The sequence below is a fragment of the Castanea sativa genome, chromosome 1 (assembly GCF_040712315.1).
Source record: "Castanea sativa cultivar Marrone di Chiusa Pesio chromosome 1, ASM4071231v1".
NCBI classification, from domain to species: Eukaryota; Viridiplantae; Streptophyta; class Magnoliopsida; order Fagales; family Fagaceae; genus Castanea; species Castanea sativa.
In genome coordinates, this window is record NC_134013.1 from 20,178,425 (window position 1) to 20,250,513 (window position 72,089).

The following is a 72,089-nucleotide window of genomic DNA, read 5'->3' on the forward strand; positions in this document are numbered from 1 at the left end:
TAGGGGGAGTGTTTACCTCCTTATTGTCGTAGGAGCTTCTTTTAGCTTCTTTTTCTTGTACACCGGTCTTGTGACCAAGTTTACATACATTGTGCTTATCTTTGATATATATATATGTGTGTGTGTGTGTGTGTGTGTGTGTGTGTGTGTATGATGTATGTTTTTCTTCACTTATCTCTACATGTATTGTTTCTTTTTTTATCTTTATACACATGTTTCTTTCTTGTATGCAATATTTTTATTTCTGTTTCACACTAAAATACCATGATGAGTTTTGTTTAAAGTCTTTTAGAAATACAAGTTGTCAAAGTCTTCCTTGCCATGAACTCTCTTCTTGCAAAGTTTTTCAAGAGTTTAAGTTAGGATAGATTTTATTGTATTCAAAAAGTGAGTATGAGTTAAGTGATTTACGACTTCTCTCATATGTTCATTTGTTTGTTATGGTTTTGTCATGAATTGCCAAAGGAGGAGATTGTTAGGACATATGTGATTCATGTTAGGAACACATGTCATTTAGAATTGGCTAATCTTTTGACAAAACGCACTTTACTTGTATTTGGGTAGATCTAGGATGTGTTTAATACTTCAAAAAAACAAGTGAAGAAGTGCTGATTTATTAAAGCTTAACAATTGCTCAACAGATACTATCTATCGAGGCTCGACAAATAGCTCAACAGCTGTATCTATCGAGAATTACAAAATTTAAATTTTCAAATCTGATTTTCAGCCAATGATGACATGAATGTGTAGGGTTTCTTTTTTCACAACCCTAGACATATATAAGGCTTATTTTAAAGACCGTCACATAAGAGAATACAAGGAGAACACATGCAAAAGGTGACTAATGCCTTATTCTCTCTGAAAGAAGCTACTGCGTCTTTGCACCTTCGGATTTTGTAACCAAATGCTTCTTGATCTTCATTGTTGATGAAGTGAGGAATTTTGCAGCCAATATCTTCTTCAAGTTAATGAGTAAGTCACATACTGGGAGTCGTGCATCATTGGTTAGTTACGTACTGAGATCTGTGCATCAAAGGGTGGCGTTCATATATTGAAGAGTTTAGAGATTCTTATGCGGTAGAAGGTTTCTACTATGAGTTCATCTACGGGGATTGTAGAGTCTAGGGACAAATGTTTTGTACTAAATCTGAAAATTCTCTTTACTATAATGAATTTCTTTTCGGGAAGGTTTCTCTTTAGGTTTTTTACTATGAAACTAGTTTGTTTCATTAGTTTTCCTAGATCATCATATCTTGTCTTATTTAATTTTTCGTTGTGCATGATATTGATGTTTGTTTGTTTTAACAAGTTTTATTCATAATAAATCTAATTAACAACTTGGATTCAAAATTTGTTAATTCTATCAACCGGGGTCTAAATTTCCCAACACACCAACTTCAGTTTTTAGCAACATGTTACAAGTGAGCAAGTCAAAAAAAAAGTTTTACTAAAAAAGTTTAGAATTAAAAAGCAAAAAGTAATAGACATAGCAAAGTCACTGCTGTATAATAATGTTGTAGACAGTATTTCATCTTGCTTGCTTTGTTAGACTGAAGCAGAAACCATAAATTTATTAGTTGCAAATGTTAGTTTGCAGTAACACCTGATTCCCTTTGACAATATTGACAAAGTGGACTGAAATCCACTTCCATTATAGGTGTTTCTACAAGAAAGATAATGCAAAAGTCGTTAACTTTTAGATTTCTGGATGTTTCAATGAGAAATCCATGTTTTCTAGTTCATTGGCAAGTTAACAACTTAATATGACCAAAGTTGAAATCCTAGCTCTCATTCACACTCAATTTAGGTTTCATTTTCTGATTGTATTAGGGGTTTGTTGGGCTTCTTAATATCTAGCCCTTTTTGGTTGGGCTGGTGAGTGGGATAGATTTTCTAAGCCTACATTCCAACCAGCTTATTGACTAGCTTGCCTGGTTGCAATGCCATGGCTGATTTTTCAAATCAACAAGGGCAATCTTAGGACATACAAATTTTCTCTTCTCTTTTTTTTTTCCACTACTTATCAAGCTGATAAATTTTAACTAGACTAACATTACTTTTACATTGATTAACCGATTGCATTACCTTAATTATGTACCAATTACAAAATGTCACTTTAACAATTGTGTAAAGAACTGGAAATTTTTGTGCACTAGATTTCTTGAATCAGAATACGATCAAATTATAAAGAGTTTTGTAATTAAGTGATACTGTTTGGTTTCTCTTAGAGCATTCCCATCCAAAAAGGTCATCCTATCCTTTTACCATCCCATTTACTGAGGAACTAACTATACATGTGTTAATAAGTGCCCATAAATAAGAGTCAGCTTAATCTGTTGTGTCTGTGAAGCACAATAGTGACATAACACTACCCTGGAAATATCAATGGAGCTACTGTTGCATGTGCTATTTTCATGGGTAACTATGTTTATGATAATTGCTTTTGGTGCAAGAGGTGAACAGTATATCTCAGCAAAGGAAGACCCAAGAATGAGAAGAGATGGACTATGGGTGGCATTTGAAGCTTGGGGAAGAATCTCCTGGAATGGGGAGCCCCATAGCTGCTGATTATTTTGATCTCTCAAGTAAAAATGTCTACTAGCATGGAAGGAAACATAAGAATGAACAGGATTGGCCTTTTTATTTTCATGTGTTTTGCTTTTAATTCTTAGTTTTTACTATTTTTTGTTTGTTTTATCCTTTCAATCCTGAGAGGTTTCCTTGCTTTGGAAAGGGGTGTATGAATCAACCCATCTTGTATCATCAATATACACATTTGTTAGGCGGAGGTAGAATAAGAGGAAGTTTTAATGGAGCTTATGATTCGGATTCTGACATTAGTGCTAGACTTAGTGGAATCTCTTGGTAACCTAAACATATATTAGTGAATGGTTAAGAGAGATTGGATTTTCTTGATTTTTTAAAGGAGATATGATAACAAGAGAAGCTCGTTGTTGGACTACTAATTAGCCTTCCTGCAATCATTCCATGTTAGGTCTAGGCATAAATAATTAATCTTTGTGCATTGGTCTCTCCCCCTGAATAGATTTATTATTTGATTCATATGAATTAAAAATCCATACCTAACCGTGGTCAAACATAAAGTCGCCCTTACCCATAACTTGTGCTTTAAGATTCAGTGAAGGTCACAAGGCCATTATATAAAAATTGTTACCAATGGATCACATGAACCCTGCCTATGTAGTTTGCAAATGCATGCAGTTGTTAGTTCTGTTTTTGTCTTCTTCTTCTTTTCCAAATGCTGAGTACTACAACCATGAGTTGCCAATTGGTTGTAGAAACATCTATATATTTCAGTATCTAAGCATTGATAAGTTTGTTTTGTTTTTTAATTTGACATATTTTTAATTATATCAAAGAGAAAAATATAATATAATATACTATTACACATAAATAACTAATCCTAACAGACACTTTGCTTGAATAATGAGAACTCAATGAATGTACCTAATGGCAAAGGGCCCTGAGTGCACTGGCTGTAAAGGCGGCCTCGCAATTGGGCATATTCGTGGGAACCTTGAATAGACCCACAGCTGCACCAACAACAGTGCTCCTCCAATCTGCATCACATCCTTCTTCAATGCACTACAAAGGTGTCTGTAGAGCTAGGCTAATGCTGCACTACCCCAGCTATGCTATCTCGTATTGCTGATTAGGTTAAGGAACTGCGGAGGCATGAGTGAGACCCAGTCTACTGACTTGTCCATGAACAATGAGGCCCCCATCCGAACAAGTAGGTGGTAGCGAGCATGTCGCTGCACTACTTCATCACCGGCGTTTGCAGCTAGGGGAGCGACAAACCATGTATCAAGCCACGTGTATCTTATCCTCACCCCAGCAAGGGTAAGCTTGTTTGAGTTAGGTATCGAGGGCAGAGTTTCATGGCCCAACAGCTCTCGGCACAGCTCACTCCACTTCATGTTTGTCTTCCTAGTAATAGGCAATCCATCCACCAGAATCCCCAGCATCACCTATATATCTTGCAAGGTGATACCCATTTCTCCATGGGGTAAGTGGAACGTGTGCATCTCCAGACACCACCGCCCTACCAAGGCCGTGATCAAGGTGTGGTCGACATTCATATCAGGAACCTTGAATAATCCGATGAAACTTGTTGCATCGATGTATTGCGTGATACGTGGGTCTAGCCCACCCCGTAGTAGTACACATTTACAGTGTCGAACCTTTACGACGCCAAGCACCTCCTGAACACGGACAAGCATTGTGTTAGGTAGTGCACACGAGGTAATTATAAAAACAACTATGTATTAATAATACAACTACATAACTCGTCGTTGGTGTGCCTCCAAAGTAGAGTTGACCGATGCTTTGGCTGCCACCTCAACTGGGTATCATCATCCAGGTCAGGATCCACTTTATCCAGTGGCTACATATCTGACATGACAACAAATAGATTGTTAACAATTATTGAGAATTCACTCTATGACATGATATAATTACCATAGCAAATCATGTCTTCTTTCATATATCAAACCATATAGTTATCAAATTGTGGGTCAAAACTCAAAATTCACATATCAAATGGTGTCATAAATATTTTTGAATAAATTGAAAGAAACAGTATATACCATATAAAAAAGAAAGATGACCATATAATGATCAAGTATTGCCAGAATTGGATTATTGGCAAACTTATGATCAAGTAAATGAAAGATGACCATATAATAAATCAGCACAGAATTCACCCACTTGATAAAAAATACAAGAATAATGTCTCCTCATGAAAGGACAAATAAAAAGAAAAATTGTTTCATGATCCAATCCATGGCGAGATTTCCATATCAAAGTAACCAGATCACTACCATGGTAACAAACCATATCATGATCCTACTTATTGCTATCAAAAACTTAGTAACAAGAATTACTAAGCTGACTGTATAATTTTTCGAGTCACAAGCCTACAAAATGATCACTTGGGGGTTCAAAATGAATAACTTATAATTGTATGAAATAAATGAGTAGCAATTGAGAAGAACAAATTAAATGTAGCAATAAATAGAGATCATAGATGAATTGAATAAAAAAAACAGATTGGTTGCTGAATATAGAAGAGAAGGAAATATTGTCATCTAGGAAATGAGATATAATGTAAATGAGAGGATGAGGTTTGGACAATCATGTGGTTTTCATGAATTAAGGTGCCCTTCTCCCTACCTTTGCTACCAACTCTCACTTATATTACCCATTCTTCATGTATCTAGATATCACTTTAAATAAAACCAACATATATAATTATATATATACCATTTCAAACAATTAAGTCATTCATCCCATGTGCATTTTGGTCTAACATTAATTTTATTTCCCTTCTGTTTTTTTTTTTGGATTATATCTCTCAGATAATGACCTATATCATTGTCTTACTCTCTAGTCTCTACCAAGATTTGGTTGGGTCGTGTGTTAGGAGTGTAGTGGTTATATGAAAAGGCTTCAATGGTCAAATCTAGCATCAAAGTTAACCATTATACTGCTATAAGACAAACAAACTTATTGGTAATGAGAGTGAGGGACTTATTGGTAATGAGACAAACAAACTTATTAGTAAGGTTCAACCTTCGTCTCATTTTGTCAAGACTTATTCCACTTGGGATGTTGGAATACAAATATGAAAGAAACAAATAAACTGAATCCTTCTCAATCATTGAAATTACAAATCAACCGGTCTAATTCTCAACCGATTAGTCCATGAGTGTGTCTTCTGATAACCTCGATTAATAATGCGGTTAGAAAAGTTTTCAGAGAAACTCATTCACTTTAAAACCTTATTTCTATTTGAAACTATTAGAAATTCATCTAAACAATAAGAAAAACATGATTGAACTTATTGAAAGCATGAAAGAACTAATACATCAAAAGAAATCTAATTGAACAATCAAATATGTTGTTGATAAAATCTTAGAAAGAATCACATTGAATATTCATACCGTATAGAAGAAACATAACCCCTAGCCCTAGCAAAGAGTTTAGGCTGCCATTAGAGAAAGAAAAATACAAGGTTTTCTCTGCCAAAATTCGTTCTACCAGCCCCCCTTCAAAAACCCTAACGTCTAAGTGTCCAAAGAAAATAGAACTTTCTTTATTTTTAATTTCCGTCCAAGTTTACAGCTGTAACTTGTGAGTTAATTTCAACCTTCAAAACTTGAGAATTCAAAAAACTCAAAACTGGAAAGTTGTATATATTTAAGTCACGATTCCAACCCATCTGGCTTTGTGTCAATTGGATTTTTTAGGAGAAAGATATGCCCAAAATATTGATCGGTGCTAAGATCAGATTTTTCCTTTTCAGATTCTGCCTCTTTGATTTCTTTCCTTATTTGAAGCTTCCAATCATGGTAGACGATCCAAGCACTCCAGCTACACCTCCTTAGACATTTAAGCATAGTCCTTTAGCTCCACTTAATTCTAGTTTGGCCTCTATTTTCTCACAAATTTCTGTAAACTCATCTTTCTCACATAATTTCCTAAAAATAGAAAATTACACACAATAAATGGCGTCTTATTCAAGAAATTATGTAAAGATAAATAAAAGGGACTAATGCAAATCATGGCTTAATTATACAAATTAAGCATAGTAATAAGGAGATAACGCCCATATAAATATATAACAAGTATACATTTTAAGGTGTTATCATCTTCCCTTCTTTGTGAGACTCTTAAAAATGGTTGATTGAAGCATCCTTACCACCAAATCTCACTCTTTCCAACAAGAAAACTAAGGTGTCACAGTGGACATGAGCATACACCTTTTTGATATCTAGCTTACAAATCACTCCTGGAACACCACTTTTAATTTCGCTATCAAAGCACTCATTTGAAATAAGTATTGAGTCCAATATATGCCTTCCCACACTGACAAATGCATTCTAAAACTTAGATACTAGTTTATTTAGCACCAACTTCAATTAATTTTCCAACACCTTTGATGGAAAAATACATGTTTGTATCGCATACAAAATATACGCAGCGGAAAATTAACGGATTTACTTCATTCGTAATTGATAACATGTGCTATGTAAGTTTCAGAATTTAAGAACAAGAAAGTGTACCTTGGTGCGGTGAAATTCAAAACAAAAGATTAGAAGTACTTAGGAACACTCTTAATCTTCACTCCAATTCCACTTAATGCCCAAGAAGTGTGGTCTCTCAATCAGTTTCCAAGGAGAGAATAAGAGAGTGTCCAACACTCACATACAAACCATTTCATTCCTTGTATGATCTTAATGAAAGACCCTTATGAAAAGTCTCTTATAAAATTTTATATGTTTCTCTCCTTATATATAACTGATTATCTAACTGGGCTAACCTTTTGGGCTATTCTAATTGGGCTCTAGTATGTGGTTTGGAGTGGGACCAAAAGGAAACAAATAAGACTCTATCTCCAATGAGCCTTGGGCTTTTCTGTCAACTCTTGACAAGTCTAAAGTTACCATTAATTATATTCAATACCACTATATGAAGATAATTGCACTTTAGGCCTTATTAATAAAATATATCCCAAGACTTTATTATACATGCAACGCCTTCATTATAATATTCATAGTAATACAAAATCATGAATGTTGACTACTACTTTGAAGATTACAACATCTTAATCCTTGAGTACCCAGTTTAATCCTTTATGTTATTCATCATATATTTACGAAATTCAATTTCATAAATATATATACTTTAGTAATTTCTTACTAAAGTGATTGGACCTAACACTCTAAATAACCAAACCCATTAAACTTATCTCAAGGGAATATTTTATATCTCCATTAAAAGATTATGAATTTCATCTTAAGAATATATGTTCCATCAACACTAAATGCAATTGCCCAGCATACTGAAATTTTGACCGTGACTAATAGATCTCACTCCTGATATATCAAAACAACCTGTATCTCATGATCAGGTCCATTATTCTCTCAGGATTTAGAGTTGATGTAAATAGAAATTGTGAGATTTATTATTCATTTGACAGTCTTTAGGAGAATAATAAATCTCACAGCGGTCTAGTTCAATATGTCTTAACTCTTAAAACATATCAACATTCCAACTAAAAGTCTCCATTTCCATAATCAAGACAAATTATCTTAGTTGATATGTTATAGTCTTCACAGATGAAATGCCCAATTTCATCACCGACTACGAACTAAAATTTTGAGTTTACAAAGAACTTGTGATTTATATCTTCTGTAACTTTTCATATAAAACACATACTATACATCTTATGGACTAAGATAATATCCCATTAGTTCATTTATAGATAGTCTCATATAATTAAACAATTTAATTATTTATGACATGCCAATAAATTGGATTTTAGGGCATAAACTCCAACAATCTCACCAACAATTCATAAGCACTCCCAACCAAACTAATAGGCCTAAATCCGTAATATTTATATCAACTCCATCAAGGCATGTTGAGATGTGAAAGGCACAACTAGATGCCTCAATAACATAAACGAATTCACATAGAAGTGCAAAGCATGTCTAGGAAACAACTCTTACATGAGGGAATGTCTTGCTGGACTTGGGGTTTGACAGATAGAAATCAATCTATAAGAACCCATGATATGCGGTCAAAGTATGTATATTACTGCTTGCAATGCATATGTATATTGAAATTGATAGAGAAGTTATTGCGGAACATCCAAGTAGCACCTTGTTTGTTATATTTACATGCATCTCAAACGATCTCCTGGGACTAAGTGTGTCTGATAGCCAACTAGTGGTTATTGGGCAGTTTATTTCATGTGTCATAAAAAGGAATGAAACTATTGATGGATTTTTTAAGGTTACTTGTGAACTTCTTTCCCTAAAACTCTAAATACCACTATCCAACTTTGTGAAGTGTGGTACCTGTGGTTTTTAATTTTTTGATGCACAGGATTTTATTATTATTTGTAGATTTGCAAATATATATTGCAATGTAGGATAATTCTCTGAATTTTATTAGAAATTTCTTCTTCATGAAGTTGCATTTACAATCAAATAGTTGTTGATTCTCTTGTATGTTCTTACTATATGCATGAAGAAGTAACTGAATTAAAAATCAAGTTTAGAAATACCTTATTTTCCCATAAAAAAAGAGTTGAAAGAAGGAAAGGAACTTCCATATGTTGAAGGGGAAAAAAATTAGCACTTGACATGGGTTGTATGAGCCTTTAGGGATGGATGGCTAAGCCTAAACCCAGCAAATAGTTCAAGCTAAAAGCTGGCTCAAATGTATTATCATATTGTATGAAACTTTTGCTAAGTAATAATTATGTTGTAGTATGAAACTATTAAGCATAGTAAATGATCTAGCAAATAAGGGTAGATGAATCAGTTTGGACCCATGAAGGCTAGTAAAAGCATTGTTAGGAAAACCCAAGGTATAGATTCACCACACATACTATAAAGTTATTAAGTGAATCTATATTTTAAAGACATATACTAGGAGCCTATGACTAGTTGCAAGTCTTGATTCCAAGAAATTGGGTTGCTCCTTCTAATTATACCATGCCCCTATGATATTCAGCATGTAAACTTTATATGAACCCAGAAAAAACCATAATTGCATGCATCCATCAAAATTTTTTAAAAGCTTTTTGAGACATGCCCACTATCATTAAATTGGAGTAGTACATAGTTTGTTTGGAAATTTTAGAGTTGAATCATTCTTTTGTTCTCTTTTCTTAAAGTATGTTGTCCAGATTAGAAAGTTAGATGAAACAGGTCATTTCAAAGTGCATAGTAAGAACTATTACATATAGATTATAGGGTACTAGCCAACCCTACAAGGGTTCTGCTTTTGAAATTCTGAGAGGTGAAAGAAAGTATGATAGACTATAGTGCTTCAATGTTTAGTATTTTTGATAAATGACTCATTTTCTTTTGCAAATGCCAGTCATATCTCCCATTTCAAAATTTACAAAGGTAAATGTCAACAAGAATAAGGACTTTTTTGTTTAATAATTAAACTGTTGTAAGTCAAGAAGGGAGTTTGAATCCTAATTCTCTTTTAGGAAAGAGACCAGCCCATAACACTAAGTTACAAGGGTAATGTCATAATGTATATCTTAGTATTACTAAGTTACAAGAAACCTAAGAATTATGTGCACAAAGTATTACCTCAAAAACCAAAATTATCACATTTATTTCAATGAATCTGACTTGTAACTGTGTCTTAGTTCTATGTCAATAATAAAGGGTAATTGAGTCATGTCTTGTTCATCACAATACATAATCGACTAAGTAAAATATGTCAAGTCTTCTTAAAAAAGAAGAAGTAATATATAACAATTGTCAAGAGTCATGTAATTTAGTGACACTTTCTAATCTTTTTTGTTAGAAAAACCAAATTTTAAATCTATCGATCTTAAGAGATTAGTCTAGTGATTCCATGAGATCATGGGTTTGTTTTCTAACCAACACGTTAAGACCACCTATAAGGAAATCCTACCTATAAATAAATATTCCAATGCGCATGAGATGGAAGAACTACACTAATGACTCATCACCCCATATTAATAAGGCGTAATGCGAAAGTCAAGTGCTCTTAGAACCTTATACTAGTAACTAAGGCGTAAATAATGTTATACTATCACCTTCAATTAACAATGCTAAGGCTAAGCCATAGAAATTAATTTGTTGGTTGGGTTCAGTTCATGAATCGATCATATAATCAAAGCTATGCCTCAATTATCTGTATCTCTATATTAATTGTACGTAATAGTTTGCCAAAGTGTGGGCCTAATTTATATATTAGGGTGGCTTACTGTCTCTCTTGACCACTTCATGACCTCTTTAGCCATATGGGCAGCTCTATTAGAGGTGTGCAAAATATCCGCTTAACCCGCCAACCCACTCGACTCGCCCGCCCCGTGCGGGTCATTAAGTTAGGTGGTTTGGGTTGGGCGGGTTAGACCTCTAAAATTGCGGATTGGATTGGGTTATAGATTAAAAAATTGCCAACCCATTACAACCTGACCCACCTGCTTAATTATACATACACAAAAAAAAATATTATTTCAAATTGTTAAGTATTTAAAGTTAATCAATTCACCTAATAAATTTTTACAACTAATCAATAATCAATTCCCTAAACAGCACTAGCTTTAAAAAAATTCCTTAAACAAAATCTAAAAGTCAACATTGAAACCCTAAACACCTCTACCTACCACCCATCCCATTTACTTCTGCCGTATGTACAGTATACACTTTGTGCCTCTAGGTCTCACTACACTAATGGCTCATCACCCCATATTAATAAGGCGTAATGCGAAAGTCAAGTGCTCTTAGAACCTCATACTAGTAATTAAGGCGTAAATGATGTTATACTATCACCTTCAATTAACAATGCTAAGGCTATGCCATAGAAATTAATTTGTTGGTTAGGTTCAGTTCATAAACCGATCATATAATCAAAGCTATACCTCAATTATCTGTATCTCTATATTAATTGTATGTAATAGTTTGCCAAAGTGTGGACCTAATATATATATTAGGGTGGCTTACTATCTCTCTTGCCCACTTCATGACCTCTTTAGCCATATGTGCAGCTCTATTAGGGGTGTGCAATATATCTGCTTAACCCGCCAACCTGCTCGACCCACACCTGATCCGCCCGCCCCGTGCAAGTCATTAAGTTAGGTGGTTTGGTTGGGCGGGATAGACCCCTAAAATTGCTGATTGGATTGGGTTATGGATTAAAAAATTGCCAACCCATTACAACCAGACCTGCCCACTTAATTATACATACATAAAAAATATAAATATATATATATATATATATATATATATATATATATATATATATATATATATATTACTTCAGATTGTTAAGTACTTAAAGTTAATCAATTCACCTAATAAATTTTTACAACTAATCAATAATCAATTTCCTAAACAGAACTAGCCTTCAAAAAATTCCTTAAACAAGATTTAAAAAGTCAACATTGAAACCCTAAACACCTCTACCTACCACCCATCCCATTTACTTCAACTATATGTATAGTATACACTTTGTGGCTCTAGGTCTCACTTTTTCTTCTCACCTTTCACTTTTGGAGCTCTATTAGGGGTGTGCAATATATCTGCTTAACCCGCCAACTTGCTCGACCCACACCCGACCCGACCCGCCCGCCCCGTGCAAGTCATTAAGTTAGGTGGTTTGGTTGGGCAGGATAGACCCCTAAAATTGCTGATTGGATTGGGTTATGGATTAAAAAATTGCCAACCCATTACAACCAGACCTGCCCACTTAATTATACATACATAAATATATATATATATATATATTACTTCAGATTGTTAAGTACTTAAATTTAATCAATTCACCTAATAAATTTTTACAACTAATCAATAATCAATTTCCTAAACAGAACTAGCCTTCAAAAAATTCCTTAAACAAAATCTAAAAAGTCAACATTGAAACCCTAAACACCTCTACCTACCACCCATCCCATTTACTTCAGCTATATGTATAGTATACACTTTGTGGCTCTAGGTTTCACTTTTTCTTCTCACCTTTCACTTTTGGCTTTCACCTTCAGCCACTGTCTTTTTCTTCCTCTTTCTTCTTTGACCATTTTGTAGCCTATTTCTTATCATTTCAATTCTTCACCAATAATCACAAAGGTACGTAATTGCGTTATTGTCTTCTACTGTTTAAATATTTTTTGTCTTTTTTATTTCGGTATATGTCATTTGATTCGTTTATATATTATAAAATGTGATATAATATTACAAGTAAAGCCATTCTGGCAAGCAAGTTCATTGAATATTCAAGTTAAATATGTTATATATTACATAAGAATACAGTTCATCTAATTCTTTGTCTTTGTCTAATTTTTTTTTAATCCTTGATGTGACTTTGGAAATGTTAAAACTTTGAGTTTGTTGATTTAATTTTCCTAAGTTGTAAGGTAGAACCTACTGTTTTTAATTTCCTAAGTTGTAAGGTAGAGCCTACTGTTTTTAATTTCCTAAGTTGTAAGGCATAGCCTACTTTTGCTAGAGATGATATATCTCTTTTTCATCGACCCTATGTTTATGTTAGAATTGAGATTATTCAATGAAATCTACCTTTAGTTTTTTTTGTGCATTAATTATATTTTGAGATTATTCAATAAAAAATTTTAGTTTGTGATAATTTTTTTTTTAAATGTTGTTAATGCCAACCCGCCTAACTAGCCGAGTTGAAACCACCAATAAGTGTAACCAATTTGCCGGATTTAAACTTTGGTGGGTTGGTAGCGGATTAGAATTTTCCCAATTCACTAGTGGCGGATTGGATAGAAATATTGACGTTTACCCGCCCAATCTGACCCGCGCACACCCCTAAGCTCTATATATAACCAACCACTTATTTTATTTATAAGCAATAATTAATGCGTAGAAAATGAGATCTTCAAACTATTTATTAAGTTATAATTAATGTAATCTCACTTCCACATAAGTCTATTACACTAACACCACTCTAATTCTGCACTAATCACAATATGTTATCTGAAAATTGTGATTTTTTTTTTTGTGTCAAACTTATTGTTAATGTAATCCTTAGTGTTATTGGGTTGTGATTGCATTATATTTACTGTAAATGGAAAAATGAAGAGGCTATTAGTCTGACTCCGTCTATTACTGTTTGCATATGTTCCTACATATTAGAGCATCAGTCTCTACTTTACTAGTGCACATGAGGGCACTGAAAATAAACAAATAAACATATTAAACTTTCTCTTTTGGTTGAAACCAAAACATACTTAACTATCAGTAGATCTCAAATCTCTAATATGGTATGTCTTTATTAGCATGTGAAATTTATACCTTCCAAACTCAAAAGACACGAACTAAATAAAAGTGACTTGGGTATCCCAAATCTGTAATGGTACGTGTTTACAAATTTATGCCTTTCAAACTCAAAATAAGTGAACTAATTGGCCTCAACTTTACCAGTGCATGTGTGCACTAACAATAAACAAACAGTAAATAATATTAAACTTTCACTTTAGGCTAAAACAAAAACATACCTAACTTTCAAAATGCCTCTAAGTCTCTAATGGTATGTGTTAAATATTGGTAAACAAAATGTTATTAAATTTATATACCTATGTGAGACAATTAAAAGTGACTTGGTAGCCCAACTTTTATATGGGCTTGAAGATTTTGGTAATGTGAGATCCCCCTCAGATAATCATCCATTTCCCACAAAACAAATGCAGCACAAAACAGTAATCAATGGCAGAGCAACGTACATGTAATCAACGATGGCAGATACGGTGAGGGTTCGACGGAAGCACCAGGGTTCCGACAACGACAACTGATCGAAGAGGGTAAGGGAGACTGGATAGTGAGAGTGAGACTGATGGAGAATGGGGGAGAGTGAGGAAGAGTGATTGTAGAGAGTGAGGGAAAGTGTACAGGGAGAGAGTGAACAGGCGTTGTGAGACGTTAGGGATTCAAATTGTTAAGGCAAACTCAATTTTTAGGTTACCGAGTTATGGATGTATACACAAGCATTTTTTTTATTGGAAAAGGCCATGTCTACTTTGCCAGCGTGGCACAAAGCTCATACTAACTCGACTATACGAGCATCGAGTTCTTCAATGAATCTTGACCCTCATATCATCGAGTTTCAAAACAGAGGCATATCCCCATATAGTTTGAAAAATGGGGCAATATGTTAAAAAGTTTTACAGAAAGGGGTAAAACCCCATTTTGGCCTATTTTCCCATCATACACTCGCTGGGTTATTATAAAAAATATTCTCACAAAGAAAAAGAGTTATTATAGAAAAAAAAAATCTCCTGGGAGTGGCTCCAAGATATTAGTAAGAGATTTTGAACCCATTATAAGATCTTAGAAACAATTCCAAATCTTTTGTCCTACTTTTCCTGCTCCACTATGTACTCCACAAATAAAAACATGTCACATGTCTATCTATTTTATTAAATGCTAAATATATGCCTTCTATTATTACAATTTACTAAAATAAATAAATAAATAAATAATCCATCATATTCAGGTAATTGAAATAATAGAAGACATAAATTTAACATTTAATAAAATGGATAGACATATGGCATGTTTTTATTTGTGGAGTATGTAGTAGAGCAGGAAAGGTAGGATAGAAGATTTGAACTCTTTAGAAACCATTAAGTCAACTCTTAAAGATTGCTATTATGACATCAATGTGTTAAAGAAAACAACTAACTCTATTTCCATGTGAAGCATCTGTCTTTTTAGACAAGTTTTAATGCAATTTCAGTATATAGCTAAGCTATTTCCTTTCTGGTAAAGAATTTAGCCTGAGTTGAATATGTCATCAAATCATTGCTAACCAAGGAAACTCATCCTTCAATGCTACCTGCTTAGCATCTTTCAATTATAAACGCAATTGGCTCGAGAAATTTTTGGCCATCCCATTGCAGAGAGAGAAGCATGATTAGCGCTAATGCATCTTCTTGTTTCACTGCTTCGCAATACCCAATTTTAGAACAAGGTAGATATGTTCTCTTCTTTCCGTGAAAATTCCTTCTCATTTGTTATTTTCTTCAAGGGAATAGCCAAATTCAAGTTACATTATACTTGATTTTAACAGATGGGCTGCAGAGAAAAATTTGGTCCTCGAAAACCCAAACAAGAGGTAAGCAAACTATTTCTTTTTCACTCAATTAAATTTTGAATTTTTGAAAGATTTTCAGTTGATCAGTGCTTATCCTCAATGTGGGAGAGTTTTTTTTTTTTCTTTTTCTTTTTCTTCTTTTGGGTAATGTTTAGTTAATCTCAATTTGAATTTGTAGTTTAATTTGGAGATGAGTAGAGAGGGGAAGGGAAGGTGACCGAAATGAGCTGAATTTAATATATTCTTTTTACCTTCCCTTCTATGCTGATCTTCTTTTCCTTAATCTCTTTGTTCCAAACATAAGATGATTGGAGAGTATTATTCTCGAATTCAGATTGATCAGTTCTATTAATGATATGAAAATAAAGAAATAAATTAATACAGTTTTTTTTTTTTTTTTTTTAAAGTTAGAGACTTAGAAGTTTAGCCCCATTGTTTTATTTTAACAAAAATAATTCAACTTATTAAGTTGACCATTTATAAAGGTCAATGGATTTCCAACTAAAATGCCCCAACAACAAATCACAAAGTAATATAATGTAAAGAACATAGTGATTTCTTAACAAAGGGAAAAACCTATAGGCACATTCAAATGAAAAAATAAATAAATAAATAACGCTGAGGATATCACCTACCAAGGAAAATTTCAATATTTAGAATTGAAGTTTACATTAGAAATAAACCATAATTCTCAATCGGTCAAGATTCGATCAACAAGTAGATCTCAATTGATTGAGATGTAGTCGAGATTCTAGACTTGACTTGAACTAATTCTTGGACTTTGTCTTACACTTGAATTTTCTACATTACAACTCAAAGACCCATTATTTGTCTTGGATTTTCCAATACTAACCTAACAAATTTGCAAAAAATCAAATTTCTTAGTGATATAAACATTTATAATATAAATTGCAGTTGGCACACTCAAGCTAAATATTTAATTATGTAGCCTTAATGCTAACATTCTTCCTCACTTATTTTGTCGAACTATATATGATGAGAACCTTTTTTTTATTATGTATGTAATCATTTCTTATGTTTCAATCTTTTCTCGTAATTTTGTCATAATTTGATCTCAAGTTTACACTATTTAAGCTACTTAACACTACTTAATGTCCTTTCTAAAGAGATTTATTTTTTTCCTTTAAAAAAAAAAAAAGAGACTTATTTTAATGTTGTATGCTCCACAGGCTAGAATCCGATCTCAAATTTATTCTATAAGCTAATTAACAATTATCTAATGTCAAAAGGCTATTAGGAAATATTTTTTCATTGATCTTTTTCATACAATATAGAAATTTTACTCTAGTATAATCTAAGTGTATATATGTGTGAAACTCCCTCCTAGAAATTTGAATCCCGACCCTTACCTCCCCACAACTCACAAGCACCTATACTTGTAGAGTAATCATTGCACCAAAAGTATGCGGCAATTTTAAATTAAGAATAGTAAAATTTAATCATTTAACCATTATTTTAGCATCTTCCTTCACATTAAATCAATTAATTATTCTAACAAAAAATACTCGAAGGATGTAAAGTATGAACCAGGGTTTTTAAGGGTAGAGTTTTTACTTTTTATTTTTATATTCCTTTTTGGTACACTTTTTTTTGGCAAGGTAGTTTTGAACGATTTTCCATAGTTGAAGGATTTACGCCCTCAAATCTCCTGATATTACTAACATACGCCAGCTGTAATTGAAAAAAATCCACCCAAATTCTAGTGGTTGACTATTTTTAGGGTAAGTTAGTAGTTGGGTAAACCGTTCCAATAACAAATTGACAACTTTTTTGGCATGCCTTGTAGTTGAATTGACACCTCCCCATGTATAAAGTGTTTAAGGGTTTAGATGGGAAATGATTCAAGTTACGAGATTAGTAGCATGTTGTAATTATTTCTCAAAAAAAAAAATTGACAACTTTAAAAGTAAATCTTTTATTCAGGTGGATATAGTTTATAATTAGAGACTCAGGACAAAAGTGAACATGATCAAGCTAGTTGGTACATTTCTTTTTTTCTTTTTCTTTTTTAGAGAATCTGGTTGGTACATTTCTTTAATGCATGTATATTAAATTCTAATAACAAATGAGCAGAATATAGTAGGCTTGCATTGAGTTCCATAGTGCCATTCATATTATGTAATAGGCAATGGCAAGTCTGAATTTTTCTAAGGGGCCTAAACTAAATATATCAATAATGTTTAAATTCACAAAACACATAATATAATATAATTTTTTATATTTACATTATATATAGATTTTTTTTTTTTTTTGAGAAAGGAATATAGAATTTATATTTAAAACAATACTCCAATATGATTTATTATATTGGAGTATTTTTTAAAACAATAATCCAATATACACATTTATATTTAAAACAATTTATATATTATTTTCATGTATATAATTTTTTTATCAAATCAATTTTATATAATTCAAGGAAAAAATTTTCTTTTCATTAACTCATGTGTAATTATCCTTTAAATTATATTAATTATAATTAATAGTTTTCAAATATTTTAAATCAAAGTTTTTTGTCAAATAAATTAAAGAATACACATTTAATTATAGCAATAGTTTTTAAGAAGCATAAAAATGTATATAAATTAAAAAATTTCAGATAAATTAAATGATAAATGTCATTCTTATGTACAATGTAATATATATATATATATATATATTGTAGGGACGAATTGGTTCCCAAGCCCAAAGGATGGATGAACTTCGGCCCAAAGAGCCCAATACAATGAATTTCTAAAGAGTAGATTGGAAGACTGGGCTTTAAGGAGTTCAACAATAAGTAAAATGAGTCCAAATGACAAGAAAATGAAGATAGACTGGTTTAAACTAAAGAAAATTGTCCTCGGCACAGTTCGAGGAGGTCAATTCATATATATATATTCCATTTCAAGTTTGATTACAAGTTCAACTCTAGATTGCAACAATCTTTCTCTCTTAATTTTTTGATCCCCTTTTCTCAGGGACCTTTCTCTATTTTATACTTTCTTCTCCTTCTCATTGCTACCTTCCACGTGTAGATCTAGACTGCTAGTGATGATACTTGTCCCATCAGCCACTTCCTAAAATCTTTGGGTAGTAGCTTTAAGTCTGAAAATTACTGTTCAGATATCACTTCCTCATTAATGCGACCAGAGAGTTGGATACAGAGTATTCAATGCGGTAGTAGCAGCTTTCTCTTAAATATTTTATAGATGTTCATTTGCACTGTGCTCCCATAAAACATATCTTCATCAATAGAACCTCTTGGAAGATCATTCTGGACAACAGGACGTACCATCTGACATTTGCTTCACTTAGCCAAGGAGACACCCCTCCTCGGCCTACTTCCCTTAAGTTCTTCGGTCACAACCTGCTCGTGGACTTCTAGGTCTAACATCTTCATTACTGTTTATCTGTCCTCGAACCAATGAACACCCTCAGACAAAGCCCATGGCCTAATATGCATTTTTGGGCCTTTTATCCTTTTATATATATATATATATATATATATGTAGAAAAACTATTTTTTTATGGATGAAAAAGTAGAACATATCCCAGATTTTTAACCATAAAAATCTCAACATCTTCTATTCTAGTGAAAAATAATAATAATTTCTTGCATGCCCACATCCCTAGCTCTCTAAATGCAAATAAAAATGAGTTTGTTTTTTAGAAAAGAAAAAGAACCTTTAAGAAAATGATTTACTTATTTATATATTCTTTTATGAACACATACTTTTAAATGCTAATAAAATCTATGAGTTATGTATCAAAAAAAAATGTGAATATTAAATAATAATAAAAATTACATTTTACCACCCTAAACTATACCACATATTACATTTTACACCCTAAACTTTTCGAATGCACATTTTGCAACCTAAACTATGACCCTTGTTACACTTTGCATCCCAACGTTAAGTTTGCTATTAATTTGGATGGAAATTCAAAATTTAAGGTGCAAAGTGTAATCAAAAGTATAGTTTAAGGTGATAATGTGTAATTTATTTTTTGTTTTTAAAGTATTGAGAATATGGGAATTAGGTCTTTTTATATGGTGCTATATTTTCTATTCAAGTTTACAATAAACTTAATGTCGAGGTGCAAAGTGTAATAAGGATCATAGTTTAAGATGCAAAATATAAATTCAAAAATTTTAGGTGCAAAGTATAATTAAGAGTATAGTTTAGGATGATAAAATGTAATTTTCCTTTAAAAAAAGACATTAATACTTTAAAAGGTTGTATATGAAGGGAGATAATTAAGTAAAAATGTAAAATTCACTCATATGAAATTTTAAAATAAGGGAGTGAGAATGTCCCAAATGTGTCTAAAAAGGCTTTTTATTTTTGGCTTTTTGTCATACATTTCATAAAAATTACCAAAATATTTTTTTTATTAATATTATGTAAATAAGTTACGGAAAATTGCGGGTTACTCAATCAAACACTAAATTTGATATCAAGTGATTTTTTTTTTTTTTTATACAAGATAGAATTTCTGCTCTAACTTAATCTAAGTGTATATGTATATGAAACTCTCTCCTGGAGACTTGAACTCCAGCCCTTGCCCCCCACAAGCACTTATTTTTGCTTAAATGGGAGAATTCAATACGTTTGGGAACATAGAAGTTTTCAAATTATTTCAGTGGGAAAAAAAAGTCAATGGTGTATAAGGATGCGAAAAATTATTTCCAAGAAAACTGAAATATAATAATTAGTTAATGAGATGAGCATATGAGTTTTTATACACATGAGATTTATGTAAATAATTATTTAGTTTTAAGCGCATTAAATATTTGTGTTTATTCTTTTATGTAGATTAGCTATTTGAAATGACTTTTCCGTAGAGATATCCTCATGATAAGTCAGAAATTGAGAAACAAGTTTGATAATAAAAAAATTATTTAATCAAATAGGCAAGGTGATTCTGAACACATCCATTTGCTTTGCCAATTTACTGGTGTACAAAGTACAAACAATACATACCAGAATTTGTTATATTCCAGAAGTGAATACTATTTATGTTAATGATCTTAATTGTCTTAAAACATGTTCAGGTTGTGTTATTCCTCTTCAGGTGGTATCAGTGAAGCAACTAAGAAGCAAATCCATCATATGCGAACAGAAGAAATGTTTCAGATGTTCTTCTACAAGATTTTCTTCTTTGACAGATGATAGTAGAAACCATGAGAGCATAACAAGCATCAGAAGTCATGTCATAACCAAGAAATACCAACTTGGTGCCATATATAAACATGAATATGCATCTAAACCAGAGGATGATTATTCGACAAGCTTTCTTAGTGTTCTATCTAAGCAATTAGAAGCTTTCTACTTGTTTTCACGTCCTCACACTGTAATTGGCACCGTGAGTTACATATCTTTAATTACCTGAGAAAAAACAATTTGACAGCATCTTTCTTTTGGCTGAGAGATAACAAGAATTTGACTATAAATATATTTTGTGTTACTTCTTTTTATCAGGTTATAGGGATAGTATCAGTTTCTCTTCTTCCAGTAGAAACCATTGCTGATCTGACTCCTACATTTTTTATGGGTTTATTGAAGGTAAATTTTGGTCAGGTAGAGATGAACTTGCATACTACGTACTAAATTAACATTTTTTGTTTTCCTATTGTCAGGCATTGGTACCCTCCATTTTGATGAACATTTACATTGTTGGTTTGAATCAATTGTTCGATGTTGAAATAGACAAGGTAAATCATCATACACTTTAGAGTAAATTTTAAAATGTACAAGATATGTATCATATTTCAATTTCTGAGATACAATGCATGATTGCCCCATTGACATGTACTTCATATACTTGGGATTAAAGCTTGTTGTTTTACATGCTTACAGGTTAACAAACCTTATCTCCCTGTGGCTTCTGGTGCCTTCTCAATGAGTACTGGAATCACAATTGTTACTGCATCTTTATTGATGGTAAGTTGGCAGGCATGATCCTTGATGTTCTGATTATACTGACAGTTTGATAGATTATTGAACTGTTTGGAAGTTGCAAAATTACGCTCTTTCAAATTTTTTATTCCAGTTTGGGATGACGCAAGCTAGAACATTTTCAATTAGTCTTTTGAGGAATAAACTAAAACTAACATTTTCAAATTTGTACATATTTTACCTTTTGTAAATTGTGTTGAAGGTTATTTTTGTCTTGCTGGATTTTCCAATTTCGTAAGCAATTGATGTTCAAACTGACACAATTATCTTCTTCTCGGGTACCAGTAGTAGTGTAGATTATATATGCCTTCCAAAATTTTCTCACATCAATCTTTCTGGTATTATTTTACAGAGTTTTGCTATGGGAATCATTTTTAAATCACCACCACTTTTTGCTTCACTTCTAGTGGGTTTTCTGCTTGGAAGTGCATATTCCATTGATGTAAGTTTCCTACGCTTATATATTCTGCGTTTGTTGACATTAGTTCAAGAAAAGACAATTAATTAATATAATCAATAACCTAATCTTCCAATATAATTGGGAGTCTAGAAGACACTTTAAAAGAAAACAATAATTAGTATCTAAGTGCTATTTGTAAATTGAAACTGAAAACAAATTTTGGCACATCGGAAGAATATGCAATGTAGGCCTTATGAATTCTTGAATCTATTAGTCCCCCTTTTGGCAAACCTCTCTCTCTCTCTCAACAGCTTTGTGGCTGGCAATTCAGTTTCATATTGTTCATAGTTGTGCTACTTTTGAACATTATTCACTTGGAGTTTGATTGCAGCTATATCAGCTTAATGTTGGAATGCCAAATGTGTCCAAAATTCATATCCTAACATACATGGTTTAGCATTGTTGACCTTACACAACATTGGATTGTTCATTTGTTTGGGATAAATTACCCTTTTAAATTTTAATATAAGCTTGTGTCAGTGTGTGCAACTGTAACTTGTGTATTGCAATAGTGGATAATTTGCTTAAAGTTTGTCTCTGTCTGTGTTATAGCTACCCTTTCTCAGATGGAAGAGTCACGCAGTTCTTGCCGCAACTTGCATCCTCGTTGTGAGGGCTGTTGTTGTTCAACTCGCTTACTTTTTACACATGCAGGTATATACAACTCCTAAAATTTGTAGGGGACTTGGTATGCAAGACAAATAGCACTCTTATTACATTTGATGAAGAGACTTTTATTTTACATTCTAATTTGGTGTTCCTCATTTTCTGCTTTCTACAAAAATGGTGAATATAACTGAAGAACTATGTGCTTGGTAGACCAGTCATGATAACAAAATCATTGGTATTTGCTGCTGCTTTCATGTGCTTCTTCTCTGCTGTCATTGCATTATTCAAGGTAAGAACTGTAATTTAACCAGGCAATTTATTTACAGTTTTAGTTGCTTTAAGTATTGCTCCTAATATTGAAATGTTGATTTTGAGAGCTTGAAAAGGCATTACATAATATAGACCATTTATGTACCTGATGATAGGATAATTAGGATTATAAAGTCAAAATAGTCCAAAACATGTATGTTTTGGAAGCCAAATAATGCTTATCCATTGGATGCTAGAGGAAAATTAAGGTCATCGTACCTAGTGCAAAAAGGAAAAATATAAATTACAAGGGGATCATTGACACAATTACATGAGATGCAGTTCCTGATTCTTACAGTAATTTGCAATGATGTATGCAAATTCAGTGATGAATAGCTCCACTAAAGGGCATGGAATTGTGCCTTCAAATGTCATGGAATATAAAATAGAATTATCCTATTTTCCTGAATCTTTCACCGCAGTTCATATATCCATTTTGCTGCAGATTTTTTTTTTTTTTTTCTAGAAATTTCAAATCACTTGTGCTTGTCATCATGCTGCATATATTTAATGGTTATTAATTCACATCTTATTGTCATTCTAACAGGACATACCTGATGTGGATGGTGATAAAGAGTTTGGAATTCAATCATTCAGCGTTATACTTGGTCAAGAAAGGGTCTGTATATCAATATTGCTTTAAGTATTTTCCTTACTTTGTTTGGTTGCCTAGCAGATGAAGTAGAAAACAAAAGATTTTTGCTATGTTAACAAGTGTGCAACCCAACAAATAATGGTGTTTCAAAATCAAGATTTGAAATATTGCCTCATATGTACTGTGATATTCCTGATAGGTATTTTGGCTTTGTGTTAATATGTTAACATTGGCATATGGGGCTGCTGTGGGGATAGGTGCTTCTTCTTCATTCCTTCCAAGCAAGCTAGTTATGGTATGTAGTGTAACGTGGCAACTAATTTTGCAGTTGTATGTCCATTAATAAACATTTGTTGATGCAGATATTAGGACACTTGGCACTTGCTTCTTCCCTGTTGGTTCGAGCTCAATCAGTTGATATTGCCAGTAAAGCCTCAGTGACTTCTTTTTACATGTTCATATGGAAGGTGAGTGATTGTATATCAGTTTTCGTTTTTGGTAAGTACTGCTATCTTTTGTTTTGGTTAAATACATTTAAATGGCAGTAATGCCAACTACAAAGTAAATTCTTCATTTCAAAGTCATCGGCTTATTGCAATTATATTCACTTCCATGCCTTTTCTTTATGTGAGAAAATTTTTAGTTAAGGTGAAGTAGACTCATCCAAATTCCAATGCTGTGAGTAATGAGTAATAGGGAGTTAGGGAGAACTTTTTTTTCACAATGGCGGACATGGTCTGTTGTGATTGTAGTAACATCATTTTCACTTGAGTCCTTCGGTTATACCTTTTATTATTATGCACCAATCAAAGCATGCTTGTATACTTATTGGAAATGTAGTGGACTAGTTCATTTGTGTGAGACATCCAAAGCCCCCCAATATTAGAGTGATAGGTCAAGGTCAACATTGCAAGCCTATAGCTTCCCAGTACAATAAGCATTTTTACTTAAAATCAACTTCAAGGAAAATTCGGAATACCACATAACGTACTAGGCTACTAGCTCTTGTACTAAAACAAAATTAAAGGCTGGTTTACAGTGGGAATGAATTCAAACAAGGAAGGTAAACAAAATTTGTGTTGGTTCTAACACTTTTTCATAACAAAAATTATATAAAAACAAGATTGCAATTTACGCACTAACACACACACACACACACACACACCAAAAAAAAAAAAAACCTTTTTCTATTTTATTTTTATTAAAATTGCAGTCAAATGTAATGATTTTACTTCTAGGGGTTATCCAACTTCTCTCTCTCTCTCTCTGAATACAAGACCAGTTGCTGAACTTTTTCTCAAACATAAGATCAGATTTCATGAGCAAGTTTGATTTAAAAAGCAAGCAATTTTTGTTCTTTAAATCCATACTGATTACTGATGTTGCTTCTGCAGTTGTTCTATGCCGAGTACTTCCTCATTCCTTTTGTACGCTGAGAAGAAAATTAAGGGTCACTTGCTAAAACAAAAGTAATGCCACATTTTCACATTTTGTCCAACTTGGGAGCAATTTGGACAGTTACTAGGCAACAATATCTGCCTAATCGGTCTTCCTGCAAATGCCATTTTCAGATGTGGTTTTTTTTTTTTTTTTTCGTTGTGACCTATTCGAATAAAGACATGTCATAGGCAAAATCCCTTTTTTTTTTTTTTTTTTGAGAAGAATAGACAAACATCTAAATCTGTGTTATCCATTTATTTCAATGAAAAACTTCATGTGAAAATACTTTTCTGCGTCTTCTTATATTTGGTACCATTTAAAAAAAAAAAATATATATATATATATATATATATATATATATATTTAGTCAATGAAAAACCTATTAAGAAAATATTGTACTTTTTAAAAAATATATCATTTTCCCAAAAATATTCTGAGATGGCATTTTCCCAAAAAATATTAATTACAAAACAAAGGCAACATAAATTTTATACTATATGAAGATTACAATATCTTTTGATCTTCGGTCCGCATGGATTTCTATTAAGTAGATGGTCGCGGCAGTGAATTAAAGACTAACAGGCTCCCATAAAAAAAAAAAAAGACTAACAGGCAGTCAACAAACATACCACGAAACTGGTTCAATTCTGATACAAATTGAACCAAACTGATTTTAGTTTATTCAAATTTAGTTAAATTGCAATTTATGAAAAAGTCAAATTTAAAAGTAGTTCGGATGGAAATGTGAAAAGTAACCGTTTAAGCCCCTTGGTTAATTTTATAGCGAAATTAATGGTTAAGTTTTATTCTAATGTCATAACTAACCACTAAACTAATGAATAAATTTAATTATTACATTACAATATACTTTATTACTAGTAATAAAAATTACAATTTTTGCTATAATTTCCATTCAGTAAGTGTCTTATGTTTTCTCCTGTTTTCAAATAGATGAATGACACGTGGCGTATATAAAATGTAGGCGTAAATGTATTTTTAGTCCCTACATTTTGACCCGATTTCTATTTTGATCCCTACATTTTATTTTTACTACTTTTAGTCCCTAAACCAATTAACGCGTGACATTTAAGTCCTTACCGTCACTCAACTAACAGAAAATGCTGACGTGGCTAACGGCACAGTAAATTAATAATTAAAAAATCTATTTTGGCATTAAAAAAATTGTCATGTCAGCGATTAAATTAATTTTAATTAAATAAAAAAAATTAAAAACAAAAAATTGAACATGAACATTAACAACAACAAACCCAGAATCAAGAACATCAACATCAACAACAGAATAGATTAGATCGAACCACACCCAAACCAACAAACCCAGAATCAAGAACATGAACATCAAAGAACATGAACATCAACAACAACAAAATAGATCAAACCGAACCACACCCAAACCAACAACAACAACAAAACCTGCAATCCCAACCAACGAACCCAGTCGAACCCAGCACCCACCAACAAACTCCCTTCCACGGAGACGGAACCAGACCCTAACTTCATACTCGCCGAAGCTTTCTTCTTTGCAGCCAGAGATGAACCCAGATCATAGGAACATAAGAAGATGAACCCAGATCTTGAATTTCTCGAAAACCCCACTTCAAATCTCATACAGATCGCTCACGAAACGAGAATAACCAGGAAAATATCTCACCGAGAGAACAAAAAAACCACAACAACAACAACAACAACAAAGAAAAAGAAAGCAAATGTAAACTAAGATTACCACAACGATCACCTTCCTCAAGACATTTCAGACGATGAGAAGATGAACCACCATGAAAGCAAGTCAAAGAAGGAACCAAAGGAAGAATAAAGAGTTCAACGGGTACCGAAGGCATTTTCACAATGCTCTTCGAAACCCAGTTAAGAAAAATCCCGAAATTCCTCTAATAAGCCACAATTGCAGGGATTTTTTTGATCAGCGAAAGCATATTTTTGGAGTTGAATAAGAGGTAAAACAAATTGTGGGATGTGGGTCTGAGAAATCAGCGAGTTTGGAGGCAAAGCATGAAATGGGTCGGAGGGAGAGAGAGAGACATTTGCGTGATTGGAGAAGAAGATAAGAAAGATTGGAGAAGGAGGCAGATATTGGGTATGGAAATGAGGAAGAGCAGGTGGGTTCGTGTTCTTGTGATCTGGGTTCATCTTCTTGTCTTGTGTTCGTGTGATCTTTCATCTTCTTGTTTTTAAATTTGGATTTGTGTTCTTATTATTCTTGTTTAAGGCATTTTTAGATCTCAATTAATGTGATTTTTTTTAATTTTTTTTATTTAGTTAAAATTAATAAATTAATTTTTTTTAAATTTAATCGCTAACGTGTCAATTTTTTAATGCCAAAATAGATTTTTTAATTATTATTTTACTGTGCCATTAGCCACATCAGCATTTTCTGTTAGTTGAGTGACGGTAAGGACTTAAATGTCATGCGTTAATTGGTTTAGGGACTAAAAGTGATAAAAATAAAATGTAATGACTAAAATAAAAATTAAGTTAAAATATAGGAACTAAAAGTGCATTTACACCTAAAATGTAATGGTAAAAACGAGGCCACATCACATTATCGTTAATTTGTCTTATACCCCCACTCTTCCGCAGCAACGCTAGCCTCTCACGCCAAACACCACTACTGACAACACCGAATCTGAGAAATAGAGCTGCACGAGAGGGAGAAATTGCGGAACAACAACAACAACAAAGGCTTCTTGTAAGCGTGAGCTAATTGCTAATTGCTAATTGCTAGTTGTGGTTGTGTGTGTTTCACCGGTTCGGATCTGCCCTTGCTGATTTGGTTGATTTCGGACTTGGTGGTCTCTTGCCATTTCTAGTCATGGGTCAGGGTCAGGGTCAGGGTCTGGTTTGAATTGAAATGAAATGGATTTACTCCCTTTTTTGTTCTTTATTTTTAGAATCAATATAATTTTTTCTTTGTTTTTGCTTATGTTATGGCTTCTCTTGAGCCTCTGTTTATGCTTTTTATGGATTCTCAGATCCGGCGATATTTCCGGCATGATTTCTGACGGGTCGGGTCCTTACGCAGTATTGCTGAAGAGTAAAGAGTGTGGGGTAAAATAGAAACAAATGATGTTGTGACTTAATAATTTTACCATTAGAGTTTGTAGATGCCACGTGTCGTTCATCTGTTTAAAAACAGGATTTGGCAATGGGCACGTCAGGATTAGGAAAGACCCAAAATCCATGACGAAATGAATTCGTTTAAGGCCCAATTCAAATATTTGCCCAACCCATAGTCTGGCCCAGAAATACATATGCATTTCACGTTTCATATAGGAAGTCCAACCCTAGGGTTTCTTCTTTTTCTTTTAAGTTCAGGCTTTCCTCTCTTTTCTCTCTTTCCCAGCTCTCGCAGCGGCAACCTCCAACAGCGAAAATGGTACTCTCTCTCTCTATCTCTCTTTGTTAGTCACCATTTTTGAAAACTGAGTGACTTTTATGATACGGGTCTGAATGAATATAGTGTATTAATTATTATTATTATTATTATTATTGTATGCTTAGCCGTCCCACAAGACCTTCATGATTAAGAAGAAGTTGGCGAAGAAGATGAGGCAGAATAGGCCTATCCCTCACTGGATCCGCATGAGGACTGACAACACCATCAGGTTCTCTCTCTCTATTTCCCACTTCTTTGTTCTTTTTTTTTTTTTTCTATATTTCTGTCTCTGATTATCTGCTTAATGCTAATTTTTCCTATTGGTTTTGTGTAATTTAAGGTACAATGCAAAGCGCAGGCACTGGCGTCGCACCAAGCTTGGATTCTGAGGTGTTTTTGTTGCTTTATTGTCGTTGCTTCTTTAGCAAAGTTTCAAAACAATGTATTTGACAAGAGGATTCTATAGAGCTTTCATGTTTTTCATTTCCTTAAGAACCCAATTTTGTATGGAACTCATACGAGTCCCTTCCCAGACGTTTATTTACTGTTTTTGACTATTATTGAATTGTGGGTTAATCTTAACTCTTCATATGATTAAAGTATTTTCTTGGATTGATAATGGTGGTTGAGCTGATCAATTTTTTATTGATGAAGAGCTTAATTATGTATTTCTATGTCTTTCTCATTCCAAACTACTTATAAGGTCTGTTTATGCGGTTTTGCTTTGTCTGCGTATGTGATTTGAAACTAGAGTGTGGTTCTTTTTTTATTCAGTTTTGAAAGGGTGTGCCTGTCACAGTTTCATGAAGAATACTTACAAAAGATCAACGTGAGCAATACCCACCTTTCTTCTTTCTTGCTTGCAATTTAGAGCTTTTCAAAACGCACATCTACTCGTGTTTAGTATTTTGAATTTGGAGTTTTTACTATATAATTGGAACTATCATGTTTGACTGATGAATTTGTATACTGAACTTGGGGTGAAGTTTGTACTAACACAGTTAGAGAATCCATAGAAATTATAGAATTCATTTCTCTGTGTGCTATATATGAATGTGTCTGATTGTTATTGTTATAGGAAGTAGAGCTTTTATCTATAGAGAGCTCTAGTTGCAGAGCTTTTTGTTATAAATGCTTTAACTGAAAAAAGATTTAATATTTCGGACTTCAGGCAAATTACAGTGAATAGTTCCTTTTAGGGTCTACATGGTTCATGAGCTTATCTGCAGTTGTAGCTGTTTTGCACTAATATCTGGGAAGATCTCCTTTTCTTAGGTACTCAACTTATTCGGCAGCAGTAAATTATAGAATATACAATTTAGCATTTTGAGCGTTTGGTAAATCACCGTTAATAGTACTTTAATGGTCTATCTGGTCCATCAGAATATCTGCAAATATAGTTTTTTTGCACTCTGTTTTGGACAGCACACCGTATTAGATTGGATTTCTTATGTAGATAGATTGCTTTAGGATTTCATTTTATTTTGAGTTCAAATAAGGATTAGATTGGATAGGGATTTCAGATGGGTTATTTTATGTTAGACAATTGATTAATGAAATTTCAAATTGGAGACTTTCCAAATTGGGTGCTGATTCCAGACACCTTAGGTGCTGATGCCCAAATTTTCTTGTTTGATGCTGATTCCAGCAATCCTTAAGTGCTAAATCTTTAATTTTCTTGTTATTTTATTTTCCTCTTGATTGTCCTGCATCAATATCTGGGCAGATAGCATCTTCTTATGTATTCATCTTATACCACAGCAGTAAATTATTGAATAGAAAAATCTTTTTCTTCAGGGTTTCTTTTGCTTGTTGGCAGTGTGGCTGTTACCATGCTTCCTTTTAAAGACTGTTTGCGAGGTCATTCGTATGGTTTATGCGCACAATGATTCGTGGTGGCAATCTGTTGCTATATTAGTTGCCTTGCTGATTTCATGGACTTGTTCAATCACAATCTTTCTATCAGGCAGTGCTCTTTTCAATTTGGTGTGCAACTTGCAAACTATACACTTTGAAAACTATGGTGCCTGTATTCATTGCTTGCTAATTCATATCAGGGTGCGGTAGTTTTAGCTTTTTGTTTATTGTTTTTTGTTAGTCACTATGTTGTGAGATCATTTTGTTAGGCTGTTCTAGACAAACTTAAATGGTAACAAGTAGTTGTTCCTCATGTTCTGTGACTGGCAAAAAACTAAATTTGGCTTCCCCCGTGTATGTAGCGGTAAATAATTATTGCCAATCTTGAAGGTTGAATCTTTGTCACCTCAAACCCATATTGGGTTGGCGTTGAGATATCAACCAACTGCATGTAGGTCTAGATTGCAATCTGGTTGATGATCGAATGTCATAGATTTTTGTTCCATTTGTTTTGGCTTGCAGCGTTTCATTTTACTGTACCTATCGGTTTAAATTTGTTGGTAGAATGGACCACGAGCTCGTAGTTTAGCGGCATTGCCTAGTTTGAGAAGGGGGAAGGTGAAGGAAGAGGTGTCATTTTCCTCAATTTCTATTATAGTTTTATCATTAATGATAAAAATGTGACGAATTACAAGGGAAGCCATTCATTGACATTGTTATATAATTGATGTTATAGATTACAAGTTTTGAAAATCAAGAAACTGATATATAATGGTGATGCTAATTTTGATGTGTGTAAAGGGCATTCAACTTATTTTAATGTTTGTTTGGCATGATTAATTTTGCTAACTTATCTTACTACTTAGCTTATTTTTGGTACTATTTATGGGTTTTATTGTACTATTTCAGCTAACATTTACCTTTATCTATAATAATTTCAGTAAAAAAAAAATAATTTTAACAAAATAAGCAAATCTCAAGAGATCTAACTAAACAAAGTGATGCTTATCTAGATATAACAATCGGCTGGTGTGAAAAAGGATGCAAAACACTGAATTCACTTACAACCCAAAAGGATTTGAATTTGATGCAATAATTGCACCGTGTAATTACTGTGTTGGTGACTTGGTGTGACGTTTAAAAACTAGAAAGGGAAAAAAATTTATATTAAATAATTGAAAGGTTATTTTGACCCAAATGTTAGAGACTAAAACTGAACATTAAACTTTCACTATTAGCTATTGATTCACATTAACATATGTGCCAATAAACTTGCTCTTTTTTGGCCCATTAGGCATCTTTCTCTTCAATTTAGAAAACCTCAATTCATCTCTTCCACCCCACAATGAGTCTTTTATAAGAAAGTTGATGGGTTAGGGCCAGTTTTGTAAAGCCATTTAAAGACTCTTTTGTGTGATTTAAATGCTAAAAATCGTGAAGCCCACTTTGGAGTGAGTTGTTTGGCAAGGAACTCTTACACGGGTATTTAGATTACAATACTCAATATAGGTAGCTTAAAACATGTATTTAGAGACCCCATAAAAAGATGTATTCAACGCTTAAGTTATAGCTCTGGAGTCTGAATGACGTAATTGTAAATATTGTGAAAATTGTGGGATATACACTAGGTCACTTGATTTGACAAAACACAATTGCTCTCTCTCTCTCTCTCTCTCTCTCTCTCTCCATGTTAGACAAGATTTCTCTCTCTCAAAGAACGGTTTTTTTTTTTCCCCCCTTCTTGGACTCTTCTTCATCAATTAAATTCAAAGCTCTTTCTCAAGATTCACTGGATTTTGGAATCGACCTCATTACTATTCTTCATCAAGTTATCATCTCAAATTTGTATCAAATCAGCACTAATCTTTCAGATCTTCCTCTTAACTTCCAACTACCGCTCATTACTCCTCATAATATCCCATCTAACTCTCTAAATTTTCTTAATCATGGTAACAATTATATCACACCGCACCAATAAATAGATCATAACAGATTGTATCCTAATTTAAATTATAGTTGACTATCAATAGGAATGATTCTATATATATGGAAGGAAGATGGAATGAGAGGAAGTAGGAAGAAGAGAACAAACAAAGTTACGTAGCAGTTGGAATTCAAGAGGGAGTTTTCCCTCTCTTCAAATAAATAAATTATTTTACATTATTCAATGTATTCATGTCCGTGCATTGCATACTTTTTCTATGACAAAAAAATATACCCATACCAAACACCTAATTTTGTGTTTTCAATTTTAAAAGAATGTTACAAAAATATGTTACCAAACACTTTTTTTTTTTTTTTTTGCATTATGAGTACTCAAAAAAGGTGTTTTAGTACAGTTTTTTTATTATAGTTTTCACATTGTTTTGAAAATTAAGGGGCTGTTTGGTAATGTTATTCTAGTAACGTTTGTATTTTTTGAAAATACATATGAGTGAAAAAGTGTGTAAAAATGTGTGTAATATTATTTAAAAACTGAAAACATGTTGTTAAACTCCTCTATCAAACGGACCCTAAAACTACGATACTCTTTCTAAACAGATACTTAATTCCGAGGTCTTGTTATTTTTGCCCTCTTTGGGCTGAGCCTCTCACTCTTAATAACAATATTATTTGAATATTATACACACATGTGTGTGTATATATATATGGGTTGGGTTTAAATTAGATCTGATATAATTCTAAATAATGTTACATCATTTAATATTTTTTAATTTGATACAAATATTGATAAATCCACCGTTAGATTACATTATCTTCATATAGTCTTCATACTTGCAAAATTTTAAGGTAATAAAAAATTAATAGTCATGTCATCAATCAATTGTTAAAATTCAAATATTTGTAATTTAAAATTATGAATAAAAATGAGTTTATAGATCAAATGGTAAATAACATCCAATTGATATGAAAATTGGCATGCATGTTAAGAACATATATAATATGTAATTTAACGGTTAAATTTTCAAAATATTAATTCAATAATAAGTTATTAAGAGGTGTAACATTACTTAAAGTACATCTTGAATAGAGAGAGAGAGAGAGAGAGAGAGAGAGACACACACACATATGATTGAAAAAATCTGGGGCGAGATGGGCGTATAAGCCCTATGTCTCACCTAATACCATCTCTTAATGATTTGGATCCGCTGTCCAAAGTCCTAACTGGTTTTGATCTATTTTGGGTAAGTACAGATTTTACAGCCTCATCATCCCCAATCAAATTGCAATCCTTCCTTCCTAATCAGCACGGACAGTCGACGCGACCACAACTTTACGATTGAGAATGACCTTCGTGCCCTTTTACAAATATTAAAAAATCTCAACCCATTACTACTACACCAGCATTCAGCACTTTTTATAAACAAACGAAACAATCATTCTAAACTAATCTGTAATCATCGTCCGAGTGTGAGTTCCACTTCCCCATTAAACCTCGATTTTTCCATCGATTTCACACACTCAAAATTTCTCTAATTAAATCTACGTATTTTCATCTTCTTCTTTTTTTCATTTTAATCTCAAAATTTTCTCGTAGATTACGCAGTTAAAGTGCTTGGATTTTGAAGTGACTTATCCTATATTGTCTGTCTAATCTAATCTTTTTTTTTTTTATTTTTAATTACTGTTGATTCAGATGACTTCGACTTCGACTTCGACGATGCTCTCTCTAGCTTCGGCCTCTCTAACAGCCTCACTTTCAGTTCATGAAAACCTGAAGGTACTACTTCTAATCTAATTTTCCATTTCTCTTTTTTATATTTCCCCCTTAATTTTCTGGAAAATACCCAAAATTTATTACAAGTTATATTAAAGTTTTGAAGGACCAAAATTTTTATCAAATGCAATACCATGTTGTGGATTTGAGCAGGGAAGATTGAAGCTTGGAGGTGGTAGCTTGAGCTTCAACAAGGATAAAGCCAATCCCTTTATTAAGACAAAGGTATATCTATATCGAATATCAATATGATTATAAATATGCTGTGGATGCTCTGGGCATGAGCATAAACTACTCATTAGCCCCTCAGGGTTGAATATTATGCCCTTGGATCACTTGGCAACTGATTCTGGCCGATGGGGTCAGTTGCCCATAGGTTTTACTGGCTAAACGCGAGTTTAAAGGGCTCTTATTTAGAAGGGTTCCCTACATTATTAATAATAATTATGTGTGTGTGTGTGTGTGCACGCGCTTGTTCTGTGGATTGATTTTGCCCTTTATTTCAAATTGTTGCTCTGTGCGTGTGTCCTGCTTTGATAGTCATGCTAATGCATCACATTGATTCCAGCTTTTGTATCATGTCCTATCATCCATGTTGACAGTTAAATAATTCACTAGGTTGTGTACCATTGAAGCCTGTTAAGCATAGGTTTTTTCCTTTCTTTTATGTGTTTAAATTGGATTTATTCTTTGTTTGTTTTTTATTTTATTTTATTTTAATCAAGGCATTCACTTTGTGTTTAGTATAACTTGACTATCACTTAGGCAGGAATTTATCTGCTATGTTTGGTTGTTTGTCTGAGAATTGGTCGTTCCTGCTATGCAGTCTTTCAGTCGGATATCTATGGTTGCGGCCATTAAGGTTTCTCGTTTTGAAGGAGTAACAATGGCTCCTCCTGATCCAATTCTTGGAGTCTCTGAAGCTTTTAAAGCAGACAACGACCAAAAAAAGCTCAACCTTGGAGTTGGGGCCTATCGAACAGAGGAGCTACAACCTTATGTGCTGAATGTTGTTAAGAAGGTAAGACTTTTTTAATCAATCAAATGGCAAATGTTTCATTAGTGAAATTCTTTGTGTTGTCTATGTTAGATATTTTTCAATTTCACTTCTTAATGATAAAACTGAGTGCTGGTTTCTTTGACAATCAAATTGAGTTTAAATTAATCATATTAGAAATGTTTTTTTCTAGGCGGAGAATCTTATGGTGGAAAGGGGAGAAAACAAAGAGGTATCTCTATTTACTCAAATGTATGGGTGTTATTAATCTCAATTATGATTACTTACAATAATCTGATGATAATGTCTAGTATCTCCCAATCGAAGGTTTGGCTGCATTTAATAAGGTGACCGCAGAGTTGTTATTTGGAGCCAGCAACCCTGTAATAAAGGAACAAAGAGTACGTGAAATGTAAATGGTCCTGAATTTTTTCAAAGAATATTGTATTTTCTCTTGATTCTTATTAACAAAAAATAGAACTTATATTTCTGTTTTTCAGGTGGCTACTGTTCAAGGCCTTTCAGGAACTGGTTCTCTTCGACTAGCTGCAGCTCTGATCGAACGATATTTTCCTGGGGCAAAAGTTCTAATATCATCTCCAACTTGGGGTGTGTACTGTCATTCACTTGAACTTGTGTTTGAGATTTGTCTCAAGGGTACTCACTTTTCATGGCGAACAAAATTGTCTTGCAGGTAATCATAAGAATATTTTCAATGATGCTAGAGTTCCATGGTCTGAATATCGATACTATGATCCAAAAACAGTTGGTTTGGACTTTGATGGGATGATAGCTGACATAAAGGTTCCATTCTGGTTTATTTGTGCTCGTTTTCTTTTATCAACTAAACTGTTAGGCAGCTTTCATTTTAATAAATGTTTGCTCTTTGCACTTCCAGCTGAAATAGCTGGTATCTTATAGTTTTCGAAGTATTTGAGAATGACACACAAGTATTGCATGCATAATTCTTAGTAATTTGGAATTGGACATGTTGAACTAATAAACTCTTTACTTATGTTTTATCTTACATCCATTCTCAATGCCACTGTAAATTTACTTTCCTTGATCAATTTACCCATAATTTGTTTGTTCTATTTTCAGGCTGCCCCAGAAGGATCTTTTGTGTTACTTCATGGCTGTGCTCACAACCCAACTGGCATTGATCCAACACCTGAACAGTGGGAGAAAATTGCTGATGTCATTCAGGAGAAGAACCATATACCATTTTTTGACGTTGCATACCAGGTATGATTCCATGATTGATTGACCGCTAAAATGGGAATTTAGATATGGAAATTTTTGGCAGGAAAATTTTCAAAATTCCATTGATATTTCAAACAGTTTGATATCCACAGCATCGCATTGAGATTCTTTGAAAGATAGATTTCTGTATAATCATGTTTTTATCTAACTTATCAATGTACTTTAGGGATTTGCTAGTGGAAGCCTTGATGCTGATGCAGGATCTGTGAGATTGTTTGCTGCGCGTGGTATGGAACTCCTGGTTGCCCAGTCATACAGTAAAAATTTGGGTCTTTATGCAGAAAGGATTGGAGCAATCAATGTTGTATGCACATCAGCTGATGCAGCAGCAAGGTGTTGTGAACAAAATGTCCTTTGTTTATTCATTTTCTGGTCTATGGAAAATTAGCTCTCCCACAATAGAAAGTGCGTGCATGATCAGATGAACAAGTGCACAGCTAGCTCTTTTAGGCCACTTATATTCTATAACTTTGCCATGTTAGACACATCACTGCACATGCCTGCTGGATATATTTCTGGTTAAAAAGTGCATGGTCTATATTTTGATCTACTTTTGGATATGTCATATCTGTGTTAAAAATCTTGAATTCCCACCACCCAACCCTCAAAAGTATCTGTATCCTTCTTGATGTCTTATTTATTCAAGTTTTCTCCATATTCTGTGGGAAACAAAGTATTTTTTTTTTTTGGATTATTTGATAGTTACAACAAAGGGGGAGGGGGATTCGAGGCCTGGTTCTCCTTATAGAGGAGAGCTGGAAATGCCATTAAGCTACAAGGCTCTTGGCTGCGGAAAATGAAGTTGAATGTTGCTCTTGACATGGACATGAATTGATGAGCTTGAAAACTCTCCAGAAATCTACAGGTGTAGGCATAGGGACATATGCACAATTTATGACTATACCATATTGAGCATAGTTCCCTGAGTTTGTGCTTGCATTTGAAAGAAGAAAAGAGGAAAGTAATGGAGTAATTAATGGAAGTTTCTCATTGAAAAGCATAATACACTCATCTCATCATGTTACTTAAGTATTACTCAGGTAGGGTAATGTAAAACGTGGAATTAAATGTCAAGTGGTTGCAGTTGCCCTATTGAGAATTGTTTGACACACCAATAGCTGATACGGAGTTGTCTTTCACATCATCAAGTTAGCCCTTTTGTGATTCACTGTCTCAATAATACATCTGCTCTTGTCTCCTTTAGATGAATCATGCCTAAATATCATGGTGCATGGCTCCAGTTGATTTCTTACTTTCAAGTGGCAAATTTTGGTTAAGAACCAGCAAATGGTAATTTTTATATTTTCAGGGTAAAGAGCCAACTGAAAAGGCTTGCTCGACCGATGTACTCCAATCCTCCTATTCATGGGGCCAAAATTGTTGCCAATGTTGTTGGGGACCCAACTCTCTTCAATGAATGGAAAGCAGAAATGGAAATGATGGCTGGAAGGATAAAGAACGTGAGAAAGAAACTGTATGATAGCCTCTCTGCAAAAGATAAGAGTGGGAAGGATTGGTCATTTATACTTAAGCAGATTGGCATGTTCTCATTCACAGGCTTGAACAAAGCTCAGGTAATTGTGTCTTCTCAACTTCTATCAAAACATATAACTTCATATGCATAAAATTTCTTCTTTCCCAGATCTCACTTTTGAATTATAGTGACTCATCTGTCCCGATTTGACACATTGATAGCTTATCTTGTGTATGTGGGGACTAGTAGAAAGCTAGTCAAATATAATAATATTTGTGAATATTTCCCAAATTATGGGATATGCCTCTTCAGCTTCATTTTTATATGCATTGCCTCTCCCTCCGTATGTTTATATTGTTTTTTTTTTTTTTTCAAAAATTTCCTTTCAACACTTCTGTTGCATCTGCATTGAGAACCAGCTTCCATGTTAATCATAAATATTTTCCTAATCCAAGACCAAATTGTTGCATCAAGTCATTATTTTTGAGTTTAAGACTGGTCTAATGGTCTTCACAATCTCAAATAAGCTACAATATCCAATGCCTTGAAACTGTATATTGGTGGCCGTGTTTGTAATCTGAAATTGCACTAAAGCAATGCAATGATGCATAGAACTGTTTCTTGGATTTCTAATGTTATATCTTCTTGTCTGATCAGAGTGACAATATGACAAATAAGTGGCATGTGTACATGACAAAAGATGGAAGGATATCATTGGCTGGATTATCTTTGGCCAAATGCGAGTACCTTGCAGATGCCATCATTGATTCATTCCACAATGTCAGTTGAGATGAATGGATAATTTGCTACACATTAGTAGCACAGCTTAAAATTTTTTGGAGAGTCTAATATTAAGCATTTTTGTTCCCCTTTTGCGAAGTGATTTGAATTCCTAATTTGAATATCTCAATGTAGTTACTAATTGGATTGACAATAATCCTGTAATAATGTATGCTTTTGCATGTCAGACATTTTTGTATTGTTAGTCCAATTTAAGGCAATTTGTTAGATCTATTGTTGAAAGTGGAAATGCAGTTGAAACTCTTGAATTCTCATAGCAAATTTATAAACATTGCTTATAAATCTACAATTTCACTCTCGGAAAAGATTCTAGGTTTGCTTTCCAGAAAATCAGTCCAGTGGAAAAACAAATGCAACAGCACCAAACAAATCTACTAGAAAAAGGGATGCCAAAAGACAGTATTTTGAGACCACTTTGAGTAAATAGTATATTTACCCGCATAGATATTTAACACCTTTGAACCAAAAACAATTAGAAAGCATGAGGATTAAAAATGTCATCAGTAACAAGCACGATACAAAATTGAGAGCTCCACATTCAGATGCAAACTTCAGAACCTGCGCTCTGAGCAATTTCATATGACATTTTGTTGTAATCTTTGAAAAATCCAATTTTAGATCTCAAAAAACTTAATGCAGAGTTAAATAATTGACGTGATTGCAAATGTATCTATGAACTTTCTCAAGCGTTGACGACCTTTTTAACGATATTTGGTTTTGTAATTTGACTTTTGTGTTTAAAATGATGTTTGGTACTGCCTCAACTAAGAGGACTCTTAATTTTTGAAGTTATCAATCCTAAGACTACTTAACTATGCTATGTCGATTATCTAGGACGTCACTAAGTAACAATTATCGATGAAGTATAAAAGGCTATAGTCTAAAGGATTAATAGGACTACAAATTTGCAGCATCAAAATTAGATAAAACCAAAAAGGAACAGATATATACACATTTAAAAGATCAGATGTCCACAACTATGCCACAACTATGCCATTTGTTTGATACACCAGATCTCTCTAAAACCCAACAAAACCCATAGACCCAAAATTCAAAAAATAAAAACTACAAAATCGCCATCACCAAGTGAAGCTAGAAATACCACGTCATAGCCCTCGAAGATGTAGCACTCCATCTGGAAGATCCGTTACCAACACATAGATTCATACGCAGAGATGAATATGGTAAAATTCCAAGAGAGAGAGATTTGAAAGGCTTTTAGATGTTCGAAAATTTTCATAGATCCACCAACTCAAGAGTATAAATTTCGAATATTTGATGGCTTGACAGGCGTCAACATGAGTTAGTCCACTGGGATGATATGGCAGCAATGCTTATGTTGTCAAGTTTTAATAACGTGTCTTTTTTCTATTAGCCTGGACTACCATTCATAATAGAGTGACTAGAGTTTCATCTATCCATCAACCTAATGCAACCCTCCTCCTTTTTCCGGGCTTGGGACCGGCTGTGAGTAAAATATATGAAATTAAGCATAGACACAGGCGGAGTTAAGCATCCTAATACTACTAGTACAAGAGTCTTTATATATATTTGTGCTCTATATTTAAAGAGATAGATTCTTTTTTTTTTTTTTAATAAGTAATAAGTTTTATTAAATAAAAATAATGCATCAAGTACAAGGGGGAACACTAGATGCATAACACAACTAAGTTCTAAATTAAAATAAACCATAAAACTTAATAAATTAGAGAAAGGTTTTGTGCAAAGAGTCTTATAACTCAACTGACATCTTTTAGTGTTTTTAATAAAAACATTTAAAATTTAAATTCCTCCACCACCAACTATTAAACTATCCCAAATTTTTTTAAAAAAAAAATTTGCAGCTTCAAGTTTAACACAGATCATTCACACCTCTCAAAAGCTCTACCATTTCTTTCATGCCAAAACTTTGTTTTTATGTCTCCCAAATCAACCCTACCAACATGCTAGTAAATCTAAAACCCCTTTATTTATCTCCTAATGAACTCCAAAATGACCAAAAACCATATCCCATAATTCTTTCATGCCAAAGATTTGTTTTTATGTCTCCCAAATCAACCATACAAAGATGCTAGTAAATTACCTCTGGGTGTTTCTAATGAAAATGTCCAAGGTGAAAATTCCCCCACCACCAACTATTGAATAATCCCGAATTTTTTTTTTTTTTTTTTAAATTACAGCTTCAAGTTTAACATAGACCGTTTACACCCCTCAAAAGTTTTGTCATTTCTTTCACGCCAAAGGTTTTGTTTTTATGTCTCCCAAATCAACCCTACCAACATGCTAGTAAATCGAAAACCCCTTTAGACATCTCCTAATGAACACCAAAAAAGACCAAAAACCATATCAAATAATTCTTTCACACCAAAGCTTTGTTTTTTTTTTGTTTTTTGTCTCCCAAATCAACCCTACCAACATGCTAGTAACTCATCTCTTGGTGTTTCTAATAAAGATGTCCAAGGTTTAAATTCTTCCACCACCAACTATTGAATTATCCCAATTTAAAATAAAAAAAAATTATTGTAGCTTCAAATTTAACATAATCCATTCACACCTGTCAAAAGTTTTGCCATTTCTTTCATGCCAAAGCTTTGTTTTTATGTCTCCCAAAACAACCCTACCAACATGCTAGTGAATCTAAAACCCCTTTAGGCATCTCCTAATGAACTCCAAAAAGACCAAAAAACTATATCCCATAATTCTTTCATGCCAAAGCTTTGTTTTAATGTCTCCCAAATCAACCCTACCAACATGCTAATGAAGACGTCCAAGTAAATTCCTCCACCATCAACTATTGAATTATCCCAAAAAAATTTAAAATAATTGCAACTTCAAGTTTAACATAGACTGTTCACACTCCTCAAAAGTTCTGTCATTTTCTTTCACGCCAAAGCTTTGTTTTTATGTCTCCCAAATCAACCCTACCAACATGCTAGTACATCTAAAACCCCTTTAGGCATCTCCTAATGAACTCCAAAAAGACCAAAAACCATATCTCATAAATTTTTTCACTTCAAAGCTTTGTTTTTATGTCTCCCAAATCAACACTCCCAACATGCTAGTAAATCTAAAACCCCTTAAGGTACACCTAATGAACTCCAAAAAGACCAAAAACCATATTCCATAATTCCTTCAAGCTAAAACTTTGTTTTTATGTCTCCCAAATCACCCTACCAACATGCTAGTAAATCTAAAACCCCTTTAGGCACATCTAATGAACTCCAAAAAGACCAAAAACCATATCCCATAATTTTGTGGCAAAAGGACAACGCATAAGTAAATGATTCACTGTCATCCCATCATTCTCTAGCAAACGAACAATGCATACAACACCAGCTAAGGAAAATTATGCTCCTCTTCCACAAATTAACAACAATTAAGATTCTCCCCAAATCAAACCATTTAATTTCATTATCAAATCCTAAAACCCATTAATTTTCTTCTACCAAACAACCATCAAATAACCATCAAATTATCTTTTAATTTTCAAATGCAACCTCATAACCCTTTCTTCATCAATTCTGAATCCTAGATTCTCCAAACTCTAAACACACCACAAGCACACTAGACAAATTACTCAATTAGCTATGATCAATTTTAAATTTTGAATTATAAGATATTATTTATTTATTATTAGCTATGATCAGTTTTATATACAGGGCGAATCTGCCATATCCTTTGAATATATTGAGCACAAATATATAAAGACTATTTTCTTGTAATAGTAGTATCAGGATTCCTAAGTCCTATTTCAACTAGCAAACTAAAACCTAGCAAAAGACTAACTTGGACTCAACAAAAATAAAACCTACGATACTAAGGACCTAAAAACCATAGAAGCCTCTCTTTTCCTTCTTCATTACAACCCCAAATTAATCAAGACCTTTCTTTTAACTGTAATAACTCTTAAACCCCACACACTTTCTTCTACCAAATAATAGCCATCAAGCCATCTTTTCATACTTAACACAAGCCCAAAATCCTTTCCTCAACAATTCTAAAACCTTATATCTGCAAATTCTCCTAACCCTAAACCCAACACAAGCATATGTAGGCTTATTACTCAATTTGTAACAAGTCATATGGCCTTTTAAGACACAGTCTACATCCAATTTTAAAAGAACCAATCACGATAATAATGGTTTAGGATGCCTAAGTGCAAATGAGAAAAAAAATTTATGACCAAATGGCAACTCAAACCAAGGGTAAAAAAGAGAGAATAAAATAAAATAAATTAAAAAAAGAGTTTTAGAAATCATTAAATAAATATATAAATTGAAAAAACATGCATGCCTAAATTATTAATTAAAGTTAAGTCTCAAACTAGCCACTTAATTTAATTCAACATGGATTGCAATCATTGAAAAGTCTAACATCAACCGGTACTGTAATGAACCTATAAAATGTAAATTTGTACATAATAAAATTGTTTGGGTGAAAACAACCTATGTTGCATAGGTTGCAAAAAACCCCAATGGTTTTATAATTATGAACAAAATTAAATTTATATAGGTTCATTGCAGTACCATTTTTTGAATGAAGACAATAATGAAAACATAGAATTTTATAATGAGATTGATGTTGGACTAATCGTAATCCATTTTGAATTATATTAGGTGGCTAGCTTTTAGACTTAACTTTGATTAGTAATTTATGTATGCACCAAAGAGTTTTTGTCGCAAAATAGGGAGGGAGTTGCATAAATAAAGGGTTGAGCAAAAATTGGGTGTTTTAAACAGATGTACCCAATTTCAAATGACCAAGATTGGTTTCACTCAAGTAAGATACTCCCAAAGGACGAGCAAACTCTCGGTAAGGTGTCATGTATGATCATATGAAACCAAGCGTGTGATAGGCACAACTAAGGACCTCAGAATCTCAGCCCTTACACTAGCATCTAAAGAGGTAGTTAAAACCAACTCTCCCTAATTGGTGTGTTTAATGACCATCTTTTGAAGCATTGTGATCATCACTGTTTTGTATCAATGTTCAAAACTCTCTGCTATATGATCCCATTGCAACAAAATAAGGTATGATCAATACATGCTCGTGCAACTAGACATACAAAACACGTCTCTCAACAAAAATGACACAATTGATGCAAATTTTAAGATTTATCAATAGTAAGCTGATAATTCAATAACACATTTATGCAACCAAAGTTGGCCAAACTAACATATATGTGCAATATGTACCAAGAGTAGCAAAGCTCGCGTGTAGTGTGTGTATTAAAGCTTGTTAGTAAGCAAGTCACAAAAATATGTGAGGTGGTTTAGGCGATACAAGAAACCAGTCGTGCAACAAGCATCAATATAAATAATGTCACTCACTATCCCCTACAAGAGAGTTGCTTAGGGGCAGATTTCCCCTCTTTTTTCTTTTTCTTTTTTTCTTTTCTTTTCTTTTTTTTTTTTTTTTTTGTGTGCACATCTCAGCAGTGGGGGTGTTTTGGATTTAAGTCGTTTTCTTGCTTAGAACATATTCCCCGCTTTTCTCATGCAGTGTTTTCCATTTATCTTAAACACCGGTTTTTTCTCGCATGAGGATTCATTCATTTTACGTACACAACACAATCCATGAAATTTTGTAGTGAGATTTTTTATTTGAGTCTTTTCTCCTGACTGTCTAGGAGTGGCAGCACTTGGGGACACCAATCACACAACCGATTGCCCTCCAACACTCAAAAAATTACATTAAACTTGGCTTACAAGTTACAACTAACTAGCTAGTGCATATAAAGCTAACTGCTAAGCTCGACTACTACAAGTGGTACACGGACACAAACACAATATTCCATGGCCAACCAAGGTTAAATAGAGTGTTTTTGGATTTTCATCTTTCTTCATTTTTTTTTCATAGTTTTGACCCAAAAAAGAACACATTATGCTAAATGAAAAAAAAATGCAAAATTAATGCATGAAAATATGCAATAATGTACAAAGACCCCTAGGATGATTAATGTAGAGTGATAATGTGTGAGTATGTTTACAGGTTACTTTTTAGGATGCCTAGTTTATGGTTTTGACTTGGATCATAGACATACCTATCACACGACTGATTACAAAATTCATACTTGCAACTAAACTTAAGCTCATTTAACTTGTGCATAGTAAAAAAAAAAATGTATGAATGTAATACTGAAATACACAGACTTTTAGGACGTTCAAAAGATAAGAGGATTGAAACAAGGATACAACACACTTTTTTAAAAATCTGATTTTTTTTTTATAACATATGAAAGGTTAGTATTAAAAATTATGGCCTTAAAATTCTTAAAATTTTAGTTTTTTTTAGGGCCAATCCATATTTTTTTGGTAACAAAATCCTTTAAATAAATATATTTAATTTTGATAACAACATAATATAAAATTTTAAAAATTATGGCATCCGTCAATGAACTAACTAACTAATGGAGACCTAAAACTTTTAATGCAGAAAATTAACCACACTAACATGGACCAAACTTTCAAACAAAAACAAGAAACAAAGAAAATTGCTAAAGATACTACCACTTTTCATACATCAACTTTACAAACAAATATGATAACATGTGCGATAAGTAAAATTTTGGGCATTGGGAGTTCACTCGGATTCGGCGAAGCAACAAGAGTTGCTGCACCGGCTGAAGTTAAAGAATTACCTGGAAGTGGGAGACACGTAGGATTCGGCGAGGCAGAAGTAACTGCCGAACCCGCATAGTAATCTCCTTCATTCTTGAGCTTTTTGGTAGACCACCACCGTCCGAGAGTGTGAGACTGTCTTTTCTTCAAATACACCATATTGAAAGAAAACAGAAGTTCTGAAAAGAGGAAAGAATCTGCGTTTTATGTATTTATGGTGGACTCGTGGACCCGTACGTGGTCGGTGAAACAAGTGTTCGACTTCGAGTCAAACTCAGAATCCGATTCCTAGTCAATTTCGTTCTATCTACTAAACATCATCAGATAATATTTAAGTTTTTTTTTTTTTTTTATAAATTTTTTTTTTAAAACATCACTGCCACACTGTTGGACAAAGGTGGACAAGAAAGGGGTTGAAAATACTGTTCTGCCCTTTGAGCAAATTAAGCTTTAGAAGACATATGGGGGTCATATGGTCTTTTCGGTAATTTTGTTCATATATTGATGTGTTAATTATTACTATATGATTATACAAACTCCAAAGAAAACAAAACATAGAAGATGAAAATAATGATGTCATATGTTCATTTTAAAAAGACTGATTGATTCATTTCTAACTGATTTTTTTTTGGCTACTGGGATGTATTCTTCCCATTTTATTTTTAGGTGTCATGCGGAAAAAGTGGTCACTGGTTGCTCTAAGATTCAAGGAATAAGAAGGATTCATGTATATATTGTTGCTAGAATATAATTATTTAAAATAAGAACAAAAATACAGCAATAACTAATTTGATTCTTGTAGATTATATGATAGCTAACATTGTCATTTGGAATAACACAATCAAAATTACCACTTGCATACCCTTTGTATGATGGGAATGAAGATTTCATTACTTGATTAAATGGTAATTAATGATAGTATTGGATATATGAGTTGTTTGAACTTTTTTCCCCTCTTAATGCTTCATATGGTTATATTAATCTTTGTGTCTTTTTATTATTATTATTATTATTATTATTATTATTATTATTATTATTCAAGGATTAAATATATTCTTATTTAATTTCCTTTTCTTTTTGTAGTCATTTGATGTTTAATTTGATGCTCAAACTATATCAAATTTCATAGCAACAAGTGCATGCAGTTGAGAGTTCAAGCCATGTACGTAAGATTTGTTTTCTTAATTATATGTTTTTAGTATATTGGGTGTATAATACATTACAAGTTTCGCTATTCAAAATGTATCAAGATATTATTTATTTCATCCAATAATTTCCCCACTCTTTTCAAACCGATCCCTTTGTGCAATTTTAATCTTTGTTGCTTTGAGGAGTAATATTTTAAAATGAAAAAGAAAATACATTGTTTTACATTTTGCAGATTTTGTGGAAGCAGCATTCCTTATTCAAACAAGATAAGATCTAATATAATATGCATAAAAACAGTCACCTTGAAATCAAACTTTAGTGGTTGCATGTTTGCATCTTCTTTTTTCTTATTTAATTTTAATTTAATTTTGTCTCTTTCTAAACAATTCGTTGGATGCTTTAATCTGATCAGATTATATTTGCGTTAAAGCTTCAAAGTAAAAAGTGTAGTTGATACTTACTTCAAATTGTATATGAGTTCTTTGTTTATATGTTTGTGGTATATTGACTTTAGAATACCTTTTTACTTGTCCTATTTTAACGAACTATATATCTGCTTTTTTATTAAACCAAATTGTATTGTATCTTCTTTGTTTGGTCATCTTTTTTATCATCGATATTGTTGTTTATCTTAAACTCTTATGTTGTTTAATATATTCTGTCATATTTTATTTTGTATTTGCACACAAATCAGGGAAATTATTGTGTACTCCCGGAGTACAATAAATGCGTATTCTCTCCTCTCACATTAATGGTAGGTCCCACTAATTAAATTTATGATGGGATCTATTATTCATGTGAGAGGAGGGAGTACGCATTTATGATACTTCGAGAGTATCTATTAATTTCCGCACAAATCATTGTCATTCACGTATATTCCGTTTTTTTTTCCTCATTGCTAAGTAATTTTTGGTTATTTTTCCCCCTTTTCTAATTTCAGTGTTCATTTTTGGCTCAGTAGCTTAAAGATTATATGGAGCCTAAGGATATAAATGATAGTTCGGTTAGGAAATTCCTATAAATCTATCCGAAAAATTAAAGGAAAGCCATATCAAGAGTAGACCAAGTGCAAAGCATTATTGATGATAATCCTATAATTGCAGATTCGTCAGTCATGTTAGTTGGTAGCTCATAAGAAAGAAGTTCACAAGATGGCACTTGCAAAAAAAGGCTAATAGGAATGAGCAGATGGTTATGACACCAACCATGGGAACTTCTAAAGTAACAAATGTTCATAGCCAAACTGAATGTAATGATGAAAAAGGTATTGAGAATGGTGTACAAGGAAGGAATTGAAGCAAAGTGTTATCATAACTCATAAGTGAGGATAAAAAGGAAAAACTCAAGAAAAAGAGAGAAGCATGGCATGGGCCAACAAAGTGTTGATTCAAGAAAGTATTCTCAAAACAGAGGAGTGGCCGGGTACAGTAATAAATGTAGATTCTGCAAGAATTTCAGGTGATTATTGACTATTCGAGATAATATAAGAAGCGAAGATCATAAATAAAGAAAAAAAAACTTACGTGATTTGATACATGATAACTGATGTACTTAATTTGATATTTAGAAAATCAAAGCTGCCACATTACCACAACGGATTTTTCTAACTGAGGAAAGGATCAAATCAATTCATTTAGTATCTTTGAAGTTGGTAAGTGCTACTCATTACTACAAATATTGTTAATTTTAATGAAGCATATATCAAAAATTAAATGGTAAAATCCCATTATTGGGTTCATGTAAAATTGTGTGGAAATGGGTCAGATCATTTTTTTTTTTGGGTTCTGATTTTATTATTGGGTTCTTGTAAAATTGTGTTATAAAGAAAGCGATAAAATTGGGTTTTTAAGAAAAAATAGTGGGCAATTTGGGAAATTTGTGCAACTTCTAACGGTAATATTGAAACGCGCTTCAACGCTTTTTGGCAAGGAGCAAAATGCTGCTTTCCCGATTTGAGCTTTTCCTTCACAAATGAAAACGCGGCTTTTATGAAAACGTAGCTTTCTAAAAACTTACCAAACGCACTTTTTATTTTTTTGGCTTGAAAACGCGTGTTTCAACTTGTAAAAGCTGAAACAAACCGGCACTAAATATGATCTAATTCACGTGGAGTAGGCGATACTGCACGTCCTGCAGTATTAAATATGACAAAACTTTTGTAAAAGAAACAATAGAATATACAAAATTAGAGTGCACAAGGTCAAGTTTATCATTATGTAAATGACTTATTACCATCAGATAATCATCCATCTTATTTGCAACCATATTTTTATAAGTTGTATAATTCAGATTGTCTAAATCCGTCCATTTGAACGCAAATAATAGACATATTGAAGGTTAATCTGTATTGTGCCTTCTTTCGTGCTCTTATGAATACGTACCTGAATTGGAAAATCATCAAATTTGTATAAGATCGGATGCTGCATTACACCAACAAGTCTATAATGCTCCTTTAGCTTCACAAGTGGATGCGATGTGGGTGGAAGAGAATGCTTTTGGAGAGCATGTGAGTCATCATATTATTGGTTTTAGCCATTCTGGTGTGGTTATTGATGCTAAGACTACTAAACTATTTTGCGCCAATCAGTGAGATCACTCAACAAGTAACAACTATCGATGAAGTATTAGAAGCTATAGTCTCAAGGATTAATAGGACTACAAGAGTATATGGGAAAGTTAAATGATTCAGAATCAAATCATGATATTACAAGAGTATATCAATGAAAGAGCAACAATTACAAGCAATCTACTTACTTCATGAACACCTTACAAGGAGCCTACCAACTAGAAAAGAAAATACAATATCAAAAGAGAAATCTCCATTGAGTAGCTTGCAATGAGAGAGTTGTGTTGTTGATTGTGTGAAATGATTCTTCTATCTATACTTGAGGCCGCAGGTGGCTTTTGAAGACTATTGGCAGTTATAGACTATTTTCCCTTTCCAATTGGCACTTGCTCCTTACACTTTGATGGTACTTGTCTCGGTTCTAAGCATTGTCCAAGATTCCATACAGACATAGACATAGAGAGCTTGTTAGTTTAGAATGAGCGCTTCTATTATCATAGGAGACAAAAAAAAAAAAAACCAATGTTTTGTTTGGATAAAATGGAGTTATTTTGTCACTCTTTTTCAGCTTAGTTTGGAGTGGTGTAACATGAGTTTTATGAATTTTTTTTTTAATAAAATTATAATATAAGTGGTCATGTTTACAAGTCTTTCTTTGGTTTTTTTATTTATTAATTAGATAGAACTTCACTTTTTTTTTTAATTGATAGTAGGTGTTGCTTTAAATATATATAAATATATATAATAGGAAAACGTTAACGAATGTTCTAAGAGTATTGGTTTAGAAAATATTTTTTCAAAAATGGTCCATTAACAAATTAATGTCCTAAGAGCCCTTGTTAACATGACACTATATAATACTAGTTGTTAACAAATTAAAAATTAAATTTTGTGAAAAAAAATTCAGATAAATATATATATATATATATATATATATATATATATATCTAATTACTAGTTAATAAATATAACATCTTAAAAAAGATTAAGGGAATTAACTATATTATCAATTTAAAAAAAAGATACAGATTACTTGAATAAAAAAATTTAATCAGTAGTTTTGCATCTAAAAAGTAGAATAGATTTTATATAAAAAGACTTATTTTTAATAAATATTTAAATATATAAAATGACACAATTAGTTCTCGCAAGAGGCCCCAAAATATATGGTGCTCAGCACTAGCTGATGTTCATTACTATATCCTTAGACCCACTTATGTACATACCACTAAAACCCAAATATGTCAGCGGATGGGGTTGAGGTTCACATTGAACAAGTCTTTGAAGATGGCGAAGCAGCGGTGGTGGCTCACATAAGCTTGGGGGGCTAGGGCCCCCCTAAAGCTTTTGGAACCCCCATATAGTACTATAAAAACAAACTAGCCTCTGCAAGAGTACTGATTGGGCCCTCCAAAAAAATTTACATACCCAGCCTAATGTTAGCTTTAATGGTTTTTCCTTTGAAATATGATTGTTGTTGTATGATCAATCAAAGGACCAAGACAATTCTCATATGTTTTCTTTTATCATGAGTCACTCATATGCATCATACCATGTTTCTTTGTAACTCATCCCCTTTGTAATATGACCAATTTTACAATCACAATATTTTAGTTTCTCAAGTGGACTCACCCAACAAAACTCACATTTACCCCTTAAAAAAAAACAAAGCTGTCAAGGTATTGTTTCCTTTTATTTTCTTCTAAGAAAACAAAAGTGCGGTGTTCATGTGTGTTAAATGTGAAAGTCTATAGCCTTTAAAAAAAGAAAAAAAAAAGAAATTGATAAAAGTCTATTGCTTAAACAGGTGATTATTATTATTATTATTATTATTATTATAGTCATGTTAATGAGTGTCTTTAAAGCAATTGTTAATAAATCATATTAAAAAAAATTTAACCAAACTTTTATAGGAAATATAAAAAGCTATCAACAATATTAACTACTTTATCATTTTCTCATAAAAACATTTCTAAAAATAGTTTCTAAACCAATGTCCTTACGACATTCGTTAACATTTCCCTTATTATTTATACTACTATTTAAGGGGCTTTCCTGTTGGAATCGTTTTTTTTTTCCAAAATACCCCTACAACTTACGTCTAAGTAAGAACAAAACTTGGTAAAAATGCTTTCAATAACTATCACGTAAAACACTATTTACAAAATAGGACTACACTCCCAATACACTCATGTTGGTTTTCAAACTCAAATTGCTTCTTCTTCAGTTCTTCAATTCTTTCAATTCAGTGTTAATCTTCTTTTCACCATTCTCATCATTTTTTCTACTTGGTCTGCTCAAATATGCTTTTGCTCAACAGTATGTGTACATCAATGTACATTGGTCTTTTCTATTTTGGTTTTCTAATTCATGAACAACTTCTTATATTCTAGAAACAAATTAAATATTTGTGTAAAATAGCCCTTATATTTCAATCTTACCTTTAATTTCTTTCACATATTTCTTCAAGGAATGTGCACTGGGGTGTCTATCTTCAAGATTTTGGTATCTAAACTTCAAGGAATATGCACTAGGGTGTTAACCTTCAAGATTTTCATGTACTCTATCCTCCAACTCCAATGGACTGTTTGGACTTTGGAGTTGAAGTGTAGTTAACAACAAAAATGTAAGTATATTTCATGACCTCTATTTAAAATGCCTCATGTGTGTTGGGTTCTTTGTATTATGCTTGCTTTTATGAGTTGTCATTCAATATTTGCTTTCCTATATTTGATATATATTTGGTTTCTTTAACTGCATGATATTGATAAAGCTTTATCTGTGGGCTACGTGTATCCAAATTTGAATTCAAGTGAACTAGAAAGTGCAAAAGTTGATAGTGGGAATTTGCTTGCTTCAAAGACACACGTGTCATTTGATAATTTGGAATGAAGTAATAAGTTAAGTTTGAAAGATAAGGGTAATATGTTTGATGTTCAGTGCACCAATTCTTAAAATGTAGGTGTAAATGCACTTTTAGTCCCTACATTTTATTTTTACCAGTTTTAGTCCCTAAACCAATTAACGCGTGACATTTAAGTCCTTACCGTCACCCAACTAACTGAAAATGCTGACGTGGCAAATGGAGGTACTGTTTACACAGTAAATAATGACATGGTGAATAAAATAATAATAATAAATTATATTTATTATTTAATAAATGCCCAATCAGCATAAATAATAATTAAAAAAAAAGACATTTTCATGTTATTTTCTAAATTCTTTTAAAATAATATAAGATAATTAAATTAAAAAATTTATTTCTTTCATTATTTTTTCTGAACGTGTTCCTGGGTTCATCCCCAGAACATGAATCATATTCTTAGATCAATAAGAGTTAAACTTTATTACAAACCTAGAAAAAATTCACACAATTAGAATAAAAACTTCCCCAGATCATATAAACACAGGAACACAAACTCATATAACAAGAACACAAACCCAGATAACAAGAACAGTATTCAAAGAATTTCTATTCCAAAATTTGTATACATTCTTCCACCAAAAATCAATTGTAAATCAAAGAATTTCTATTCCAAAATTTGTATACATTCTTCCACCAAAAATTAATTGTAAATTAAATAAAAAATGGGTCCTGCGTTCTTCCACAAAGATCAAAACTTGAACCATCAAACCCAATGACCACCACCACAATCCGCCACACTAACCCATATCCACCAACACCAAACTCGAATCTCCAGCACCACCACTACTAGATCCCTCACCACCAAATCCTACAATCAAATTTCAACCATTACTCAAACATATTTTGAACCATTGAAGAACCCAAACCCCCTACACCTTCACGGAACAAAGAAAGAGGCACTGAGTGGGTGAGTCCAAGAAAAGAAGAGATAGAGGGAGAGATCAAGGAGGCTACCTTAATGGTGGCTGGTGGCTGGTGGCTGGTGCCTGGTGGCAGTGAATGGTGAGGAAGGAAACCACAGCCACCACCTCCGATTTGAGTTTCACAACACACACAAGGGGGAAGATGCCATGTTGCCCATCGTTTTCTTCGATCCATGCTACCACCAAGCACCGAAGCCTCCACCAAGCATCGTTTTCTCTGATCCATGCTCGTCGTTGGTCGACGAGGGAGAAACCGAACCACCGTCAGCCACATCTTTGCCTCTCTCTCTCTTTAAACCCAGATCGTCGTTTATTCTCTCCTCTCCTTTCTGGTCAGAGCCCAGGCGATTCCCTCATCCATTGCAATTTTGGTCAGCCCCCAGGCGATTCTCTCTAAACCCAAAATCGTTTATTCTCTCTTCTCTCCTTTTTGGTCCTAGATCACGCTCTCTCTCTCTCTCTCTAAACCCATATCCAGATCACTCTTTCTCTCTCTAAACCCATATCGTTTTGTGGATTTGATTTTTTGTTTAAATTTTTTTAATTTAATTATCTTATTTTATTTTAAAAGAATTTAGAAAAAAACATGAAAATAGTCTTTTTTAATTATTATTTATACTGACTGGGCATTTATTAAATAATAAATATAATTTATTATTATTATTTTATTCGCCACATCATTATTTATTGTGTAAATAGCACCTCCGTTTGCCACGTCAACATTTTCTGTTAGTTGGGTGACGGTAAGGACTTAAATGTCACGCATTAATTGGTTTAGGGACTAAAAATGGTTAAAATAAAATGTAGGGACTAAAATAGAAATCAGGTCAAAATGTAGGGACTAAAAGTGCATTTACGCCTAAAATGTATTCCCTATTCAAGATACTCATGCTATTAGGAGTGGTATCAATCTAGATAAGGTAAAAAGAGCCCGAAGTATTTGCTTAAAAGAAGAGGCTGAAGTGCAACAAAGTAAATGGAATACGGTTTTAGGACTTTGAGTTTGCCATTCAGAATTTGCTTTTCTCTTTTCTCTTTTTTTTTTTTTTTTAATATTTGGTTTCTTACTTTGTTAGTTTTTTAAAACTCAAATTGATTTTTTTTTTTAAATTCAATTGAATGCTGACTTAGGACCACACTTTGTTATCATTATTCTCTTTATGTCATTATCTTTTCTTTTCTTTTCTTTCATTTGGTCAATTTGATGGGTGTTTAATATTTTCTCTAATTTATGAGTATTTTTTAAAGAGTGGGCATGATATATATTGCTTTGTCTTTTTTTTGTGTGGATATAGGGTTTGACTCATTATTTTAGTGTATGTGTTCTAAGAGGTGCTCTCTCTTCCTCCTATTTTTTTTTCTCTTGTCTTTCTTACATTTAAGCCTTACTCTCTACTTTATTTTGTATTTTTTTTAGGGTGACATATCAACAATTTTGTTAGATTGCATAGTAGACACATTGGATGAATGCGGGTGAGCAAAGTGGTAGCCAATCTATCAAGTAGTTGTTAAAGACCATTTTTTGTAAATATCCTACCTATATATGCCTATATTTATTAATTTCTGTAACACTACGTTTTCAATTAATTGAAATTGTTACACTTTAGCTTCATTTTATTCAATCATATCTCTTTCATATGAAATTTAATATTGTCCTTTGTTGTGCCTTTCATTGCACATTTATTTAAAAAAAGAGACTACATTTTTTTTTAAAATTAAAGGAATGGTAACATTGACAGCCCTTCGTAGTTTTTTTAATTTTTTTTATAGCTTTTTTAGGCATGCTAAAATTTAGTTATGGAAGTGTACTAAGTGCCTATCTTTTAGGATTAAATATAATTATATAACTACCTTTTTTAAAATTTTAATTAAAAAAAATCTACATTTACAATGTGAGGGCCTTTAGTTTTTGAAATTTTTGTTATGGTTATGGATGTGTAATACTAGCTACCTTTTAGGACTTAGTGACTGCCTTTTAGGATTTTTTTTAATAAAAAAGGATAACTCTCATTTAAAAAAAAATGATAATTGTGACACTCTATGACCGGTATATCTTCTTCCGTCTTTACAAAGTTCACAATCCAAAAAGAATAATTTTCATTCATTAAACTTTTGGCCTTGGGTTCAGAAAAATAATAGATGCACCAAAAAAAAACTAGCCTCTGAGCACATGCATGCCCAGATACTCTTCTATTTGTTTGGAAAAAAGTTAATAATTTGCATTCATTAGAATTTGGAATTACTACATTTTTCAATCACAAAAATACCTAAGAGCGTGACGAAAAAATTATTTCATCCAAAACACATAATACTCATCACACCCCTAGGTATTTTTGTGATTGGAAAATATAGTAATTTCAAACTATAATAGATGTAAATTATTAACTTTTTCCACAAAAAAAAAAAGAAGAGTCTTTGAGCACGTACGTGAGCACATGCTTAGAGGCTAGTTATTATTATTATTATTATTTTGCTAATTCTTTAACTTACACACACATGAATAATGACTAATACACAAATGCATAATTCAGCCTCCGAGTTAAAAATCCTAGCTACGCTCCTATGGCGTAGACGGCCTGTTTGAAGTGAGGGTCCAAGACCAAAGTATCGTGACAATGTTTATGGTGGATTACTCTGCATAATACATTAGCGATTGTCCAGCACCTACATGTGGTAGGTGGATGCCCGCCATGGGGACCTAGATTCAACGATCAGACCAGAAAAGTTTTTACTCAAATCCACACTCTCCAAAACTCTGTGGGTCTATCGTCCCTCATCATCCAGCCCAAATACATGTTGCCTTCCTGGTAGACACACAATTCAATTTTGTTAGAGTGGAGATCGGAAAACGGGTATACTACTATTGATCTAAGTGGGATTTCACCGGACATTATGATAAATCGTCAGACTTAACATTAGGGTAATTAGGCAGTGATCTAAGCCCCCATATAGAATAAGTCTCCTAATATATAATATAATATTATATTATATTATATACACACACACATTGTTTTATAGTATTGCACAATTATTGTAATAAAAAAAAGTAAGGCCATCCACTTAGAATATAATATATATATATATATATATATATATATAAACACTTTTTCTATTGGCTGATAGAATGCTTTGTCTATTTGTCTTATGGTTTAAAAAAATTTAATTAAGACTCAAAAATTTAATAAATAAATTTTTTAAAAATATTATACTCTTTTAAAATGTTCAACGTTTTATTAATATGTTTTACGTGTGGTAGTTTAAGAGAGTGTAAAAAATTTCAATCTTCCAAAAATCTTATTTTGCATTTTTTTCCCTAACAAAATTAAAATTAGAATTAATAATTTTCAAGATAAATTCACTTTTGAAATCTATTGTTCAATAATTGAAGTCAAACATTGCCAAAAGAGACCGTGGCCATCTAAAATATGATATGAATTTTGATACCGATTGTTTCAATATTTTTAGAATTAAAAGTTTTAAAATACATCTTATAAATATATGAATAGTCCAATTAATGTTTTAAATTATATAAAAAAGCTTTATTATTTTTTCTAATTCATGTATCACTTATAAATTATTAAGTAATAATTATGAGTGTTCACAGTGCAATTTGGTGTGATTTTGGGTCATATATTTAGTGCATGGTGCATTTTGCCCATAACCCTCACTGCCCTCACCATAATAGATCGATCACGCAGTTTGATAAGATTTCATATATATTAAAAAGAAATATTAAATATTTTTTAAATTATGTTAGATATATAGTTAATATATTAAATATAAAATATAACTTATGATGAAGCAGTATCTCGTCGGTTTGCTAGGATTCGTCCAGATGGCTCCAGGCAGTTCTCTGACGACCCTGCGGGAGCAAGAATTTGTTCAAGTGGTCACCGGTGTGGTGCCTGCCACAACGCCTCCGATGATAAAGTCAGTACACAAGAAGATAATGATTGAAATATCAAGAATATATCCGGGTTGTGATGTTATTTTTTGTACCTTGTTTTGGTGTTTTTGAGGGCTTTTATATACCCTTGGGGATTATACCCGTTGGGGTATTAATGACTCTTCTTGTAACGTCTAGAGGGGAGTAATGGGTGTTAATACCTTCCCGTTGGTTTGCCTAGCTGGTCTTGTAACGGCCGAGGCTTTATTGGCAGCATTTAGTGACATTAACTCTTCTGCCGATGACTGGTTATGTTCGTCTGTAAGATTTCCTCGTCGATGTATAACTTCGTCAGTCCCATCAGATGCCCCCCGGATTTCACGGTCGTCAGTGACGATCGTGGAAACCGAACAGTTTTTTTTTTTTTTTTTTGGATTCCGTGCCGTATTGAATGCGTGGTGGCGGTGTTTCGTGGGTCGTGGCCACGTGGCGTGATGCGGTTGGCGGAGAATTATGTCCCTTGGGTTTCCCGCCGTTTTTCAGTTTCACCTTCATTTGGTTTTTAAACTTCTTCTCCCTTACTTTATTTTGCATTTTTCTTTCTACTTCTCTGTTTGTCCTTCTTAGCTTTTTCTTCCTTACCTATTTCTCCATCTTTCTCTGAGCTGGTGCGTGTTGGGCTTCTTGTTTCTTCTCTTCGAGGTATGTTACCCATTCCATTTTTCTCTCTTCCCTCTTTTCTTCTCTTGCAAACGTTTGATTTTCTCTTTGTTTTCTACTTGTTTGTTTGTTTTTCAGTACTTTCCTATTTACCTGTGTTTTATCTGGGTGTCCATGGTCAGTAGTTTAGAAGTTAGAGAAACTTGCCCTTCGATTTCCTTTCTTTTTGCTCGTTTAGGAGGGTCTTTAGGCGTTTTTCCCAATTTGGAGGGTTTCGTTTTTGCGGGTAATAACTTAGGCATTGTTTTGGGCGATTTGTTTCCCCTGCTTCGCCGGTCAGTTGATTGGTTTGAGGGTTTAGTGAGGGAGCGACGGCAGATGTCTGAGGTTAGGTCTAGTGATCTAGAGACGGGGTTATCGTCTAGTGGCGACCTTATGGAGGGGGATACTGCCGCCTCGTCGTTTAGGGAAATTAAGGCTTTCCATGCCCTCGTGGAGGCGTGTGGCCTAGATTCCGAGGCTGTGGGTAGGTTTAGAGATAGGTTTCAGTTTCCGGAACGAGTTAGGGTTCGTCGGCCTACTGACGAGGAGAGGGCTTGTCAGTTTTTTCCAGGTGAAGTGTGCTTCTATGAGGCCGCTTTCACTTGTGGATTAAGACTTCCCGTCCACCCTTTTGTAATGGAGCTTTTAGCATATTTGGGCATTGCCCCTAGGCAGCTCATGCCCAATTCGTGGAGGATTGTAGTCAACTGTATGGAGATATGGTTGGCTGCTAATGGGGATATGATAAAGGTAAACGAGCTTGTTTATTTGTACCGTCTGAAAGAGTCGAAGGAGTATGGGTATTATGAGCTAGTACCTTGGGAGAGAAGAGCCAGAATCGTCAAGGGCTTACCCTCATCCTTCAGATACTAGAAGTCCAGATTTGTGTTTGTGTCAGGGGACGACTTTGAGACCCCCTCTAACCAGGATTGGGGAGATATCCCCCGATTGCTTCGTCGGTGGGGAACCCCGACTTTAGGTGCGTCAGTATCCTTTCCTTTCTTTTCCTTGTTGAGTCCGGTGTTATCGTTGCTAAATTCTACCTCTTTTTTATTTTTTACAGTCAAAAGGAGACCGAAGCTAAAAAGCAAGTACAAGGAGCGTGTCGAGGCAGCCATTGTGTATGCTCAGTCTATCGAGAACTGGGACGACCTGGTAGACCCTCGGACTCTTGCTTTTTACAACTTAGGCCCCGATCCATCTCCCTTCGTCCTCCGGAGTCTTGATATTGAAGGGAAGAAGAGTAAGTGTTTGGGTTCGTCAGATCTACACTCGTGTTTCCTTGCCCTGTTTTTCTTTTTAACGCTTCCTTCTCTCGCAGAGATGACGACGAAATTTAATAAGGGTATGTATGAGAGGATGCGGTCCAAGAAGGACGAACCTCTGTCCGCCATCGGGAAGAAAGTGGTTCGGGTAAAGGGGAAAGTTTCCTCCATTACACCGATTACTTCGTCTGCTCTTGTGGTTTCTGGAGCAGATACTACGAGGACGGCCTCGCCGGCTACTTCGATAGAGGAGATCCCGACCCCCGCTTCGAAGAGGCCACGTACCGCGGAGGGGGGGAAGGAAACTACTTCTTCGTCCACAATTTGGGATGATGAAAAGCTGGCGATGGATCGGGCTCGTGGAGTCGTGACTGCAGAAGACCTAAGGGTGTTCTCGGGCATGCCCGCAAGTGAACTGATGGGTCGTCATCTCCAGAAGCTCGTCCAGGTAACACACATTTCTTTTAAGCTGGTTTGATTTGAGCTAAATGTCGCCGTGTATAAACTAACATGTACATTTTTAGGTGCTGGGAGAGACTGTTCACCTCTCGTCTGAGTATCTTGCTCAGGAGGATAAGGTTGAGTCTTCTTTAGCCCGGATCAAGGTCTTGGAGATGGAGAATTCAAAGCTGAAGAGGGAACTAATTGCTTCAATGGAGAGCGCCCAACAAGCCAGGGACGAAGCTAAGAGGTTGAATGACGAACTGAAGGTAGAGCAGCAGCTCGTGCTTGAGAAAGACGGGGAGCTGGCAGCTGCGAAGGAGAAAATTAAGGTCGTCGCCTCCAGAGCGATTGAAGGATTCCAGCAGACGGAGGAGTATAACTCTGTACTCTTCAGCTGGTACTTCAAAGGTTTCGAGCTTCTAAGGAGGTACTGCCTCAAGCACCATTCTGGGATCGATCTGGAGACGTTGGATATGGAGGAGGTAGACAGGGAAATCTCAGCTGACGAGGCTGCTCAAGCTGCGGCTGCTGACGCTCCTGAAGGTCTTCCCACTGTAGAGGTTCCAGTTGTTGAAGCTGCTGTTCCTGAAGTTCCTGCTGAGGACGATGTGGATCTGGACACTTGAACCAGTCTCGCAAAAAATTATCTTCCTCCCTTTTTTATTTTTTATTTTATTTTATTTTTTTTCGTGCCTTTTGTTGTAAGGCTTGCTTTCCAACACATTTTTAAAGGTGTATTTTTAACCCAGTGTTTATGGGTTTCTCTTTTGTTTTTCGTACAAACAATGGCCTTTGGTTTTTAGGCTTTTATAATATCATATCTACTTTCACATGTTCTACTATGAAGATATTATTATTATTTTTTTTTTGGGTCTTCGTCAGTAATGTACATCCGTCGATGCGGAATCTTATCATTTAGACAAAAGTTCTTTGCTTTTGCCTTCGTCAGTAATATACTTCCGTCTATGCGGAACTTTATTACTTAGACAAAAGTTCTTTGTTTTTGCCTTCGTCAGTAATGTACATCCGTCGATGCGGAATCTTATTACTTAGACAAAAGTTCTTTGCTTTTGCCTTCGTCAGTAATGTACATCCGTCGATGCGGAATCTTATTACTTAGACAAAAGTTCTTTGCTTTTGCCTTCGTCAGTAATGTACATCCGTCGATACGGAATCTTATTACTTGGACAAAAGTTCTTTGCTTTTGCCTTCGTCAGTAATGTACATCCGTCGATGCGGAATCTTATTACTTAGACAAAAGTTCTTTGCTTTTGCCTTCGTCAGTAATGTACATCCGTCGATGCGGAATCTTATTACTTGGACAAAAGTTCTTTGCTTTTGCCTTCGTCAGTAATGTACATCCGTCGATGCTGAATCTTATTACTTAGACAAAAGTTCTTTGCTTTTGCCTTCGTCAGTAATGTACATCCGTCGATGCGGAATCTTATTACTTAGACAAAAGTTCTTTGCTTTTGCCTTCGTCAGTAATGTACATCCGTCGATGCGGAATCTTATTACTTAGACAAAAGTTCTTTGCTTTTGCCTTCGTCAGTAATGTACATCCGTCGATGCGGAATCTTATTACTTAGACATTTTTTTTTTCTCTAACTCTCCAAGATTTGGTACCTGTATGAGCACATCATTCGAAAAATCATTTCATTAATTTTCAGCAATTAGTACATTCTTGATCTATGTCTGTTGGTGGTACTTCTTCAAGTTTTCTATGTTCCAAGGTCGCGGGAGTTTTTGTCCGTCCAGGGTCTCCAAGTGATAGCTGCCTTGTCGTGAGTAGTGCACGACCTTGTAAGGTCCTTCCCATGTTGGGCCAAGTTTCCCGTGGGCGGGGTCTCTAGTTGCAGTCGTCACCTTACGTAAGACGAGATCGCCAATTTCTAGTCTTCTGAGCCTGACCCTTTTGTTGTAGTATTCAGTCAGCTTACGCTGGTACCTCGTCATCATGTTCGATGCCTTGTCCCTTGCCTCGTCTAAGCAATCCAGATTGATTCGAAGCTGGTCGTCGTTATTCTCCTCGCGGAAAACTTCTCGCCGGGTGCTGGTCATACCCACCTCGACTGGGATTACTGCTTCAGTGCCATAAGTGAGCCTGAAGGGCGTCTCTCCCGTGGGGGTTCTTGCTGTCGTCCTGTAGGCCCACAAGACATTGGGCAATTCTTCTGGCCACGCGCCCTTAGCTTCGTCTAGTCGTGCTTTTATGATCTTGAGCAGTGTTCGATTAGTTACCTCCGTCTGTCCGTTAGACTGTGGGTGCCCAGGTGACGAGAACTTGTTCTTGATACCCAGTCCCGAGCAAAAGTCTTTAAATCCCTGGCTGTCGAACTGTCGGCCATTGTCTGAAATGATCGTTTGTGGGATCCCGAACCTGCAAATTATGTTTCTCCACACGAAGCCGCGGATTCTTGCCTCTGTGATCGTTGCTATTGCTTCCGCTTCAACCCATTTAGTGAAGTAGTCGATAGCGACGAGCAAGAATCGTACTTGTCCTTTTCCCAAGGGTAACGGACCGACGATGTCGATCCCCCATTGTGCAGATGGCCAGGGAGAGGTAATCGTTGTCATCTTCTCTGCTGGCAGCCTCTGGACGTTCCCGAACCTCTGGCACTTATCGCACCTCTTGACGAGCTCCATAGCGTCTTCCTGCATAGTTGGCCAGAAATACCCTGCTCTAATAACCTTACTTACCAAAGATCTGGGCCCGGCGTGGTCCCCGCATATCCCTTCGTGGATTTCGTGGAGGACGTACTTAGCTTCCTCCTCGTCGAGACACTTCAAATAAGGCAAGGAGAATCCTCTTTTGTATAAGGTATCATTCAAAATTGTGAATCTGGCCGCCCTTGCTTTAATCTTCCTGGCCTCCATTGAGTCATGAGGAAGATGTCCGTCTTGAAGATATGAGACGATCGGTTCCATCCAACCACCCATGTTCCGGATGGGGAATACCGGGACTTCCTCGATGCTAGGGTATCTCTGAATCTCCATGAGAATCTTCTTGTTCGTTGGTTCTTCTATAGACGAGGCCATTTTGGCGACCTCGTCTGCCTCTGCATTTTGGCTTCTCGGGATCCTGACGAAATTCAACTTGTCGAACCCACGAGCTAGATGCCTGATCAACTTGAGGTACTTCTGCATCCTTTCTTCCTTCGCCTCATACTCTTCCCTGATCTGCCCTATCGCTAGTTTCGAGTCACTCTGAATGAGCAAGTTCTTAATCCCGAGGGCATTGCCAAGTCTTAGTCCCGTCAGTATGCCTTCGTATTCAGCCTCGTTGTTGGTTGCCGGGAATTTTAATTGGACTCCATATTGGAGTTTTTCTCCATTGGGGGTGTTTATAATGATCCCTATTCCTCCCCTCTTTCGGGCTGACGATCCATCAGTCTGAATCGTCCACTGTTCCGCCTCGTCCATGACATCACCATCGTCTGGGAAGGTGAATTCTGCTATGAAGTCCGCTAGAGCTTGTGCCTTGATGGCCGTTCTGGGATGGTATTTGATGTCGAACTGGCTGAGTTCGATTGCCCACTGGACCATTCTCCCAGCTGCTTCAGGCTTGCTCATGGATTTCCTGATGGGTTGATCCGTCATTACAAGGATAGGGTGTGCTTCGAAGTATGGTCGTAGCTTTCGCGAAGCCACTATTAGGGCGAAGACAATCTTCTCAATCCTAGGGTATTTGGCCTCTGCTCCTTGGAAGGCTTGGCTGACATAATAAACTGGGAGCTGCTTCTTGTCTTCTTCTCGGATTAAGGCAGCGCTGACGGCTGTGGACGAGGCTGCCAGGTATAAATAAAGGTTCTCTCCTGCTTTTGAGGGACTCAAGACGGGCGGGCTGCTCAAGTAGCGCTTGAGTTCTTGAAAAGCCGCCTCACACTCGTCAGTCCAGGCGAACGCTTGCTTCAACGTTTTGAAAAATGGGAGGCATTTGTCCGTCGCTTTAGAGACGAACCTATTCAGTGCGGCTATTCTTCCTGTGAGCTTTTGGACATCTTTGATGGTTTTGGGGGATGCCATGTCGAGTATCGCTTGCACCTTCTCCGGATTTGCTTCTATTCCCCTTTGGGATACTATGAACCCTAAGAATTTTCCCGAGGCTACCCCAAAAACACACTTACTTGGATTGAGCTTCATCTGGTATTTTCGGAGGGTATTAAATGTCTCTCCCAGGTCGTCCAGGTGAGTCAACTCTTCTTTGCTCTTGACGAGCATATCGTCCACATACACTTCCATATTTCTTCCAATTTGCTTGCTGAACATCTTGTTCACCAATCTTTGGTACGTTGCCCCTGCGTTCTTCAGTCCGAAGGGCATTACCTTATAGCAGTAGAGTCCTTGGCTTGTGATGAATGCAGTTTTTTCCTGATCTTCCTCAGCCATCTTTATCTGGTTGTAACCTGAAAATGCATCCATGAATGTTAGTAATTTATGTCCAGCCGTGGAGTCTACCAACTGATCTATTCTCGGCAGGGGAAAACTATCTTTCGGGCAGGCTTTGTTTAGGTCCGTGAAGTCTACACACATTCTCCATTTTCCATTTGCTTTCTTCACTAACACGACGTTGGCCAGCCATTCGGGATAATAAACTTCTCGGATGAAGTCTGCCTGCAACAACCTGTTAACTTCTTCCATGATTGCTTGGTTTCGTTCGGGGGCAAAGACCCGTCGTTTCTGCTGGACGGGTTTCTTCTCAGGATCTGTCTTCAACTCGTGTTGGATTACCTGGCATGGTATGCCCGGCATATCTTCGTGACTCCATGCAAATACGTCTAAATTTCCTTTAAGGAAACGGACGAGTTCATTCCTCATCTCGGGACTTATAGTTGTACCTATCCTCGTCACCTTCGAACTTTCCCCCTCCACGAGTTCTACAGTTTCTAGGGCTTCCATATTGTCTTCTTTTTCTCTTTCAATCGTCCACGTGTGGTTTTCTCCTACAGCCAACACGGCTTGGTAGCATTCTCTAGCTAAGACTTGGTCTCCTTTTACTTCACCGACTCCGTCTTCAGTTGGGAATTTTATCTTTAGGCAGTAGGTGGACGTTGCTGCCCTCCATTGGTTGAGTGTGGGCCTCCCAATGATCACATTGTACGAAGAAGGGCAGTCTACAACCAGGAAGTCTAGATGACGGGTCTGCTGCTTCGGGTAGGCGTCTATCGTGACTTTTAGTGTCACAATGCCCTTGGGGTATACCCGGTCACCGCTAAAGCTGACGAAGGGGGACTCAAATGGACGCAATCTACCAGGACCTAGTTTCAATTGTTGGAAGGCCGATAGGTACATAATGTCTGCAGAGCTACCGTTGTCGACGAGGATCCTTTTAGTATTGAACCCTTCAATTGTGAGTGCTATCACCAGAGGGTCGTTATGGGGCTGCCTGACTCCCCTCGCGTCCTCTTCGCTGAAGAATATATCTTGGTTCGTCCGTCTATGTTTCAACGGGGATTCCATATGGACACTGTTTACTTGTCTCTGGTATGCTTTCTTGAAGGACCTGTACGATCCCCCCACGAAAGGTCCTCCTGCTATCGTGCTTATCTCCCCGATTACTTCTTGTGGCTGAGATCGGCGGCTCTCGTTTTTGGACGAGGGCTCTTGTGGGCCCATGTTGCCCTCTCTGGACCTGCTGGAGTCCCCCTTCTTGACAAACTTCTGAAGTTTTCCTTTCTGTATCAGTTCTTCTATCTGTCCCTTCAGATCTCGACAATCTTCTGTGTAATGGCCGTGGTCCTTGTGGAATCGGCAGTATTTGCTTTTGTCCCGTACACTTGGTGACGAGTGCAAGGGCCTTGGCCACCTTAGGTGGTGTTGATCCTGGATCTGCGTCAAAATTTTGTCAACAGGCATAATTAGGGGTGTGAATTTTACCGGTCGTGGAGCTTTCTCGTCTTTTCGTCTATCGGTGTCATCTCCCCGACGGCTCGGACGCTCCCTCTTTTGTCCCCTGCGTTCGTCCTCCTTCCTTCCTTCTGTCTTTAGCTTCCCCTCGTCTACGATGGCCGCCAATGCGTCCTCAGCGTTCATATACTTTTGAGCTTTCAACAACATCTCTGCCATCGTCCGGGGTGGATTCTTTGCTAATGAGACGACGAATTCTCGGGACTTAAGCCCTGCCTTAAATGTCGTCAGCTGGACCTTATCGTCTGCATCGTCCACCTCTAAAGTCTCCCGAGTGAATCGTTTTACATACGATCGCAAGGTCTCCCTCTCTCCTTGCTTAATAGTGAGTAGGTGATCCGCTGGTCTTTTGGGACGTTGCTCCCCGATGAAATGGCGCAGGAAAGTACTACTTAACTGCTCAAAGTTGTCGATGGACGAGGTGGTCAATCTCGTGAACCATTCTCGTCCAGCTCCCTTCAACGTAGTGGGGAACGAACGACACATGATCTCGTCAGGGGGCTGTTGAAGGCCTAAGGTCGTCTTAAAGGTGTTAAGGTGATCTTGGGGGTCCTTGAGCCCGTCAAAAGGCTCAAGCTGAGGTAGCTGAAATTTCGCTGGTACCGGTCCTTCCAGGACTGCCATGGTGAAAGGGGAGTCCGTCGCTCTGACCATTTTATCCAGGCTTCGATCAGTCTTCTCTTTGATGGCGTTTCGTAATTCATCCATCTCTTTCCTCATCTCTTGGAGGATGTCAGAATGCTGCTCTTCTGGGGTTACCGTTCTCCGTCGGTCACTCCTTCCATGGCTATCCCCTTCGTTTTCTTGAACAGCTCTTGACCGGTTCTCCTCTTGCTGTAACCTCTGTCTCATCTCTTGGTTCTGTCTTGTAAGTTCTTTGACGGTGGCCGCGAGGCTTCGCACTTGCTGCGCCAAGGCCGCTGAGTCTTGGTTAGATTCCATCTGGAGCTGGTAGGAACCACGTTATGGTTGTACAAGAAAGTCGTTCCCACAGACGGCGCCAAGCTGATGAAGCAGTATCTCGTCGGTTTGCTAGGATTCGTCCAGATGGCTCCTGGCAGTTCTCTGACGACCCTGCGGGAGCAAGAATTTGTTCAAGTGGTCACCGGTGTGGTGCCTGCCACAACGCCTCCGATGATAAAGTCAGTACACAAGAAGATAATGATTGAAATATCAAGAATATATCCAGGTTGTGATGTTATTTTTTGTACCTTGTTTTGGTGTTTTTGAGGGCTTTTATATACCCTTGGGGATTATACCCGTTGGGGTATTAATGACTCTTCTTGTAACGTCTAGAGGGGAGTAATGGGTGTTAATACCTTCCCGTTGGTTTGCCTAGCTGGTCTTGTAACGGCCGAGGCTTTATTGGCAGCATTTAGTGACATTAAGTCTTCTGCCGATGACTGGTTATGTTCGTCTGTAAGATTTCCTCGTCGATGTATAACTTCGTCAGTCCCATCAACTTATATATTAATAGGTGTGGTGTGATGAGGCTTTTTTAAAAATAGAGCCATCATAAAAAATAAATAATATTATAAAAATAGAACAACAAACCACAATTAGCAATGTGGTGATTGCATTTTGTTGAGTCGGCCCTAAATTAGGTCCTATTTATGCAAAGATTCGTTTGAAACTGAATTGAAGTATTTAATAAAAATGAAACCGTTTAGGATTTTCAATTTTTAAAACTTTTTTTAATATTTAAAATACACTGCACATATGAAAAATATTCATAGCAATATGTTCATAATTTGCATGAAATGCATTTAACGTGCCATTGTCATAGTTAATATTTCATGATCAAAGTGGTATTAGTAAAAAAAACTAATTCAATTATATATATATATATATATATATATATAAATTTATGGCTTTGCAAAGAAGTGTCATTGAGTAACTTTATTGGGATATTGGAAGAGAGTAATAACTTTTCGTTAAAGGCCTCTTTAAATTGTCGCCTTAAACCAAGAATTGGATTTGAGAAACTAACAAGAGGCGTAGAGCCAACTAGTGAAGAATTACTTGCGAAGCCTGGAACTGAGAGAACTTGCATATGACGATGCAAATTAAAGTCGTATGTTATTGAGAATGCAAAAATGAGTTTTATTCTACTTTAAATTATAATACATTATTTTTTATTTATTTATATCCTTGTAATTTTACTTTTATATCTTGTAATTTTAAATTTGTACCAAATAACTTGCGATTTATTGCAAAATCCTTATTGTTTGCCCATTTTTGTCTAACAATTAATATAGAGACATTAAAAAATATTATAATTTTTTTTTACAACTGCTTAGATAACATATTATGATTTGTCTTAATAAAAAGTAAATGTCAATAATGAGACCATGTAAAAATGATTTGTTTTAATAATAATTTGCCATATTAGTAACAGTAAAAAAGATTATGGAAATTGTTAGGATCATAGCATTACTATTTTCTAATATATAGGTACATTGATTTCTCTGATAGGGAGAGTAGTCAATGATAATCCATGCAATCCAATATTCATGTGTGATAAAAATTAAGAGAGCTGCAAGGCCGAGTAATATCATGATTAATTGTTGAAGGGCGAGTAATAAGACCTAAATCAGAAGTGTGTTTGGATAATAAGTTATTAATAGCCACCTAAGAGTTAGATTAAAGAACAAGATGGGAAATGTTAAGGTCATAACTCATAAGCCAATTCGAGACCACCTAAATATGATCTAGAGCAAAGCAACTACATAAGTGCATAAACCTATATTTTTTTTGAAAACCCTTTTATCAAGTTTCGCTTGTGATCTTTGATGACTTTCACTGATAAGGCCCTTAAACCCTATTAACCCAAGATTACCCATAATGGTTCCATTCATAATGAGCTTAATTGTTTGTTTGGATTGAGAAGGAAGGAGAAGTGGAAAGGAGTAGAGTAGAATTGACTAGAAATTAACTTATTTTCAGCCAATTTTATTCTATTTTCCTTCCTCTTCCCCTGCCCTCAATCCAAAAAAACCCTAAAGAAAATAATGAGAGGGGAGTTCCAACCAACCCACATGTTTAGCGTCTTAATTGGTTTGACCATTTTCTAGTAACTAGTTAAGGTCATGTCATATGTGTTTTAAAACCTTTCATATGTGCTTGAATCCAAATATGTCAACATGTTCGGGGAAAAAGAATGTTCCATAGGGGTGAATTAAATAGGTTCAGTGCGGTTCGTGTTTTTTTTTTTTTTTTTTTTTAGAGTTTAAACCTATGACGTCCGCTCCTAATAATAGCTCTTTATCATCAAACCAAGACACCAATCAGTTTTTGGTGTAGGCGGGGATTGAACCCCAAATCTTTTATACAACTATTAGAGACTTTACCAGTTGAGCTAACTGGAACCCACAGTGCAGTTCGTATTAAGTGAATTAAAAGAATGTATTTTAAATAGTTTTTTTTTATTTGATTGAATACATTAAGATTGTCTTTTTTGTCCTAGAATAAAGTAATATAAACTACTAATGCGCTGATTAAAACTATGGACTATGGACTATGGACTCGGCCTAATTAGGGCGCCCATTATCATTCCATTTTAACTTGAAGGTTGGAATTTTTTCCTAACACTTAGACATTGGTATAGACTATAGATCTTAAATATCATCAAAATTATAAGGCAAATAAGTCAAAATTGGTATCTTTGTATAATGTAAAAAGTAGTTATTATGAAGTGTATGTCATATGTTCAAATTATATTGTATTTATAAAGTTATTTAAAAATAATTAATCTATTTTATACACAACATCTAGAGTAATAAGATTTGGATTCAGTGCAATAGTCCAACTATTGCACTATGCAATTACTATTTGGTTGCTAAAGGTTAAGATGGTAAAAAAAGTTACAGTAACATTTTATCTTTTTATTACATTTTTTAACTTTTTACTTTTTTACAATCTTAATCGTTAAATCTCACAACAAGTGGTAATTACATGATGCAGCAAATCTAAATCATGATAAATAACTCTCTCCCTTTTTACATTGCTAAAGAAAGAATTGGATAACTTTATAAGTGCCAAAATTAGATGAAGTACATATATATATATATATATATATATATATATATATATATATATATATTTGTCAATCAAATACTAGCATAATTTTTTTAATGATTGATTGCTGCATTTGATCCAACCGATAGCCAAATAAATATCTAATAATTAAACTCCTCTCCATGCTTTGCAATCTGTGAAATGTCTTAGCAAAATTATTTTTATTTTTACACAGTGGACTACAAATTCGATCAAGAAAATGAATCTCTATTTTGTTGCTATTTGTTGCCATCAAGTCGAATGGAATTGAATTGGCTTTTAATTAAAGCTTCTTTCATCCAAACTATATTATTCAAATTGCTATCTACTAATTACTATAATACCATGTCCAAAACCAAATACCTCTCACCTAATGAATGAGGGTTAGGTTGCTAGACACTTAGGCTGCGTTTGGTTGGGTGTAAAATATTTTCCGAGTGTAAAATAATTTCAAGTGAAAATATTTTCGAGAAAAGAAAATATTTTGGTGGCATTTTAAAAAATACTTTGGAAAATATTTTCAGGTGTTTGGTAACATTCTGAAAATGCAATTTTTTTACTGATTTCTCACATTTTCTCAGCCATTTTCTCACCTTCCAAACAAATTTTATAATAGAAAATTACAATTCATCAACTTCTAAACAAACAAAAATCAAAACAACACCATGGCCAAATCATTCGGTCAAACTGAGAGAGGAAGGTGAGACAGGGAGGAGGAAGAGAGAGATCAGTGGGTCACCGATCTCGCCGGCGCGATCACATCCGTCAATCTCGCCTGGCGCGAGCTCTACAGTGCAATCTCGAGCCTCGATCTCGCCCTGCGTGAGCTCGACGGCGGGACTTTGGGTTAAGGACGACGATCTTGGCTTCACCGACGTGATCTGACCGATTCGGCAATCTCCCTCTAGCTCTCTCTCTCTCTCTTTTGGTGTGGGTCGTTGCTCTCTCCCTCTCCTTCTCTGTTTTCCAACGGAAAATTCTATTTGAAGGTAAAATAGAAACGGAAGTGATTTTCAGTCTGGGAAGGGGTATTTTACAATCAATGGGAAGTGATTTTCAGTTTGACCAAATTTTCAGTTGTTGCCAAACACCCACAAATGCGTAAAATATTTTCTGGAACTCATTTACTGTCCAACCAAACGCAGCCCTAATAAATATGCAATTTTTCCATGTAATATAAGTGAAACGTTTATGAATAGACGTTGTTCTGTAGAATATGAACTATTTAGAAGAATAGCTATGAATCCAAGACGTCAATAATCAATACTCCAAATTGCATTAACATATATAAGATATGACAATAATTTGTGCGAATATAATGTTTGATCCGTCGGTGCAAAAATTTTTTTTTTAATTTTTTTTAATGGTAATCAGATATTCTTTTTTCCATATTGGACCCGTTGGCTAACTACGCATATAATAAGTGATAGATAACACTCAATATTGTCTCTAATATAAATCAAATTTCCGACATCATTTAGACAATGGACTTTTCCAATACTCACACTTTGAGAGGATATTAATTATTGCTAGAATAATTTTTTTTAGAAGAATTATTGCTAGAATATGAGTGCATTAACACATGACAATCTCTCTCTCTCTCTCTCTCTCTCTCTCTCTCTCTCTCAAGAATCAGAATAGCTAAAATAGCAGCTATTTAAAAATTTCCTCATCATGGAAGTCAGTAGAAAGCCCCACTGTAACTGGAACCCACACCAATACTATATATATATATATATATATATATAGAATGCGTTTGGATCCAAGTCTGCGTCCCACGTCCACGTTTTGCTTCCCTTTTTTTTTTTTTTTTTTTTTTTTTTTTTTTTTTTTTTTTTTTTTTTTTTTTTTTTTAACCCAGCCGCAGTGTTTGACTATTCAGCCATGAACAGTGCACAAATGCACTGTTCATGGGTCCCACAAATTTCACTTTTTAACAACTTTTTCATTAAAAATGGGTCCCACAGTACTATTCACACATTTAAAAATTATTTTGCTACAGTGTTTTCAGTTTTCAGTTTTCAGTTTCAGCAAAATAAGTTCTATCCAAACGGACTCATAAACACATACTTGCTCATCTTTGTCTTGTAATGCTATAATTGTCAACATAGTTACACAACTGATAAAGTTATAGGGCCCTACTGTTGTTAAAACCATCATCTTATTCACTCCCGCTAAAAAAAACTATGTATTCTGATTTCCACGAGCTAGTCAGGTATTCTCGTTTTCTCTAAGTTTTCAGTTTTCAAGTTCAAGCCAAAGATTAAGTTTTAAAATTTTATAAATTAAAAAAAAAAAAAAAGCTTTGTTTGTACTGATAAAGGAAAATCAAGAATTTGAGGCAGGAAGTTAATGAGGCTAGATCCCAACATATATATATATATATATATATATATAAGGGCAAGACTTAGGTACAGTACTTAAGTATTGTTCCTTAAACTCCTCTCTTAAAATTCTGTCATATCGATTTTATTCATAGAATAGAAGTGTATTTTTTAATTAAATAGCCACATGGTTAAAATTTAAGAGGGAAACGTAAGGAATAACACTTAAAATACTATACTTTAAGTTTTGTCTTATATAAAAAGTGTCATCAATTGAAACTTCCTATAATTTTTTTTTTTTTTTGAGAAACTTCCTATAATCTTTAAATATATATATGTTATGAGCAAATAAAAATTCTGAACCGTCAAATATATAGAATTGGATCTCACATATAATTTGCTAGTGTGATTAACGATTAGCACGATATGATGACTCCCAACTATTAGAGCTCAACATGATGTTTTTTTAAAAAAAAAATAATTGCAAAGATGTAATTGTTTTTTTTTTTTTGATAATCGAAAAAGGAAGGCGGGGGCGACTATGTGTAACTCACCCCTTGGACGTGACCATAGGGGCACCCCTCATTAGGAAATATTGAATTAAGTCATAGCTACTGTGACTGGGGTGTCATAGAGAGCTAGCAGTAAGGCACAACGCATGAGTGCTCCCACTTCCCATCCTCGCTACCCGACAGGGTTCGAACGAGGGATCATTGCGCATACGCACGGAATCCTTACCACTAGACCACCCCTCCTGGGGCATGTAATTGTCTTGAATAAAGCTGAAAGA

General features: G+C 34.6%; 3 protein-coding genes across 9 annotated transcripts; all 3 read left to right on the forward strand.

Annotated features, from left to right (window-relative positions):
• The first annotated feature begins 12,533 nt into the window (after positions 1 to 12,533).
• LOC142622645 (homogentisate phytyltransferase 1, chloroplastic-like) lies at positions 12,534 to 25,199 on the forward strand. 4 transcript variants are annotated; one of them, XM_075796161.1, is made up of 14 exons: positions 12,534 to 12,650; positions 15,443 to 15,513; positions 15,613 to 15,657; positions 20,696 to 21,006; positions 21,123 to 21,206; positions 21,281 to 21,355; positions 21,501 to 21,584; positions 21,952 to 22,041; positions 22,612 to 22,713; positions 22,862 to 22,957; positions 23,525 to 23,596; positions 23,772 to 23,867; positions 23,935 to 24,039; positions 24,967 to 25,199. In XM_075796161.1, exons 2-14 carry the CDS (start codon positions 15,453 to 15,455, stop codon positions 25,006 to 25,008), a joined length of 1,263 nt encoding a protein of 420 aa, XP_075652276.1. In that variant the 5' UTR covers positions 12,534 to 12,650; positions 15,443 to 15,452; the 3' UTR covers positions 25,009 to 25,199. The 4 variants fall into 4 exon arrangements, with proteins under 4 accessions (XP_075652276.1, XP_075652279.1, XP_075652275.1 ...); XM_075796164.1 differs by having other exon boundaries at positions 12,619 to 12,650; positions 20,716 to 21,006; XM_075796160.1 differs by lacking the exon at positions 12,534 to 12,650 and having other exon boundaries at positions 15,268 to 15,513.
• A 2,450-nt stretch (positions 25,200 to 27,649) lies between these two features.
• Positions 27,650 to 29,040, forward strand: LOC142621874 (large ribosomal subunit protein eL39x). Of its 3 annotated transcripts, none has more exons than XM_075795245.1 (4): positions 27,650 to 27,734; positions 28,389 to 28,421; positions 28,547 to 28,650; positions 28,762 to 29,040. In XM_075795245.1, exons 2-4 carry the CDS (start codon positions 28,419 to 28,421, stop codon positions 28,808 to 28,810), a joined length of 156 nt encoding a protein of 51 aa, XP_075651360.1. In that variant the 5' UTR covers positions 27,650 to 27,734; positions 28,389 to 28,418; the 3' UTR covers positions 28,811 to 29,040. The 3 variants fall into 3 exon arrangements, with proteins under 3 accessions (XP_075651360.1, XP_075651359.1, XP_075651358.1); XM_075795244.1 differs by having other exon boundaries at positions 27,722 to 27,740; XM_075795243.1 differs by lacking the exon at positions 27,650 to 27,734 and adding an exon at positions 28,022 to 28,093.
• Positions 29,041 to 33,356: 4,316 nt separating this feature from the next.
• Positions 33,357 to 38,753, forward strand: LOC142621876 (aspartate aminotransferase, chloroplastic). Of its 2 annotated transcripts, none has more exons than XM_075795246.1 (12): positions 33,357 to 33,463; positions 33,916 to 33,999; positions 34,150 to 34,221; positions 34,823 to 35,017; positions 35,187 to 35,225; positions 35,305 to 35,394; positions 35,494 to 35,602; positions 35,688 to 35,797; positions 36,095 to 36,238; positions 36,423 to 36,589; positions 37,566 to 37,830; positions 38,388 to 38,753. In XM_075795246.1, the coding sequence occupies exons 1-12, from the start codon at positions 33,389 to 33,391 to the stop codon at positions 38,517 to 38,519; spliced, it is 1,482 nt and encodes a 493-aa protein (XP_075651361.1). In that variant the 5' UTR covers positions 33,357 to 33,388; the 3' UTR covers positions 38,520 to 38,753. The 2 variants fall into 2 exon arrangements, with proteins under 2 accessions (XP_075651361.1, XP_075651362.1); XM_075795247.1 differs by having other exon boundaries at positions 33,416 to 33,689.
• Positions 38,754 to 72,089: the final 33,336 nt, after the last annotated feature.

Coding starts and splice junctions, on each gene's coding strand:
- LOC142622645 (XM_075796161.1), top strand. CDS start 15,453: ATGATTAGCGCTAATGCATCTTCTTGTTTCACTGCTTCGCAATACCCA. Junction 15,514..15,612: donor ATACCCAATTTTAGAACAAG/GTAGATATGTTC, acceptor TGATTTTAACAG/ATGGGCTGCAGAGAAAAATT. Junction 21,356..21,500: donor TCGATGTTGAAATAGACAAG/GTAAATCATCAT, acceptor ACATGCTTACAG/GTTAACAAACCTTATCTCCC.
- LOC142621874 (XM_075795243.1), top strand. CDS start 28,037: ATGATTTCTGACGGGTCGGGTCCTTACGCAGTATTGCTGAAGAGTAAA. Junction 28,094..28,388: donor TGAAGAGTAAAGAGTGTGGG/GTAAAATAGAAA, acceptor TCTCTTTCCCAG/CTCTCGCAGCGGCAACCTCC. Junction 28,422..28,546: donor AACCTCCAACAGCGAAAATG/GTACTCTCTCTC, acceptor TTGTATGCTTAG/CCGTCCCACAAGACCTTCAT.
- LOC142621876 (XM_075795246.1), top strand. CDS start 33,389: ATGTCTCACCTAATACCATCTCTTAATGATTTGGATCCGCTGTCCAAA. Junction 34,222..34,822: donor ATCCCTTTATTAAGACAAAG/GTATATCTATAT, acceptor CCTGCTATGCAG/TCTTTCAGTCGGATATCTAT. Junction 35,018..35,186: donor TGCTGAATGTTGTTAAGAAG/GTAAGACTTTTT, acceptor GTTTTTTTCTAG/GCGGAGAATCTTATGGTGGA.